Below are 72,089 nucleotides of genomic sequence, written 5' to 3'. Positions count from 1 at the left end.
TGCAGTATGGGACATATCCTCATGTAGAGTAAAACCAGTATCCTCTTCTGTAGTATGGGACATATCCTCATGTAGTGTAGAACCAGTATCCTCTTCTGTAGTATGGGACATATCCTCATGTAGTGTAGAACCAGTATCCTCTTCTGTAGTATGGGACATATCCTCATGTAGTGTAGAACCAGTATCCTGTTCTGTAGTATGGGACATATCCTCATGCAGTGTAGAACCAGTATCCTCTTCTGTAGTATGGGAACTATCTTCATTTAGAGTTGGAATAGTATCCTCTTCTGTAGTATTCGACATATTCTCATGTAGAGTAGAACCAGTATCTTCTTCTGTAGTATGGGAAATATCCTTATGTAGAGTGGGACCAGTATATTTTTCTGTAGTATGGGACATATCCTCATGTAGAGTAGAAACAGTATCCTTTTCTGTAGTATGGGACATATCCTCATGTAGAGTAGAAACAGTATCCTTTTCTGTAGTATGGGACATATTCTCATGTAAAGTAGAAACAGTATCCTTTTTTGTAGTATGGGACATATCCTCATGTAGAGTAAAACCAGTATCCTCTTCTGTAGTATGGGACATATCCTCATGTAGAGTAGAACCAGTATCCTCTTCTGTAGTATGGGACATATCCTCATGTAGTGTAGAACCAGTATCCTCTTCTGTAGTATGGGACATATCCTCATGCAGTGTAGAACCAGTATCCTCTTCTGTAGTATGGGACATATCCTCATGTAGTGTAGAACCAGTATCCTCTTCTGTAGTATGGGACATATCCTCATGTAGAGTAGAACCAGTATCCTTTTCTGTAGTATGGGACATATCCTCATGTAGAGTGCGACCAGTATCTTCTTCTGTAGTATGGGACATATCCTCATGTATAGTGCGACCAGTATCATCTTCTGTAGTATGGGACATATCGTCATGTAGAGTGCGACCAGTATCCTCTTCTGTAGTATGGGACATATCCTCATGTCGAGTAGAACCAGTATCCTCCTCTGTAGTATGGGACATATCCTCATGTCGAGTAGAACCAGTATCCTCTTCTGTAGTATGGGACATATCCTTATGTCGAGTAGAACCAGTATCCTCCTCTGTAGTATGGAGCATAGTATCATGTACAGAAGAATCTATCATCTCAGGTGAAGTATGGAGAACATTTTCATTGAGAGTAGAAGAGTGTTTTTCTTTGCTTAACAACAATATATCCAAAGGTTTGAATATAAATTTGTGACTGTGCTGAGATTTTTCTGGTTTATCTGTAGGACATATTAGGCATGGCACTCCTCCATTGTCTCTGTTTGCTGAGGAACAATAAAAAATAATATAACACAAAAACATTATATGCAATAAGAGCTCTTACATAGTGGGCACTACAGACTACAATACCAGACTGCTGTTACAGGGGGCGCTCCAGACTACACAACCAGACTATATCACCTATAAAGAATGCATCAGAGTACGTTCCCATTTAAAAAATGCAATTATATTTCATTTCAATTAAAAAATACCATATACATTATAGCAGTTGATGGAAAACACTCAGAACAAATTTGTGTCCGCAGATCACACTAAACTTTTGTTATACGTACAAATCATACAGTATTGTTAAATCCATATTCCCATAAGTAAGGCTACATTCACACGACAGTGAAAAATGGCTGTCACACGGCCGTTTTTGGAACAATGAAGTTCTATGGGTGTATTCACATGGCCGTTTTTTTAATGGCCCCGTGAATATTGGCCATCAAAAAATAGGACTTGTCCTATTTTTGGCCGTTTTCACTGCGGGGGGCCCCCACAGAAGTCAATGAATCAGATTTTACTGGCCGCTTTATTTAGGAAACAATCCTTGTAACGGCCGTTAAAAACTGATCCCGGCTGAGGACTCCCCGCACACAGCGCTACTCTGAGCGCTGAGCCCGGGGAAGCCCTTGACATTACTGTGCATAGAAGGACAGTGAAGTCAGGGCTTTCAACAATTGAATCACTGGCCAGAGCATCGCAAGATCTCTGACCGAGGACTTCAGTCTTGTAGCTAGCACTCCTCCATGTAGATAGCACCTCCCTGCCTGAAGATAGCAAGCCCCCGCAGCCATTCCCCATAGATAGCGCGCCACTGTAGCTCCTTGTAGGAGCGGAATCCCTGGCGGCCAGACCCCGCTCTGGAAGGGGATTCTGCTCCTGGGAAAGCCCCTGGTGTCACTATCCATATATGGACAGTGACGTCATGGGGTTACTCCTGGAGCGGAATCCCCGGTCTGCTCTGGCAGGGGATTCTGCTCTCCTGACGTCACTGTCCATATATAGACAGAGACATCAGGGGCTCCGTCTATGAGGAATCCCTGGCCAGAGGGATTCCGCTCTTACACTGAGCTACAGTGGCGCAGTCTACACGGGAGGGGGTGGTAATAACAAGTGGGGTGCTATCTACAGAGGGGCATACTGTCCACAGGGGGGTGCTATCTTCAGGGGGGGGGGGTGCTATATGGGGGTGTGGCACTATCTACAGGGGACACTGCGGCGCTATCTACATGGGCACTGTGGCAATATGTGGGCTCTGTGGCACTATCTACAATGGGTACTGGCACTTTATATGTGGGCACTGGCAATTTATATGTGGGCACTGTGTCAGTTTATATGTGGGCACCGTGGTACTATGTGGGCAATGTGGAACTATTTGGGCACTGTGACACTATCTACAGTGGGCACTGTGGTACTATATGGACACTGGCCCTATTTGAGCATTATCTACAGTGGGCACTGTGGCACTATCTATGGTGTTTTCAGGGGGTTGGGACAAAAAAAAAACTGACAAATGAAATCCATCCTTTTTTTTAAACGCCCATGAAAAAACGGATGCAAAACGGCCATTAAAAACTGACAGACGGACTGGAAATGGACGCTCCAGACTACACAGCCGGACTGCTGTTATAGGGGGCGCTCCAGAGTACACAGCCGGACTGCTGTTATAGGGGGCGCTCCAGACTACACAGCCGGACTGCTGTTATAGTGGGCTTGCCAGACTACACAGCCAGATTGCTGTTATAGGGGGCGCTCCAGACTACACAGCCAGACTGCTGTTATAGGGGGCGCTCCAGACTACACAACCAGACTGATATTATAGAGGGCACTCTAGACTACACAGTCAGTCTGCTGTTATAGGGGGCGCTCCAGACTACACAGCCAGACTCATATTATAGAGGGCACTCTAGACTACACAGTCAGTCTGCTGTTATAGGGGGCGCTCCAGACTACACAGCCAGACTGATATTATAGGGGGCGCTCCAGACTACACAGCCAGACTGCTGTTATAGGGGGTGCTCCAGACTACACAACCAGACTGATATTATAGGGGGCGCTCCAGACTACACAGTCAGTCTGCTGTTATAGGGGGCGCTCCAGACTACACAGCCAGACTGATATTATAGGGGGCGCTCCAGACTACACAGCCAGACTGCTGTTATAGGGGGCGCTCCAGACTACACAGCCAGACTGATATTATAGGGGGCGCTCCAGACTACACAGTCAGTCTGCTGTTATAGGGGGCGCTCCAGACTACACAGCCAGACTGATATTATAGGGGGCGCTCAAAACTACACAGCCAGACTGCTGTTATAGGGGGCGCTCCAGACTACACAACCAGACTGATATTATAGAGGGCAAGCAAGAAAGAAGGTAGGATCCAGCGCTGGGTGCAATTGAAATGGATTTTCTTTTCCAAGTTTATTTCGGATGGTTTAAAAGGGGAAGTCCAGTTGCATGTAGTCCTGGGTGTGTGGAAATGTGGAGGTACGTGTCCTCGGGGGCCTACGCGTTTCGGACGTCTGCCGCGTCCTTAAACTTGGCTGTAGTAATTTTGAAAATGGCGCGCTGTCAGATTTATATTCAGTCAGCTGGTTAACTTTGCCTATCACCGTCTGGATTGCTTTGGACCGCAAACCGGAAATGGTTCATTTTATATTCAGTCAGCTGTTTGTTATGCGTGTCAACATTTGTATTATGTTGGAACGCAAACCGGAAATGGTCATTATTGTCATGTGATTGTTTTCTGTCGGACCTCATCTGTGAGTAGTGGTGTTATTATTTGGATTGTAATACCTTTAAAGAATTAGTTGGTATAGTGTGTTTATTCTTATTTCTAATGAATATTGTATGTTAGTGGTAATTATGTTGTGGTTTGATTGTGACTATTCAGAGTATATATTGGTTTATCACGTTCACCATATCTGACACAAAGAATGTGTGTCCAGGTCTTTTGCGTCTTCCAAAGAAAAGCGTTCATATTGACTTTAAGTAATGTGAATAATATAAATGACGTTACTTGGATGCGCTGTAAACACAGCAATACAATTAACGGGTTTATAACACTCCATTATTTAACGGATAACATCAGTCAGAAATTGTAACTTTTATGGCCGTTCCCACACGTCATAAACACCCATCATGATTAACTCACAAAGGCGTCCATTCTTCGACACAATTGACTAAAAATGACAACTCACGATATATACATATTCTTGGGCATCCAAGTAACGTCATTTATATTATTCACATTACTTAAAGTCAATATGAACGCTTTTCTTTGGAAGACGCAAAAGACCTGGACACACATTCTTTGTGTCAGATATGGTGAACGTGATAAACCAATATATACTCTGAATAGTCACAATCAAACCACAACATAATTACCACTAACATACAATATTCATTAGAAATAAGAATAAACACACTATACCAACTAATTCTTTAAAGGTATTACAATCCAAATAATAACACCACTACTCACAGATGAGGTCCGACAGAAAACAATCACATGACAATAATGACCATTTCCGGTTTGCGTTCCAACATAATACAAATGTTGACACGCATAACAAACAGCTGACTGAATATAAAATGAACCATTTCCGGTTTGCGGTCCAAAGCAATCCAGACGGTGATAGGCAAAGTTAACCAGCTGACTGAATATAAATCTGACAGCGCGCCATTTTCAAAATTACTACAGCCAAGTTTAAGGACGCGGCAGACGTCCGAAACGCGTAGGCCCCCGAGGACACGTACCTCCACATTTCCACACACCCAGGACTACATGCAACTGGACTTCCCCTTTTAAACCATCCGAAATAAACTTGGAAAAGAAAATCCATTTCAATTGCACCCAGCGCTGGATCCTACCTTCTTTCTTGCTTGTCAACCCCACGTTGTGCCGACACGAGGATCCGAGCGCAACCTACAATCTACAATCTACATCACACTGGAGTGTTAAGGTGAGCTGGAGGTTCCCTCCCCAGTTTCTATTATAGAGGGCACTCTAGACTACACAGTCAGTCTGCTGTTATAGGGGGTGCTCCAGACTACACAACCAGACTGATATTATAGGGGGCGCTCCAGACTACACAGTCAGTCTGCTGTTATAGGGGGCGCTCCAGACTACACAGCCAGACTGATATTATAGAGGGCACTCTAGACTACACAGTCAGTCTGCTGTTATAGGGGGCGCTCCAGACTACACAGCCAGACTCATATTATAGAGGGCACTCTAGACTACACAGTCAGTCTGCTGTTATAGGGGGCGCTCCAGACTACACAGCCAGACTGATATTATAGAGGGCGCTCCAGACTACACAGTCAGTCTGCTGTTATAGGGGGTGCTCCAGACTACACAACCAGACTGATATTATAGGGGGCGCTCCAGACTACACAGTCAGTCTGCTGTTATAGGGGGCGCTCCAGACTACACAGCCAGACTGATATTATAGAGGGCACTCTAGACTACACAGTCAGTCTGCTGTTATAGGGGGCGCTCCAGACTACACAGCCAGACTGATATTATAGAGGGCACTCTAGACTACACAGTCAGTCTGCTGTTATAGGGGGCGCTCCAGACTACACAGCCAGACTCATATTATAGAGGGCACTCTAGACTACACAGTCAGTCTGCTGTTATAGGGGGCGCTCCAGACTACACAGCCAGACTGATATTATAGGGGGCGCTCCAGACTACACAGCCAGACTGATATTATAGGGGGCACGAAATACTGGCTCCCTATAGCTCATTTACCGAAAGTGAGTATATAAACAATTTTGCCCAAAATAATTTCTGCAATTCAGTTAATATTACATCAAATATTTTTTCATCTCGTTCCTACCAGGTCTGCGGTGAATTATATGTCATTTACGCTGCTGCACCTTAAAATAATAGAACAGTCACTGTCAGTAACAAGAAAAGCCGCCAAGTAATGCGGTCACCTCTTATCTGTACGAACGAGTTTGGAGCTTCAAGAATATTTCTAAAGACAAATGAAAGATAAGGCAGAGCTACCAAATAAACAATGGCGCAGCCCTAGTGACAGCAGTTTTGTGGCATACAGTCCCCATATTTATCAAGCTCCTGTCCCTATTTCTGACATCTGAAGGTATTTTAATAATTGCTTCAGAAAGGTGACACGGTTTACAAGTTTCGCTACATATAAGCTTTCAGAAAAGTGACAGCGAACTTGTTCTGCATCCCTTAAACCTGCGCCGTATAGGGGAATGTGGGACACGTTACACTATAATTACAATTAATACATGCGCCATTGTTTGCATTTAAACTTATGGGTCAGGATTAATAAATTATATACAAACTTTGGGTGGTCAAAAGTGCGTTGGCAGATGTTTTCCCTATAGTAACATATAGGGACATTACATTACATTATATATTTATTATATAAACAAATAAACATCAGACGTATGTCCCAAAAGTAATGTGAACAGAGTCTTAAAGTATATTTACATGTGGTCGTAAAGGCGACAGCATTTCTGCTACTCGCAAAGTCCCGCTGTACTACGGATTATTTTCGGGAAGAATACCTCCATGCATACAGAGTCCGATGGGGCATGCCACATTTTATTTTCAGGCAGATTCGAACAGAATCCACCAATAAAGACGTCTGTATGTCTCAGTATGAAGTCGGCCCCATGCACCTCTATGGGAGGCCTATTACGGCTAAGTAAAAAATAGGCGTAAAACGGCCGCGTGCATGAGACCTAAATCTATAGATCCATCATCTTGCCTTGTGTAAATACCTTAGCTGGTGGCGGTAGTGGTGAAGGGTTTCCACTCTTGGGGTCAGTTCACACGTTGCGTAAATACTGCTAATTTTTCGCAACGGAATTCATTGCGAAAATCCACAGCAAATACAGTAGCAGCAAAGTGGATGAGATAAAACAAATCTCACCCACACGCTGCGTAAATACGGAGCAGAAAAAACGCTCAGAAATTGACCTGCAGTGCAGAATTTTATTCGGCAGCATGTCAATTGTATTTGTGTAAACGCTGCTTATTTGTTACGGGTTTTCCCCATTGAATTCAATGGGAGGTAAAACCCGCAAACAAATAGCAGTTGTTGCGTTTTTTGCGTCGAGTCCGCAGTGATTTTGCAGCAAAAAATGCAACTCTTCAAAAAAAATAATCTTATACTTACCCAGGAGTCTATGTTTCTTCCTCCATGCCGGCCTCCTGGGATGACATTCCATCCCGTGTGACCGCTGCAGCCAATCACAGGCTGTAGCGGCGGTCACATGGGATAAAACATCATCCCAGGAGGCCGGCCTGGATGACGTCAGAGGGCCGGTCTCATAGGATGACGCTTCATCCCATGTGACCGCCGCTGCAGCCAATCACAGGCTGCAGCGGTCTCCTGGGATGAAACTTCCTCCCAGGAGTTCGGCCTACTAGGATAAGTGCTGCAGTTTTCCACAGTGGTCATTCCGGGCGAAAAACTGCACCACAGTTTGGTGCGGTTTTTCGCCCGAAATTCCCTGTGGTGCACAGGGCGGATGCGCTGCGTCCTGTTATGCAGCATATCCTCCCCATGTAAACTTAGCCTTAGGCCTGATTCACACGAGCGTTGAATACGTCCAGGTGACGGCCGTTGAAAAAATGCCCATAAAATTGATCTATGTAATTCAATGGGGCCGTTCACACGGCCGTTGTTTCAACGGACTGCGTGAAGGGTCTGTTGAAAAATAGAACGTGTCCTATTTTGTTCTGTTTTCCCGGATCCCTCCGTATCACGTCCAAGTTTCCCCACGCTCGTGTGAATCTAGCCTTAAAGGGGCTTTCCAGTATTAGGCATAGGTGTCTGATAGATAGGGGTCTGATCTATCTGGACTGAAAATACAGCAGTGTGACCGTGAACTGAACCACCTGCATTCTGCTCTTCATAATTGAAAATGAAATTAGGGTTATGAGTCAGGTGTATCCACCCTGTGTATATATATATATATATATATTACTCGCATCATGGTTTTTTTTTACATTATATTTAGAAATTCGTACCCCCTAAGACCAGGTTCACCACTTCCTCTCAGCAAAACCTGAGGTTTCCGGTCACGTATATTAAGAATCACCTCTATGAGGAACCACAATCATGTTTTTTAACCTGCATTAAATGGCAAAATATAATTGAGGGAAAAGACTAATAAAAATGCCCATAAGCACTGCAGCCCACCATACAACATATCCTCCTGGTGGGCTGAAAAAGCATTGAGGTTCTTTAGATGTAAATAACTGAGAAGCCGAATGCAGGAGGTGAGGGCAGGCGCGAGTCTGGGGGACACATGTAGCAGGAACTGTATGGGGACATCTCTGGCATTGTATGGGGACATCTCTGGCACTGTATGGGGACATCTCTGGCATTGTATAGGAACATCTCTGGCATTGTATGGGGACATCTCTGGCACTGTATGGGGACATCTCTGGCATTGTATGGGAACATATCTGGCATTGTATGAGAACATATCTGGCATTGTATGAGAACATCTCTGGCATTGTATGGGAACATATCTGGCATTGTATGGGGACATCTCTGGCACTGTATGGGAACATATCTGGCACTGTATGAGAACATCTCTGGCACTGTATGGGAACATATCTGGCATTGTATGGGGACATCTCTGGCACTGTATGGGAACATATCTGGCATTGTATGGGGACATCTCTGGCATTGTATGGGGACATCTCTGGCATTGTATGAGAACATCTCTGGCACTGTATGGGGACATCTCTGGCACTGTATGGGGACATCTCTGGCATTGTATGGGGACATCTCTGGCATTGTATGGGGACATCTCTGGCATTGTATGGGGACATCTCTGGCATTGTATGGGGACATCTCTGGCACTGTATGGGGACATCTCTGGCATTGTATGGGGACATCTCTGGCATTGTATGGCAACATCTCTGGCACTGTATGAGAACATCTCTGGCATTGTATGGGGACATCTCTGGCATTGTATGGGGACATCTCTGGCATTGTATGGGAACATATCTGGCATTGTATGGGGACATCTCCGGCATTGTGTGGGAACATCTCTGCCATTGTATGAGAACATCTCTGGCATTGTATGGGGACATCTCTGGCATTGTATGAGAACATCTCTGGCATTGTATGGGGGACATCTCTGCCATTGTATGGGGACATCTCTGGCACTGTATGGGGACATCTCTGGCACTGTATGGGGACATCTCTGGCATTGTAAGGGGACATCTCTGGCATTGTATGGGGGACATCTCTGGCATTGTATGGGGACATCTCTGGCATTGTATGGGGACATCTCTGGCATTGTATGGGGACATCTCTGGCACTGTATGGGGACATCTCTGGCACTGTATGGGGACATCTCTGGCATTGTGTGGGAACATCTCTGGCATTGTATGGGGACATCTCTGGCATTGTATGGGAACATCTCTGGCATTGTATGGGGACATCTCTGGTATTGTGTGGGAACATCTCTGGCATTGTATGGGAACATCTCTGGCATTGTATGGGAACATCTCTGGCATTGTATGGGAACATCTCTCAGCATTGTATAGAAACATCTCTGGGATTGTATGGCGACAACTCTGGCATTGTAATGGGATTTTTCTGGCATTGTTTGGGAAAACCTTTGGCATTTTATGGGAATTTCTCTGGCACTATGGGGACATATCTGGCATTTTAACTGTCAATTTTGGTAAGATCTATTGTACTGTACGGGGACCAATCTGGCAATTTATGGGTCATTGCTGTGTAGCAGGCATTCTGGGGGTATCTGAGGCTTAGTAAGCACTTATCGTAGCCCCCCTCAGTATCTTACTTTTAAGAACTTTTTAATTATTGTATAATCTTCTCTCAGGGGTGAAAGTTTCTGTACCTCTTTTTCATTTTAAAATGTTGGTAGGTGGGGGGGGGGGGGGGGGGGGGGTCTGCTACAACTCCACGGTCGCATAATACATAATGCAAATAGAAACCTTAAAAACACCATTCACAATAGTGCAAACACACAACCATACTCTCTTCAATAAACTTTAGTTATGTCAGGTACAATACCTGCAACTTCCTACCATGAATCAACGAGACCCCCCCCCCCCCACCCCACTATTTTAATGTAAATCATCAGTATCGTAGTTACTCACCAAAAGAAGCGTGTATGTAAAATACAGAAAAACACAACAAGCATCCGCAGAAAGACCCCACAGCGTCATCCAGCGCCATGCCGGGGGTTATGGGATATTGGACTGGAGTGAAACTGACAATCCTTTAAAGCTCAGTGCAAAATTAACAAATAAAGAAATATTTCCTAAATTATTTTTGATAAACTCCACCCAATCGCAGCCGCCAAGTGTAAAGTTAGGGAGGAACTCTGATAAGGGCACCGTATTCGTCACTGAACAAACTAAATCTGTAATCGTTTGATTAGGTGCCATGTAAGAAATGTTTCCCAAGTGCGGAGTGTTGACAAGAAATATTTGTATAAATCTGTGCGGTGTGTTATATGATTTTTCCTTGTACTGCTCACGTCTACTGATTTGATCGATACCCATGAGATTAGTATTACAGCTGAGCTACGTCTACCCTTACCATACAGACCCCTATAATAAAGAGCGTGTATGAAATGACCATAGTATTGTGTTTCAGCCGGTGATGCTGTTCGGGGCACAATTCCAAAATTTGCACCATATTCTAACTGTGCCGCATACCGGCATCATTGGCCAAGAGGTACCACATGGTCGTGACTGCAGCTCCATTTGGCGCGCTGTGCTCCTGACATCATGGTGCCTCCCAGCCAATCAGACTGGGGACGCTTTTATTAGCACATTGAGTGCCCTTTCAATGCCTCCACAATGAGAGCTCGAGATGTCATCGGTTGCAATGTACATTACTCCCACCCTAAGAATTGATGCCATATTTATTAGATACCATCAACATCTGATTGGGGCAGGGTTGACAGTTGGGTCCCCCAGTGATACCCAATTTTTTATGTTATTTTTTCTAGGGATTTGGTGTGGGGTCATGGTCCCAGTAACTATTTGACAATTAATGGATATTTTTTTTTCCCAAAAAAACTAAAACCTAACTTGTATCACTAGAGATGAGCTAAACCAGGGTTCATGTTTTGTCCTTCTTATTAAGACATTATTTTAATTAAAAAAACAAAAGACAACAAAATGAAACGCAAAAAAATCACAACACAGGCTGTTTACATCACCGTTGCCCTTCCGTTGAGGGGTTCTGTTGGAGTTTTCCGTTGGGTTAACCCCTCAACGGAAACCTATGCTTTGTCTTTTAAGGTTTCCGTTTGTCACCGTTGGAACTGGGTATTGTAGTTTTTGACGGAATCAATAGCGCAGTCACAGCCCCTTACCCAAAATGTTTCGACCCATTTTTTAAAATAATTTCTCATCTGATGAGGACTGCTGGGGGACTTGTTCTGCAAGCTGGTGTAACCATCAAAGAAGGAATAACTGTGGATTCAAAGAAGTCACTTATAGAAAGGTGATGATCTTTACAACGTTGTTTGAAAGTTAGCAAGAGAGTGCATGGATTGAGGAGACATTGCTCTGCAGGGCTTCCAGGAATGGGCAATGGGTGTCTGGGTGTATGACTGGTACAGAGAACTGTGCACAGATACACTATATGGCCAAAAGGATGTGGATACCCATCCTAATTATTGAGTTCAGGTGACTCCGCCACACCCATTGCAAACAGGTGAATAAAATCAAGCACACAGCCATGCAGTCTACATAGACAAACATTGCTAGTAGTATGGGTCGTAATAAAGAGCATTACATGTTGTACGGTCATAGAATGCACCGTTGCCACAAATTTATTATAAGTTCTGATCTGCCCTGGCCTCCTGGAAGTGCTATTATTATCTGCTAAATCTGCCCCGGTCACCTGTAAGTGTTATCTGCTAGATTTACCCAGTCGCCTGTGTTATTATCTGCTAGATCTGCCCCGGTCACCTGTAAGTATTATTATTATCTGCTAGATCTCCACCAGTCTTCTGTAAGTGCTATTATTATCTGCTAGATCTGCTCCGGTCACCTGTAAGTGCTATTATTATCTGCTAGATCTGCCCGGTCACCTGTATTATTATCTGCTATATCTTCTCCGGTCACCTGTAAGTGCTATTATTATCTGCTATATCTGCCCCAGTCACCTGTGTTATTATTATCTGCTATATCTGCCCCAGTCACCTGTAAGTGTTATCTGCTAGATTTACCCAGTCGCCTGTGTTATTATCTGCTAGATCTGCCCCGGTCACCTGTAAGTATTATTATTATCTGCTAGATCTCCACCAGTCTTCTGTAAGTGCTATTATTATCTGCTAGATCTGCCCCGGTCACCTGTATTATTATCTGCTAGATCTGCTCCGGTCACCTGTAAGTGCTATTATTATCTGCTAGATCTGCCCGGTCACCTGTATTATTATCTGCTAGATCTTCTCCGGTCACCTGTAAGTGCTATTATTATCTGCTATATCTGCCCCAGACTCCTGTAAGTGCTATTATTATCTGCTATATCTGCCCCAGTCACCTGTGTTATTATTATCTGCTATATCTGCCCCAGTCACCTGTTATTATTATCTGCTATATCTGCCCCGGTCATCTGTAAGTGTTATTACTATCTGCTAAATCTGCCTGGTCACCTGTGTTATCTGCTATATCTGCTCCAGTCACCTGTAAGTGCTATTATCTGCTAGATCTCCTCCGGTCACCTGTAAGTGCTATCTGTGAAATGGAAGCGTCTAGGAGTTCAACAAAAGCTCAGCCATGAAATGATAGACCACGCCAACTCATATAGCAGTGGTATCACTCACTACAGGGATCCCCACTGCCTCTGGAAGTGACATCAGCACTAGAACTGTGGCCAGAGCTTCGTGTACAATGCCAAGTGTCAGCTGAAGTGGTGTAAAGTATACCGCCACTAAACTCTGGAGCCGCGTGTTCTCTGCAGTGAGGAATCACGTTTCACTATCTGGCCGTCTGATGGAGGAATCTTTTTGGCAGATGCCAGGAGAACGCTACGTAACGGAATGCAGAGTGCCTACTGTAACATTTGGTGAAGGAGGGCTAAATGATAGGGGATTTGTAAGTTGTTTCTAAGTGACCCGACAATGAGACAGGTGCCTTTGATATGAAAGTGGAATACAATAGAATATATTTTAAGATGAAACAGATTTCAAAACTCAGGAAAAAGATACCAAACAAAAAACATTTAATTCCAAGAAAGAAAAAAAAATGCACAATATACAGATTTTGATAAAGAGCAAAGAGAACAAAATATTAAGGGGACCCATGCTAACGGGGTAACAAAGGAAATCGAAGCCCAGTTTCATAGCCGTGTGACTCTCAACAAACCCCACCAGTCAGATATGTACAGAGAGTAGAGAGCGAAGAAATCAAGTGAAATCCATGAAGGTAATAATGCAGGAGAAAGTAAGACGGTGCCCAGAAATCAGCTGTCATGCCACGCCACCCTGCCGACTGTAAGGCGTAACCACTAGTCACATAGCTGTATGCAGTCTACAGCTGATATCTGATTGGCTGCCGTGGGTCTTGGCACAAATCCTTGTTTATTGTGGGATTTAAAGGGCATTTCCTCCTTAAAATTAAGAAATAGAAATCATTTAGTCGTCCTCTTCTGTCAACAATAATATTCCAACTTTTCTGTCTTTGAGAAAGCTGGATGATTTGCGGTTCAGGAATTTGAGAAAAGCGGATAACAACCAATATCGTCGCCATAAGGGTATGTTCGGGTATAGCGGATACGCTGCGTAAAAGTACGCTGCAGGGACTTCCGGCCAAAAAAAGGCAAATTGTGGTGCAGTTTTTCGGCAGGAATGTCCGCTGCAGAAAACGGCACTTAAAATTTTTTTTTTTTTAAAAATCTATACTTACCAATAGCCATGGCAACGCATCCCTCTGACTTCCTACAGCCCAGCCTCCTGGAATGACTTTTCATCCCATGTGACCGCTGCAACCTGTGATTGGCTGCTGTAGTCACATGGGATGAAATATCATCCCTGGAGGCCGGGCTGGGCGCAGAAGTAGAGAGATCTGGGTAAGTATAGGCTTTTTTTTTTTTTAATTGCAATTCTTGCAGCGGAATTACAGCTGCAAAAATCCCATCATCTGCTATTCTTTCGGGTTTTACCTCCCCATCGAATCCAATGGGTAAAACCTGCAACAGAAAACTAGCGACTCCGCGTCATAGATTGACATACTGCAGACTAAAAAGCTGCAACGCAGGCCAATTTATGAAAGTTTTTTAGGCAAGTTTTGTTACCCAGCGTGTGGATGAGATTTGTTCCACTCTACTGTATCATGCTGCTGATTTTCTGCAATGAAATCCGTTACGGAAAATCCGCAGTATTGAACCGACCCTTAATGGTGGCGCTGAGGAGCTGCTCTTTGCTGGCTAGTCCAGGGGTCCCCTGTTTAGCATGATGACAACCGTATGCCCTACGGACGACCCCATTTAAATCCAGGAACCACTTTTCCCAGACTCTCGAAAAGCAAATCTATATATTCAGCTATATATCGCCTTGTACCCAACATGACTGTATAAGCAGATCTATGGTCCAGGAGAGCAGGTGGCATCCTCTATATAATGGCGGCCATAATGGTTGTCACCCAGATTTCTTAGCTACCGATATAAATAATAGAATAAAATGGGCTAAAGAGCATTTTGACAGAACAAGACCAAATATAAGGAATAAATGCCCTTTAATGACTCCTCATATTGTAATATATAATCCGTTACATTTCATAGGGTTTCTCGCAGTATAATTTAGATCAGGCTGGTCTAAGGAGTTTCAATAAATACATTCAGTAGGATATATTATACCGGCCTGAAGCGATCGTGGGGGCTGTAATAATGGGGAGCCACTGAATATCAGCAGAGGATCGGGAGGTGTCATGCATGTACATTCAATGAGTTAGAGATCGGCAGGAGAGCCATGATGTCAGCAGGGACGAGAATGACAGAGCGCATGTGTGAGGACGGCCACCGACTTGATAAATAATGGAGTCTTATCAATGAACCCCCCCCCCCCCCCTGCCGGAGATCAATCGTCAGGTCGACCGCGCACACCGACTCTCAGCCGCCGCATCTCTATACAAAGACACTAATACACAATCAGCGCTCTGCCCTTGTGACGGTCACAGTCAGGAAAAGTGACAGCCACAATACATGAGGCAGTAGCGGTCGTTGGGAACAGCAATGTTTCAGATGCACTCGGTCGGTCATCCCCCTGAGGTCTCAGTGCTGCATGCTGGCGGCACGGTCGTGGCTCGATGGCGTGGTCTCTTGGCCCCCGGGTGTACTCTTTTTGTGGCCCCGGATACAGTGCGCACTGTTGCAGCAGTCGTCATCGTCTTCGCTTTCGGTTGAGCTTTCTCCAAATGCCCTCGGCTTCTCATAGATGCAGCAGCCTGAAGGAGAAAGAATATATTACAAAAGAGGGAAAGAGAGACTTACCGTATATCACATCTGGTCTGGGCAGAGACGTTTAGACAATCATGTATTCCTGCAGATTCGTTTTATATCCATCAGTGCACATAATTTACAGGGAGGCAGTACTATCTGTACCTACATCATTAAAACTGAGCTTCAGGGAGGCAGTACTATCTGTACCTACATAATTTACAGGGAGAGACAAAAAATAACTACTACCTGTATCTACATCATTTACAGGGAGACAGCGTGGCAGTACTATCTGTATCATTTACAGGGAGAGACGGGGGGGCAGTAATATCTCTATCTACATATTTTACAGGAAGAGACAGGGAGGCAGTACTATCAGTATCAACATGATTTAGAGGGAGACAGGGAGGCAGTACTATCAGTATCAACATGATTTAGAGGGAGACAGGGAGGTAGTACTATCTGTTCCTACATTATTTACAGGGAGATGCAGTACTATCTGTAACTACATCATCTACAGGCAGAGACAGGAAGGCAGTACTATCTGTACCTACATCATTTAGAGACAGGGAATCAGTACTATCTGTTATCTACAACATTTACAGGAAGAGACAGGAAGGCAGTACTTCCTGTTATTTACATAATTTCATTATTTAGAGGGAAAAACAGGAAGGCGGTACTATCTGTTATCTACATCATTTACAGGGAGAGACAGTAAGGCCGTACGATCTGTTATCTACATCATTTACAGGTAGAGGCAGAGAGGCAGTACTAGCTGTTATCTACATCATTTACAGGTAGAGGCAGTACTATCTGTTATCTACATCATTTACAGGTAGAGGCAGGGAGGCAGTACTAGCTGTTATCTACATCATTTACAGGTAGAGGCAGGGAGGTAGTACTAGCTGTTATCTACATCATTTACAGGTAGAGGCAGGGAGGCAGTACTAGCTGTTATCTACATCATTTACAGGTAGAGGCAGGGAGGTAGTACTAGCTGTTATCTACATCATTTACAGGTAGAGGCAGGGAGGTAGTACCACTACACAGATGGGGGTCATCTGTAGAATAATGCTAGGCAATGTCTCCCATTGTACGTGCATATTCTTATAAGATAGGATGCAAAGAAAGCAACACTATTCAGGAACATGGCGGGTGAAGGGGTGATTATAATACGCAGGATAAAGTTTACCATTGTAATCAATCACTGCGTCCTTCAGACTCCCTAAAGAAGGTGCTGCGAACTGTGCAGGGATAGATTTGCTTAGTAACGGAGGCAGCCATAGGGTAACAATGCTGGACTCCCATCTCTTGTCATTCACATGATTGGGGGTCTTCAGTGTACGGCCATTTCTTATTCAGGATGAGGAATACGGAGGCCGGGACCAGCGCTGGATTGTAAATTATTAGGCAAGTTTTTTGGGCCATAGAACTTTTCTTCATACACAGACAAAGGGAAGAGCCTCACACGTCACCGGGACCTGAGAATCAATTCTCTGCTCTGTAGTTTCAGAGATGAATGAACCGTTACCATGGTGACTTGATGAAGACGTTCCACAAACGCCCACCGTCAGATGTCACGGAGCTCTCTGAAACCACTTACATTCCTAATATAGCCGGCAAAATGAATCACGGAGACAGGAGCAGAAAGGAAAGATGTCCGGATACGGCTGAAATCCCGCCAGTTCTTGCCATATTTGGGAAATTCAGGGGGGGGGGGAGTGTTTCCATGGCAACTAGAGACCATACGCTTAGAGAACGCACCAGCGATAAAGACGGAAAAGCCCACAGATATAAGGACATCTTTTCGGAAAAATAAAAAGATCTCAAAATGGCTGCTGTAATAGACCCACTTCCTAGGCAAGATGAAGAAGAAGAGATAAACCCGCTCCTGGCCCCCTCCGTCTTATACCTGGGTCCGGGGAGTAGATGAGTTACAGCAGCCAATTTTAACATATATGGAGTTATCATTTAGTCACAGAGTCGCCCAGGCTTTAAAGAAATGCATAGTCCCTGCTATTCTCTCGCTATAGGTTTTCTATACTGAAATCAATCCTTTGCCCGATCTATGGCAGCCTTAGAGCTTGTTCACATGACAGGGATAATCAGCCATGTGGCGGACATTTTTTTTTACGGCCGTCACACAGCTGCATTAAACTAAATGCACGTCTATGGGGCTATTCACACGGCCACTTTTTTAACAGACCGTGTGAACAGCACATGAAAAAAATAGGAGGTCCTTTTTTTGCCCATTTTCCTGGATCTCAAGACGGATGTTTTTCACGGCCATTTTGACACCCGTTTGTGTGAATACGGCCTTAGAGTTAAAAACCAGACAAACTGGGATGGAGGTTATAATAGAGTCCTGAAGGAAATGTCCATGTTTATTACTGGGGATCGCCTGGTGTGCTCTGCCCTGGGACTACCCCCCAATCATCTCATCTGAACAGAATGGACTGACATTTATAATGTATGTAACACGTCATCTGGTCTCATCCAAATTGTCAATCTTTATCCTAACATTGTTATAGCGCATATTATGGTATGAGCACAAGGGTTTCAGCCTGTGGCTCTGCAGTTGTCTTAAAATTACAACTCCCAGCATGCACTGTCAGGGCATGCTAGGAGAAGTAGTCTTGCCGGAGAGCCACAGGTTGGAGACCACGGCCCTCAACTAAATCCGGTCATGGACATGGCAACCCCTGGAAAATCTCAGCAAGGACGGCGATAGGAGACCACTTTGGCACCGATTATTCTTATTCAGCTTGGCCAACCATTACTTTCCCATTGATCAGTCTTCTCAGGAGGATCTGAAGGCCTCCATAGACATGAAGACGAGCGGCCTACTGCTCTGCCTATGAAGATACCGCACTGTTGACTCTTACATTTTGACGAGCGTCTTCCCAGGTTCTCATTGTCCACCGTGTCACACGTCCACTCCACTTTCTTATCTGGTTTCCTCTTCCTCAATTTTATAGTCAGAGAGCGCGGTTCCTGCAAAAATAACAAAGAGTCAAGGATCTTCTCAGAGCAGTAGAGACTCCCATCCCGGCACGTGGATCAATTAGATCAAAGTCACACGTAGGATGGGACGTCATGCTTAATGTTTTCTGAGGCTGGTTGAAGGCAGAGGTCCAGCGTGGATTTTACTGGAAAGCCGACCCTGCATGTGCGGCCAAATCCTCCCTGAAATCAATGGGAGACACGGAGGGGCAATCTGGTTTATAAAACCCATAATAAAGGGTCTCTTGCCTTGTAGGAGATATTACATGGTTTTAAATAAGAACTGTGCAATGCTTCATTTCTCCTGTGGTGGCGCTGCAGGAGAATTGAAAACGTACTGCCAGGTTTCTCCAGAGATCACAGCTGGTCGCTGAGGATCGCAGCAGCAACACGGAAGTATGGAACATAAGGACCACACTTTTTTTTATCTTTATTTGCCCAAAGTAGTTTTTCTTCTCACAGCAGAAAGTAATTGTCATACACCAGTGCCTACAGGAGTGGGCGGAGCATGCACACCGCGAGTGGGCCTCCGGCGCATGCACACCGCGAGTGGGCGGCGCATGCACACCGCGAGTGGGCGGAGCATGCACACCGCGAGTGGGCGGAGCATGCACACCGCGAGTGGGCAGAGAATGCACACAATCCTATTAAGCCTGCCCAAAGTGCTGTAGGAAAAGGTGTGGGACAGACACCATTCACATTACATTTTTCTCCAACGTTTAGCGTATATGACGGGTAAAGCTCCTAAAATATATGTTAAAGTGTAACTAAATGTTTGACAAACTTCTGACATGTCAGAAGTTTGGATTGGTGGGGGTCCGAACACTGAGACCCCCACGAATCGCTCAAATGAAGCGGAAGCATCGCTCGTGAGTGCGGAGTCATAGACTTTCTACTGAGCCCGTACTCCGATACATTTATTTCCGGAAAAAGCCAAACACGAAGCAGCTGAGCGATTCTGCCACTTCGTTTTAGCGATTGGTGGGGGTCTCAGTGCTCGGACCCCCACCAATCCAAACTTCTGACATGTCACTATGCCATGTCAGAAGTTTGTCAAACATTTAGTTACCATTTATGAAGTTTTACTATCAGAGACATTTATTAAATATCCGCAGGAGATTCCATAAATGTCAGATAGATGCGGGTCCCACCTCTGAGACCCGCACCTATCTCTAGCACGGGGCCCCCTAACCCCGTTCTACCTCTCTGGGCTCCGGCTGACGCGTGTGATTCCCGACCACGAAGTAGACGACAGTGTAGCTCGCATGCTACGCTGTTTCCATAACTGCCGTTCACTATTATGGGAGTTACGGAAACAGCGTCAATCAACAAGCTACGCTGTTTTCTTCTCCATGGTCGGGAATCGCACGTGTCAGACGGAGCAGAGAGGTAGAAGGGGGTTAGGGGGCCCCGTGCTAGAGATAGGTGAGGGTCTCACAGGTGGGACCCACATCTTAAATTTATGAAATATCCTGTGGCTATGCCATAAATGTCCCGGATGGAAAAACCCCTTTAAACGAAGGCTGTGACTGATTCCGGTCTGTGGCAGCCGTACACTATTATGGTATCTGTTTAACGAATAGGTCAAGATAAGCTCATAACGTATACCAGCCCAAAGAAGGCAAAAAGGAGACTTTTGTTAATGGACACAATTGCATGTATGATAGGAGCTTTCCCGACGTACGCGCTAAACGATGGCCAAAAACATAATGTGAACGGGGCCTTAAAGGGGCACGTGGGTGTCACACATATCGAGACCCCCACTATGATGCAAAATGGGGAGCCATCTTGTGAGAGGGACCCTTGCTTGGCTAGTGCAAGGGAAACGAGTGGCCCAGCCGGTTTTCCCTGTTGATAATTAATAGGGTCTTAAAAAATGCCGGACCCCGGTGAAGCTTCACGTTAGTGGCGTATTCATGAGAAACCTCGTGATCTGTATAAATATAATAACGGATGTCGCCATGACTTTAGACTACTGCAAGATGGGGTCACCAGTTATCAGACACCATCGTCCATGGCTGCTCCCTCATCTACAGCGTGGGGTCGGGGAGATCCGGGGGTTTAATGATATAATTGTCCTATGGGGGTGCGTCCTGCACTCTGTGGTGGAGAATAATTGCTGATAAAGGCCATTATGGAGCACTGGCTGATGACGTCACTCACCGGCTGGGGCTCGTTTTCGGTGGTCACAGTACTGGACGATGCTCCTCCCCCCACCGCCGTTGCAGTAGATTCCGCCATGTCAACGGAAGATAGTGTCGCCTCAGGCACCAATAAAACAGGACAAACCTTCAGACCCTTGCCTACAGGGGGACAAACCGTCTAACTTCTACAACTTCCGGCGCTCTATCCACCCACTTCCGCCCGGCTCCCTGGTTCTGGGAGCCGCTTCCCGTCTCGGTTGATCTTTTTCTATGGTTTCGTGCGCCTAGTCTGTCGACTGTGGTAGTTGATAATCTCGCACACTGCGTTTATTCTCTCATGTCATTATTCACAATAACATTCGCCGTTAGTCACTATCATAAATAAACTACTGCCCGAGACCAGTATGGCCGACACGTTTATTTACTATTCCATGACGTAACACTTGATTTAGGAACGTCTAGATAATGTCGCCAAAACACGGCGTTACAGGTATCCCTCGACGCCATTTTTCTGGAGATAAAATTACGTATCGTCAATGTTATATGGCGTCGGCAAAATGGCTCCGCAATGCAGACATAGTGCCACGCCATGACTCACACGAAACAAAACCAATAGCCCTTTCTGATTACACACACGTGACTCTACCCTTCCTAAACTGTCCAATCAGAGTTCGAGCCTACTCTGCGTTCCATCTGTTTACTATGCACGGATAAATCCGCGTCTATTTGACTAGAAAACCCATATCCCTGCGCTGAGTCTGTCACATACAGAGCCCTCTGTCGTCGTCTTGTGACAGGGACTCCAAGCACCCGTTGCCATAGCGACAGCGTCCTAGTAGCAGCTTCCGGCGAAAGTGGAAGCGACAAGAGGGGGGAGTTGGGGTAGAAAGAAGGCAACAGAGAGGCACAAGGATCCTGAGCCAGGCGAAGACACCACGTGACCTCAGGGTAGGTGATGCTGACGTCACTGCCGAGCAGTAGACGTCACGTTGTGGTGACGCCACTCCTGCCTTTGTGGTGTGTTTATTGACGTCATCAGCCTCATCTGTGTTCATTTAGGTGTCTGGAATCCATCATTGCTGCTGTTGAGTGTCTTGTATATGCTGCTAGGGCTCAGCCTACACCCCAAAACATGATCTGTGGGGTGTCAGGACTGTTTGTTAAATAGCCCCATGTCTTTAATCCTGCTGTTGTAGACTTCAACTCCCAGCTGTTCCTGCCTGTACTGTACATGGAACGTAGTTATAAAATATAGTAAAGCTGAAAGGAAGGCAAAGAGAAAATCCTTCCATAGTGTGACTGCTCTTACCGTAAAGAATCCTGTAGTGTCTGTATAGTAATATATATATATATATATATATATATATATATATATATATATATATATATATATATATATATATGTGTGTTGTGATTACTTCGCCCCGTCTTTTGTTCTATTTGGGTGTTGTAGTCCTTCTATTCCATTTATTACTTTGATCCCCCCCCCCCCCCCACTGAACCACCGGTAACCGGGAACGGGCGCCTCTTATCTCAGGGTCGCTGGACCCCCGCTACATTATATACTGTAATAACCGTGTGTACAAAAACCGTTGTATAAGTGCATGCAAAGTTGTTTTACCGGCAAAGGAGGATACACCCGAAGGCTTCACACGTTGTGCTAGTGCACCAATCACCACCTCACAAAACTGTGGTAAAATGTGTGCAGTACCGCAAAGTGTGAACTCCGACTAAGGTCTGTACACTGAGACGTCACTGCCCATCCACGTTATCCCCACTGTCCGTGATAACAATGATTGTGGGGTAAACCAGCTCCAGTCCGCTTTTGATGTGATGTATGTACAGAGTGACTCCACCAGCAGAATAGTGAGTGCAGCTCTGGCGTATAATACAGGATGTTACTCAGGATCAGTACAGGATAAGTAATGTAATGTATGTACACAGTGACTCCACCAGCAGAATAGTGAGTGCAGCTCTGGAGTATAATACAGGATGTAACTCAGGATCAGTACAGGATAAGTGATGTAATGTATGTACACAGTGACTCCACCAGCAGAATAGTGAGTGCAGCTCTGGGGTATAATACAGGATGTAACTCAGGATCAGTACAGGATAAGTAATGTAATGTATGTACACAGTGACTCCACCAGCAGAATAGTGAGTGTAGCTCTGGAGTATAATACAGGATGTAACTCAGGATCAGTACAGGATATGTAATGTAATGTATGTACACAGTGACTCCACCAGCAGAATAATGAGTGCAGCTCTGGAGTATAATACAGGATGTAACTCAGGATCAGTACAGGATAAGTAATGTAATGTATGTACACAGTGACTCCACCAGCAGAATAGTGAGTGCAGCTCCGGAGTATAATACAGGATGTAACTCAGGATCAGTACAGGATAAGTAATGTAATGTATGTACACAGTGACTCCAGCAGCAGAATAGTGAATGCAGCTCTGGAGTATAATACAGGATGTAACTCAGGATCAGTACAGGATAAGTAATGTAATGTATGTACACAGTGACTCCACCAGCAGAATAGTGAGTGCAGCTCTGGAGTATAATACAGGATGTAACTCAGGATCAGTACAGGATAAGTAATGTAATGTATGTACACAGTGACTCCACCAGCAGAATAGTGAGTGCAGCTCTGGAGTATAATACAGGATATAACTCAGGATCAGTACAGGATAAGTAATGTAATGTATGTACACTGTGACTCCACCAGCAGAATAGCGAGTGCAGCTCTGGAGTATAATACAGGATGTAACTGCGGATCAGTATGAGATATGTTATTTATGTACATTGTTACCCAACTTTTTTTTGGAGATTAATTCTCTATATAAACTGTAAAACGGTGACTGGAGGTGGATATGTCCTTTTGAATGCTATGTAAACCTTTTGAAAGTGATTATATATATAATATATATATATATATATATATCAGTCAGTGTGATTGGTGCAACTTTCAAATTACTTTTTATTTAAAAATGTATCTTTACTCTTTCAGATACAGCTGCTTTGTATTCTCTATACAGAGCAGCTGTATCGTTCGCTAAGACCTGAATCCTTCAGGTCCGTGGGACTGATGAGTCCAATGTCGGCGGGTCCACGCAGGACCCACCTGGAGTCTATCACATCTAAGTTATGAACAGAGACTCGCAGGACCCGCTGACACTGGACCCGTCAGTCCCGCGGACTGCACACTGACTTACTGACTGATATTTTTTATTAAAAAAATGACTTTCAAAGGTGTAAACTTAGGACCCCGGAGTTATCTTGCTCTATTGCCTGTGCACTAACTTTGGCTTTTATGCATGCCATTTATAGGTTAATGCACCAGCCTATATACATGGGCCAGTACATTATAGATCAAGTAGTCTGTAGTACATATTGAAAATATGAAGCCTTTTAATAATTATTTCTCATGGACATGGGAAAGTGTCACTTCCTGTAGTCCCTCATACCCGGTGTGTGTGAGTGACTGCATGCTGTGAGAGGGGAGGGGGAGCAGCACGAGGAGACCTCTAATTCATCAGGACAAATACCTCAGCGCTGACATCACACCAGAAAGAGCCCGCTCACTTGGTAGTGTTAAAGTAATTGTCACTTTAAGAGATAATCTACTGACATCTGGATTTTGATATTAATTGAGAGGGGGGGGGTTGGTGATCATTTCGCAAGAATTTGTTGGATTAGAACATGGATGTGGAGGGGTTGCCGGGAGAAGGGAGAGACATGTTTTTGTTCTCAGAATTCCCAGAATTGTGCTAAATGTGAAAGATTGATTGCTGCCAAGTATATATAATGTTATAGTGTAATATCGAAGAAGGATTTATTTATAAAACTTAGGTTTTCTTGGCTGGAGGCGATGTCTGGTCATTCTCCCGACACTCCGGTAAAGTTACTGTGGGAGTAAGTGACGGCACAGCGTGATCTCGCGAGACCACGCTGTGCTGTGAGTACAGCTGAACATGAATGGAGAGAAGTGTATGTCACTGATTGGTCACTGATTGGTCAGCGTCATACACTCCTCTTTACAACGCCCACTTGGTGAAAAGTAAAAAAACGCCCAGTTGGGCATTAAGAACAAATTTGCATAACACTTAAAATGCTCGTAACTTTGTCAAAAATAAATGTTTTCTTAAAAAGACCACCACATTACTTCTCTACATTACAGCGCCTATTAGATCAGGTAGGAGGTAGGGCTGTTATAATCTGGGGACAGAGCTCTTTAATAAAAGATAAGTTTTATAAAAAAATCTTTCTTCGATATTCTACTATAAGTGAAATTTGAAGGAACCAACGGGAACCAGCCCGATATTGAGCATCTGGGAACGTTCTATATGTGATGTTGCTACATAAATGCCAAAGTTCTGACTTATATTATTTATTGCCTTATTACTCTGCGTGGATACAGAACAAGTATAAAATAAACCATAGGGGCCGGGTCTAGCTCAGACCTCTACAGGTGACCGATACACGTCTGTTCTGTGATTTGTCTCCGGCCGTATTGGTGTTGATCTACCTTTTGGGAATTGCGTTATCAGTAGTAATGGAGACGAGAGAATGTGCATTAAGGCTTTATTCACACATGCAGTTTTTTTTTAGCCCAAACTAGAAATACATACAAAATGAAGGGAAAGTATAGAGGAAAAATTCATACAGCAATCCTCATAGTGATCAGTAGTGTGAGGTCCGCGCAGATGTCTCTCCGCCTCATGTAGACCGACCACCGGCCACGTTACAATACTCCTGGGTCCAGGCTGTACACATCCTCTATTCTTCTGGGATGATGAGGGTGCTAGTCCTGGCTGGTAAGCTTCACTGTGGTCTGATGGGGGTGATCCGGACACGTGCTTGTCTATACCAGGTCTGGATACCACATGGCGGCCTCTCTGAATTCATCATGTGGTCAGAGGAAATTCCATCATGGACATACCAGACTGATCTCAAAAAGAGAACGTGCAGTAAAACTAACCCAGGCAGCTGGCACTTATCCAGGCAGCGCTCCACAGCTGTGGCATTTATCCAAGCAGCGCTCCACGGCTGTGGCATTTATCCGGGCAGTGCTCTACGGCTGTGGCATTTATCCGGGCAGCGATCTACGGCTGTGGCACTTATCCGAGCAGCGCTCCACGGCTGTGGCACTTATCCGGGCAGCGCTCCACGGCTGTGGCACTTATCCGGGCAGCGCTCCACGGCTGTGGCACTTATCCGGGCAGCGCTCCACGGCTGTGGCACTTATCCGGGCAGCGCTCCACGGCTGTGGCACTTATCCGGGCAGCGCTCCACGGCTGTGGCACTTATCCGGGCAGCGCTCCACGGCTGTGGTTAAGTAGATGTTTACTCTTAAAGGGATATTCCAGGCAAAACACAGAAAGCCGAAATTAAGCCGTACCCACAGGATCTACTCCACCTCCATTTTTTTTTATTGCTTGTAATAATTACCTATGGAGCTCTGCCAATATTCCCACAGCTCGTCTATTGGTATACTGGTCATGCCCGAGCACCGTACAGAACATGATGGAGCAGTAGTGAAGTGCGCGTTACAGACCCTGATTCCCCCGGACAGAGCTACGATCTCCCATGGCAGAGCTAATCCTAAGGGCTCATTCAGACGAGCGTGAAAAAATAGGCCATGTCCTATTTTCCTGCGTGTCGCGCATCCCGCACGGGTCCACCTTGGATGTGAAAAACTGCACTTAGCTACGCTCGTCCCAATGCAGCCTAAGGCTACGTTCACACAGGGCAGATGTGCTGCGTAAAAGCGTTCAGCATATTCGCCTTGGTCGCTGCAAGGAATTCCCAAACCGGAATGTCCGCTGCGGAAAACTGCACATAAAAAAGATTCATAGTTACATTGCCATAGCGATGCGTCGCCCTGCAGCCCGGCCTCCTGGGGTGACGTTTCAGCCCATGTGACCGCTGCAGCCTGTGATTGGGCCTGGACAAAAATGCACAGAATTCTGGGTAACTAGAAGATGTTTTGCTTTTTTTTCCCTACGTTGCAATTTTGTTGCGGGTTTTACCTCCCTAGTGAATTCAATGGGGGAAAACCCGCAACAAATAAGCAGCTATTACGCAAATACAATTGACATGCTGCGGGATAAAAAACCGCACCACAGGTCAATTTTGCAGCGCGTGGGCGACTCTTGTTCAAATCTCATCCACTCTGCTGCTGCGGAATTTCTGCAATGAAATACTTTGCGGAAAATCTGCAGTATTTACGCTACGTGCGAACTTACCCACAGTCTTCTTCCTTCTCCAGGCCCCGCGTCCGTCTGCGCGGAAGGAGATCCACGTTCATGTTGCAGCTTGAACAGGGTTAGAAACCGAGAAAAATCTGACCGTCCCGCAGGCTGAGAAAAGCCGCTTCCAGCAGGAGCAGAAATCTCGAGAAAGCCTCGGTATGGCGTAAATAAGTGCGGTCATTTATACATTTGCGTGATGACTGCGGTGATCGGTGCGCCTGGGATTCTTTAACCCTTTAACGACTGAGACTATTTTGGATTAAGGACCACAGGAATTATTTATTTTTTTACGTTTTTGCATTGACAAGGCCTAATTGTATCCGTTTAACGGGTGTGTCATGAACTCACATGACCCCAGTTCAAAACGGCTATCATTAAAGTCTATGCTGATTAATGTCTCTATTCGCCATCCGTCGCAGCCTTCGTTTAACGTATACGTCTTAAGCTTTTTATACGTGACACTGCATTTAAAGGGATTTCAGGATTAGAAAAACATGGCTGTTTTTTTTCCAGAAACAGCGCCACATCTGTCCACAGGTTGTGTCTGGTATTGCAGCTCAACTTCATTGAAGTGAATGAAGCTGAGCTGCAATATTACACACAACCTGAGGACAGATGTGGCGCTGTTTCTGGAAAAATCTGCCTAATTTCTCTAATCCTGGAAATCCCTTTGTCACCATGGCTCTTCCATTTCTTGGCAGACAACCCATTGTAAAGAAGGATTACCGTGAGAGATCCGACATTGTAAATGAGAGTTGTTACCTATACGATACTAAAACCAATGGAGATCGGCGCCGACGGAAGGCTGTGAAGTATCCCATTCTATAGGCGTACAGTGGGAACCGCTGCCATATGGGACCCCATTGTGAAAAAATGATATTGCGCGGTATATGTTTCTTTACTGCATGGAATTGAATGACGTAATGTGAACACGGATGACATCACTGGTCACACAGGTGCACGGTGCTTAGAGTTGTCACCCACTCAGTACTGTGGCTGTTGCTAGGCAACAGTCCGGATTTATTAGCAAATGTTGCACATAAAGAAATATTCATTTTGCACTCTATAAATTCGGGCTAGACATGACATTATCATGCCCAACCCTATGTTAGTGGGACATGTGACCGCATCATCCTCGACCTTTGTGCAGATTACTGAGGGGCACGGAAACAATCAGAGGTCGATTATATCACATGACTTGGGTGGACTTCACCCGTGGCGAAAATTGTAAAGATCTGAACAGGAGATCATTGTAAACATAATCTGCGTTCGGAAGTAAAAGATTTGCTAACATCTTGCTTCACTTATCTTGGACTGAGCGCCAGTTTCGCAGGTGTCCTACTCCAATCACATCCAAAGCTGCATTGCCCATCTTGCTGACTGCATTGTAGGAGCTCAGATGATTTATTACAAAGTAACTGTTCGATCACATGTCTGATTGTGGAGCGCTCGATTTCTTACTGTGAATGCTGCTCTGGATGTGACTAGAGTATAGGACCCAAAGTAATTCTAGATCAGTACAAGATGAATAAAGTTATTGTATTTAGATTAAAACTGTGAAAAAAGTCGAGTTTTTCTTGACGTTTAACCTATTTGCCCATTTTGCTGCTGATCTGTAAGGAACGCGCCGCAGCCCCCCCCCCCAGGACAATATTTGTATGTGGTTTTGAAAGACAAACCGGTTCTGTTCTTATCCAGTTCACTGTTTATATGAAAACATCAACAATGGAAGAACTGTTCTAGAGCAGGAGACGTCTATAGGTTTTGAACAATAATTTTCCGGGTCTATTTTCCATTTCTGAGAGACTTCCCTTCATTGCACTTCTGTACTAAAAGTTTGGTCTGGTTTGGAAGCAATTAAAAAAAGTGTATTAAACGAGGGGACCAGGATGGTATAATGTTAAAGGGGTTTTCTGATCTAATCTACATATAATGTTGAGCCACTTTATTTATCTTGTATGAATTTGTGGGTCTTCTACTCTAGTCACCTCCAGAGCAGCTGTCCCAGATGGGAAAGGAGCACACCACAATCAGACTTGTGACCGAACAGCTCAGTTCTAACTAATAATCATCTGAGCTTGCACAATGAGACCAGCAGGATTCTGAACGCAGCTCTGGATGTGACTGGAGCATTATACTGAAACTAAGGTCAGAACGTGTAAAGTAAAGCCAAGTGTTTAAACCTTATGCTGCTGCCAGTTGAGCTTTCCTTTAACTTTCCATGACCTCACCGGCCCGGCCCACACACATGAAACCATTGTCCCTATTTTTCCTTGTACTTTATGTGATCGTTGTAGTTATTGACTGTTTTTTTTTTTTTTTTTTCTTTTATACAGAACCCACAATGACATCAAGATGAAGAACAATGACTGTAGACGTGGCCACGGAGATGGAGCATTGGGGCAAGTGATAGCCACGTTTTCTCTGTGTATTCTGCACTAATTGTACCTGTGACCTTTGGATGATAGGAGTTATCCTTCTCCTAGAACTTCTCTCTCTCTCTTTAGGGCCTTGTAGCTATGGTCACCATAGCCTGGCCTTTCTACGTGGTCATAGGGACAGAGATATTGCAGGGGGTCCCTACAGAATGCAGCTATGGACGCTACATTGATTAAAGGGAATGTCCACATTTTCACACCGTGTCCTTCTTTAGTTCCTACATTCTCTGATATAAAAATAATATAAGGAACTTTATCAGCAGTCAGAGCTCTGTTTTTCTGATAAGAAGCTCCAAAACTCTTACACCGACACAGAATTAAAGGGTTTTAATCCCCATCAGAGACATTTATGACACAGGATATGTCATAAATGTCCGATGGATGCGGCTCCCACCTCTGGGACCTACCTCTAGAACGTGGCCCCCCCTAAACCCCATTCTACCTTTTTTCTGCTTCCGCTGTCTCCCGGACACTTTCTTACTATATGGTCGCGAGTTACGCATACAGCGTAGTTTGCTGAGCTACGCGGTTTTCCGTAAGTCCCGTAGTAGTGAATAGCAGTTACAGAAGCGGCGTACAATGCGAGCTACGCTTTTTCCGTAACTACCATTCAGTTCTATGGGACTTACGGAAACAGCGTAGCTCAGCGAGATAAGCTGATTTATTCTTCATGGTCTATCTGACATTTATGATATCCTGTAAATATGTCATAATTCTGGGACGTGATAAAATCCTGGCTGACTGTAGTCACCACTAGAGGGAGCTGAGGAGCTAACTGAATACTAGTGGCCTCCTAGTGGGGGCTGCTGGTAACCAGAATTTTATTAAATTCTATGTGTATTCTATTTTGAGCTCCGTTTCAGAAAAACAGAGCTCCGATCTCCATAAAGATTTTTTAAGCTATGAATCCGTGCAGAATTCTGGACTTTTCTAATAACAGTGTGGTCATTCACTTTAAAGGGCTTGTCTCATAAAGATGGACATCACATAGGGGGTCTCCTGCTCGTGACTGCGCTTTATGGGCCAGAATGGAGAGTTGTTTTGAGCGAGCGGCTCCAGTTCTGGCAGACTTGAGTCGTCCTTCTATTACAGGACCCACGTCTGCATGGCTGTCATGTAAAACCTCCTGCAATGCTGATGCCTGGCCGGCCGTGGCTTCCTCTGGCAAAATCCGCTGTGTGCCGGGACGGGGAGCCAGGGCGATCTGCTGATTATCCAAGAACCAATTTCTGTAAGGAAAATTCCGGAAAAAAAAAAAAATGGCCTGTGACGATGTTCATCCTAATCCTCCTAGTTCACGAATATAATGCAAGAGCTAGTGTGACGGTAACACTTTCAAAGTGTCAGGGTAAAACTTCCTTTTCCCCTGTTATCTCACACCGAATAACCACCTCCGTAAATTGGAAACTGAATGCATGCATGGAAAAAGTACACCACACAGACAAGTTGGTAGACATCTTTCCCTCAGTCAAGTAGGAAGTGAACTAACTTTATTTGAACAAAGAACACAAAGAAGTCTCCTCTGTAGGAAGGTGGGACGTGCTTAAGCCCCATTGGCTCCTCAGCTGTAAGTTCTTCTGTACACTCCTCTTGCATTCCAGGGGCGGTGTCTCCATAGGCGTCCCCCTGATACATTCTCAATTTTATTAGCTTCCAGCTCTTTGTGTAATATACTGATATATACATACATATATGTGAGGATAATATTTTTGCAAACAATATACATGGTAATGATCCCTGACAAAAGCAGTAGGAGAGAGGCAGCAAGTCCGATCAGGATCTTTGGAAAGCTGAGTGCCAACTCCTGATAGTCTGCGTCTTGCATATCCAGGTTATATTATCGATTTCAGATATCCTGTGACTGCACGTCATTGTGCCAGTAAGATGGAGACGATGCCGGAGCTGCCGAGGGTAATTGCATCTGTCCTCGTGAGAACCGCTCCTGTAGTTATAACATATATTGTCTTATAAAGCAGGAGGAGACCCTGTATATGTGAGCCCCATAAAAGAAAAGATGGATTTATTGCACGTTTTATCCCCATATAAATATTAAAGGAGAACGAGTCACACGCTGAGCCGCGACTATCAGCGACCGCAATAGACTGGGCGGCTTCACCTTTATATGTGGCTCCGGCGCAGGGAGGTGGAGAGCCGAAAATGCAACGATTACATAGAAACCCGGCCTCTGTCTATACACTGCAGGCGGATGACGGGCCATACATGATCATTGTACCTGTACAGGAAGGGATTAGTATGTTCACATGATGGGAGGAATCCCCACAAAACACGGGAGAACGTATAAACGCCATGGAGATGTTGGCCGTTTTTTCCGGTTCCAACCAGAGGTATATGTATAAACTCTACTCGTACAGATGTAGCCCCCAATAATCACATACTACTATAATCTTAAAGGGTAACTAAACTTTCAACAAACTTCTGACATGTCATAGTGGCCTGTCAGAAGTTTGGATTGGTGAGGGTCCGAGCACGGAGACCCCCACCGAACGCTGAAACGAAGCTGCAGAAGTGCCTGTGTGAGCGCTCGCACGCTTAGTTTCTGTTAGACTTTTTCCGGAAAGCCGATGTATCGGAGTACGGACTCAGACCTTCTATTGAGTCCACACTCCGATACATCGATTTCCGGAAAAAGCCGAACAGAAACGAAGAGTCTGAGCACTCACACAGGCACTTCTGCAGCTTCGTTTTAGCGTTCGGTGGGGGTCTCAGTGCTCGGACCCCCACCAATCCAAACTTCTGACATGTCACTATAACATGTCAGAAGTTTCTTGAGCGTTTAGTTACCCTTTAGTTATAATTTACACTTCGCATTAAGTCTAGAGCTATTCCAGGCGATACTTATAGACTCCTATTTTGTATTCCTTTGCCCTTTAAGTTCATATTTTTGTGTTCTCCACCATGTCATGTCCTCCCTTATTCGGGTTTATCCTGAGCTTCCTGGTTCATGAAGGGAATGCCAAGACCACAGTGAGGACTGACACTTACACAGCATGAAAGAGGAGAGGAGGAAGGGATTATCTCTGAGTAACAATGTCGATTTCATAGTTTGGAAAGCCGACTGCCCCTTACAACAGCAACCCTGCCCCCCATCTCTGCCCCAGACAAGGTTTGTGTTGGGGGTTGTGTGTGACTCCTGTGATGCTGACACTGACAGCCGTGCCTGTTTAGTATCATCCTAATTATTATCAGAGCAATTACTGAACTGGTTTTGGGTGGTGGCCAGACAGATCAAGAGAGTCGTCCGTTCCCCGAGTTTACAATGTGCGTTCTCCAGTTCACACAGCGCTGACGGTCATGTCTATTGAGTAACTTCTCGCTCAGGACACAGATTGGACTTTCCTCTGTTTCCAGGAAAGACGGCAGGAACAGGGTGGGAAGCAAATAAACTGTCCACAGTCCACATGACACTTCTGCCATAGGAGGCAATGCTGCGGACCTGTGGCTGGCACCCCGGCCTTGGTGCTAGCTCTGATTGAAACCTATATCTGCTAGGAGTTTGTACATAAACCCAAACACCTCCTGCCCCCAAACAATATATGTGTGGCCCAGCACCCAGCATTGGGGTCCAGGGTTAGAATCCGATCAGGGCTCAATCTGCATGGAGTTTATATTTCCTCCCCGTGCTTGTGTAAGGAAGCGCCGCCCCTGGTAGAAATGACAGAGACCTTTTATATCGGCCCATTTTGGCCGTGTAAACGAGCGCCGATCAACGAGACTGCTCCTTGATCGACGCTCGTTTGCTCCTTTCACAAAGGTTTTTTTTATGGGGACAAGCGCTCATTGCAAAGTTCGCTCGTCCCCATACTTTATCATGTCGGCAGCAATTTGTTTACACAGGGAGATGCGCTGCCTACAACGATAATGTTTTCGGCTGCATAAACGATACGATCAGCTGATGAACGAGCGGTTGCCCGATAATTGGCCGGTGTAAAATGGCCAGTACTGTTTCCTTCAGATCTCCAAATCCCTGATCCCAATAACATGCAAAAGGCATAAAGCTTAAGGTTCTTTCAGGCAAATAAGTGTTTATACGAGTGCTCGTTCCCGATCATCGCTCTGTGTAATCAGGGCAACGATCAGCCGATGAACGAGCAAACAATCCTTCATCGCCTGATCAGCTCATTTTTGCGGCCAATGAACTGGTCGCTAGTTAGCAGCACATCTCAGTATGTTAACAGGGAGACGTGCTGCCGACATGATGGAAATGAATGGGGACGAGCGATCGGAGTAACAAACTGATCATTTCTCCTTGTAAAAAGATCAAATGAATGCCGATCAATGAGCTGTCTTGTTGATCAGCGCTCGTTTTCACGGCCCAGATCAGGCTGTGTAAAAGGACGCTTAGAGATAGAAACCAACCGTCGGACATCTGCCCGTCTTCAAACTTCGGGGGAGACCAGCCGTCCTTTTTTCCTATAGCTGCCCACACACATTCAAAAGCTGTGCACCAAGTGATTGTTCAGTCACCCGCTTTGTTCCCTGGGCTCCTCCATGAACATAGACTCCAAAGGATAAGCGGCTGGCAGACATATGGCGCCACTCATCTCCCAGCAAACAGAGGATTGGACGTGTTAAAAGCCAACCGGTCTGATCCTTCGTTCCCTCTCTTAGAGATGCCTGTAGACTGCCGAGTGCTCCTAAGCCGTTTTTAAGAATAACTTCTCCGTATAAATGCCGGAAACAATAATAGAAGTGTCATTTATCAGTAATAAAAATTGGGCGTTCATATATACCAGTGTCATTCTGGTTTGTCGAGCCCCCCTATGTGTCTCCAGCCTTCACCTTGAAATCTGACCTTTCTTATAATCCACCACAAAAATCCTGTTTTTCCAGTTTGGTGACAATGTGGCCGCGCTCGTGCCTCTAGTCCATGTCTGGGACTGTAATATTTGTTGCATTTCGGCGGCCTCTGTGTTGGCTGGGGGACCCCTGGCGTGTGGATTTTTGGGCTATTCTTCATAAGATCATCAACGTTTTTGTATTTTTGCCCCGTATTGCTCGGTATGTTTCTACCCTCCTCAATTTTGACCTTTCAGATTAAAATTTGCCTCAAATTTCAGATAATTTTTTGACCTTAAGAGGGGGAAATGACCTTTGAGGGATTGTATACCAACAACTGTGCATCCCAACACTGCTGGCATGGAGTCGGGGGTTCTCTTTACTAATAAGACCCAGTTCACCTCACGCTATGACCTGCCGTATACGCAGAGAACGCGGTAGATTGTGTACCGTTGTTTTGAATAGCGCAGTCTACTATGATATTCCATGCAGCGTTAGACTGCGGTTCCTTAGGTCCACCTGAAGAAAATATCCTGAGAACCCCCCTCCAGATGCAGAACATGTGCACGTCCGGTTTTAACTGGTTCAGGACCAGGCACCGATTTACCATTTGCTACTTAAACGGCTATAACTTTTTTTGTTTTTATGTGTTGGGCTAGCAACGTGATTTTTGTGATTTTTTTATTTTTATTTTTTTATTTTTTTTTTGTGACCAATGCAGGTTTTTCCTAATGATTTTTATGCACGTAATTTTTTTATTTATTTTTAGCATTTTTAGGCCTATAGTTTGAAAAAAAAAAAATGCTTTTTCAGTTTTTAGCTAATTTTTTCTGGTAATATAGTGTTACCTTTTAAAATAAAGTTTTATTTGTGATCGCCGTTGTCTACTGTAAATTTTGATTACATGTCTATTATATTATGTCATATATTATATTCTTATGTCTATTACATGTCTATTATTGGGTCGCGGCTAGCATTACGACAATGATTGGCGGGGGAAAAGTTTTTTTGGGGGTAATCTAGATGTTATTTTTATTTCATTATTTAAATTTTTTTTACTTTTTTATTATCGCCTCTTCGGGAATTTTATTTTATTTTAATTAAACTATACTTTCCACTGTAACTCGTACTGCATGGCAGGCCCAATTAGAGGGGCAACCCTGATATAGTGACTTTTGCCATTGTATGGGCTCTCCTGGGTCTGGTTAGACCCAGCAGCAGCAGCCGCCACCTTTTTCTACCAGCGATCATGTGACCAGTCACATTGTTATTGGGACCAATAGCCGCCGCCGACTCCGTTCTATACATAGTGTATACGTGAGTACAGAAAAGACAAAAGCAGTGAAAACCACTGATGTCTTCTCTCCAGGGTCCCTCACTGCCGGGCAACCGATCATTCAGCTGCCCAATCTCTTGGGAAGAAAGCTTAAACCGGTGCTGTAGACATACAGCGGGTGGTACTTAACCGGTTAATGTTGTTATAATCTTTATTGTTATCATTGTACACCGGACAGATCATCAATAAGATCTAATGGGTTAATTGTGAATTATCCCATAAGAAATAGACCCCAGTGGCAAGTGATTGGCTCCCAAGTCACCTCCAATTGGGGTTGTCTTCTTCTGGACCTTTGGGGCCCATTATTGATCCCCTCGTGGACCCTGACTCCATACCTGGTTTTGTAGTTTACCGGACCGATGGAGGCCAGAAGGACACTCTTGCCCTCCGTCTGGTTAATGGAGCCGTATGGATATGCTTCTCGTGTAGGACAGGAGGTTTACCCGGGTGCACACTAGGCGTACCCCACTAACGTGATGTGAACAGGGCCCGTTCCGGCAACTCTGGTCTATGCTAGAAAAGAAAATAATTTTCTTAACAAATTGATAAAAGGCTATGGTGCGAAAATGAGTACACCTTCTCACAGACGAGTGTTAAGCCCCCTTGCTCCGGCTGCTCGGTATTGTGCCGAGGGTCCCAGATCTGCGCAGTCCTACAGTATGCGTAAATTGCAGCGGTTTTTACACGTGAAACACGTTTTTACCATTGAATTTAATGGGGAGATAAAACCCATAACAAATAGTGACTTTTGCGGTGGAAACGTTGCAATTGCACCGCAAAAAATCGCGAATGAGAGGAAAATATAATATTAATTTAAAAAAAAAAGTTTATATTAACCCTGCCCATTGTGATGGGGACACATCCCTGTTCTCTATGCAGTCCGGCCTCCGGGGATGGCGCTGCAGCCCATGTGACCTCTGCAGCCTGTGATTGGCTGCTGCGGTTGCATGGGATAAAACATCATCCCAGTGGCCGAGCTGGACGGAGAACAAGCAAAAGCATCGCTATGATAATGGCTGTATTAATATTTTTTTTAATTTTAATATAAAAAAATTTAAAGTACTGGTTTCCGCATCAGGGATTCTGCCCAAAAAGCTGCACCACAATTTGGTGTGGTTTTTCGGCACGGGTTCTAGGTCGGATACGCTGCGTACAGAGCGTAGCAACTTGTGGTAATATAGATCAAGGTGAAAGAGCCGCAGATCGAGCCCCTGTGGGGAATTCTGAAGAGACCTTTTTCATATGCACTCCCTGTCAAGCATCAAGGATCTCGAGGAGGTCCCCCTACAGGAGAGGAACAGGATAGACGTGAGAATATGTGGTGAAATCGTGCCAAAAAGGAGTATTGTTACTTATTTGTGGCGTTTTTATCAAGGATGTACTCACTTTTTCAACCATGGATTAAAGGCTATGGACACTTTTGAAAGTGATATATATATATATCATATTATTGTTATAATTATTATATATTTTTTTAAATAAAAAGGTCAGTCTGTGATTGGTGCAACTTTCAAATGTAGTTTTTACTTTTTGAGAAACAGCTGCTTTGTATCCTGTATACAGAGCAGCTGTATCATTCTCTAAGACCTAAATGCGTCAGATCTGCGGGACTGACGGGTTCGGTGACACGCAGGATCCACCTGCAATCTAAGTTCATAACTTGGATGTGATAGATAACAGGTGGATCCTGCGTGAACCCATCAGTCCCTTTTGATCTGACGGATTCAGGCCTTACGAATGATACAGCTGCTCTGTATACAGGATACAAAGCAGCTGTATCTCAAAAAGTAAAATTTTTTTTATTAATAAAAACTAATTTTGAAAGTTTCACCGAAATGACTAACTGACCTGTTTATTAAAAAAGAAAAAGACAAACCCTTTTTAAGGTGTACACAGTCTTTAAAGGGAGTTCACTGTCATACAGGGTATTGTAACTGGGGGCCAGGAAGTGATAGGTCACCGGGGGTTGGGTGGAGTAGAGACAAGTTTCAGTTCTGTTCTCATAGACTTATATTACGGGTATAATACTTGTCCCTTGGGGAGGACGGGCGAATAGAAAAGAGAATATCGTGTATTTCCTGAGGACAATTCTGCAATGTTAAATACTTTTGTGTCAAAAAAGATAAAAGTATTGTAGGTAAGATCGACTATCTAGGAGAATGATGGATGCGAGCTGTCAGATCACTCTCCAGGCCTCTGAGGACAGTGATGTAGAACGGATGTAGCAGAGTGGATCACAGGTATCTAATGCTGCTCCTTCCATCACCCAGACCAGATAGGTGAGATCATGTACTCTACAGGTGCGCAGGGTCAGCTCTGCTATGTTTCGCTGTGATCTTTCGCACACTCTCCTATAACTTGTGTCGTTTTTGTTTTGCACGGGACTGGAGCTTGTGCGTGTCTGTCTTGCAGTGGATGATGTGAGACCCGCCTTCTTGGGGCTGTCTCTTTCATGTGTGACTGTGTCTGTAATCTAATGCTTTTTCAGCTGACTTCCTGAAGAGAGCAGGAAGAAGCCAGGCAGTCCATGAGAGAGGGAGAGAAAAAGAGAGCGCTCAGGGAAGGGGGTAAGTGTCCGCAATAGGAAAGGAAGGAGGCGAGACACTGTAACCAGAGGAGAAAAAGTTTGGAAAGTTCTCAAAGAAGTTCTCTGGGAAGAGCCGTCACTGAGATCTGCAGGTCGGATTATATTTTACTGTTACATTGCGCTTTCTTATTGCCCTTTACAAGTTGACTCTCTCTTTTTTTTTTTTCTCTCTCTCTTTCTCTCTCTTTCTCTCTCTTTCTCTCTCTTTCTCTCTCTTTCTCTCTCTTTCTCTCTCTTTCTCTCTCTTTCTCTCTCTTTCTCTCTCTTTCTCTCTCTTTCTCTCTCTTTCTCTCTCTTTCTCTCTCTTTCTCTCTCTTGACGCCCTTGAGTTTCCTCTTAAAGCTACCTCTGAGATTTGCCTCTACTCTCTCACTGCCACCATCTGTCAGTCCCCATCATGTAAAGTGGTGAACTATTAGTTCCAGCATGCCCCGCCAGCTCGTGCCGGTCTCTCCTGTCGAGCGGCTATACTTTTGTCACGTGCTGGGACCTTTATACAAGGGGTTAAAGCTGGCCATACACGTTTAAAGGATCCCCTGAGAAATGAGCAGAGGTCGTTCTTGTGGAGACATCTGCGTTTTCACAGGGGGGGGGGGGGGGGGTAACATTAATTACAGACATTCTCCGGTCAGGACCAGTTCTTTATTTTGTAGGATTTCTGTGATGACGTTCATAGAGCAGATCAAATCTGGCCACAGACATAAGATGGTATCCGCCGTCCTATGTTTGGCCGTTTAGTCCTACAATCGCAGTTCTGGGGGTAGTTGACATTGGGGATAGACAAATGAGCAGGACAAAGAAATGTTAAAGCAGGTTGAGAAAAATAGACTAATAATATATATATATTTTAATGAAACAGCGCCACTCTTGTCTTTGGGCTGTGTCTGGTATTACAGCTCCTCTACATTTAGTTGAATGCTGTTATACCAGATGGATAAGTGGCGCCATTTCTGGGAGAGAACTAATAGCAGCTACTTACACTTTACTAATCCTAGGTTACATAGTATAGCGGGGGTCTCCCGTTTGATTGCACTGATGGAAGACCACCGTACATTGCAGAGATCACCCATTGACTTAATGTGGCGCTCCAAATCCCTTGCAGCTTCTCTACAGTGAGAATCCCCGCAGACGACTAATTGCTGTGGGATTTGCCGCACAACCGGGATTGTCAAAAACAGGGTGACTCCGTGTGTGAGTCGCAGGTTTGGGGATCCGCTCCCTACATGGAACCAACTATCAGATCATGTTTTTGGTGTCCCGACCAGAAGCCGTAGTACGGAGGTGTGAATGAAGCCTAAGTGAGTTATTCTAGGTGCTTATTATTATGAAAGATCTCTGAGCCACGAACATGACGAAAACCGCAAAATCATTCCGTTGGGTTGTAATAGAACCTGCTGAGGGTTGTAGTATGTACGTGTTTTGGCTAGTGGAGCGCCACTGATGACCGCCCTCCTCTATGTCCTGTTTGCCAGTGCTGACCGTGCCGGTATTCCCCGACCTCTCCGTCTCCGCTCATTTCACTTCCACACTTTCCATATGGTAGAGTTCAGATTTCAGATTTTCTCGTCACGTGATTCCCTCTCCCGCGCGACGTCCCTTCATCTCCCTCCGCTGCCATTTTCTTGTTCTTTTAATCTGGATAATTTGCTATTTTAAAACATTTAATCCCTTATTAGATGAGGCAGGCGTTAATCTGAAGCGGAGGAGGGGTGAGGAAATGGTGGAGGGACAACAATGTCAGGAAGCCGGGCCGGGGCTGAGTTGCAGAACGTGCAAAGTTCAGTGTAGTGCCGACTTCATAAAACAGCAGGAATTTCTGCACCACCGAATGAAAAAGAACCATTTCTCTTGTGTTGTCACCTGACGGATACGGCCAATGTTGTGGTCTTCATGGTTTTTTTTTCTGAAGGGATCTTGTTGTCTAGTAGGATGAGGTGCATTGTGCCTCACGCCTCATTTGTGCTGCCAGTTTATATTAAATTGTCTGTTCGGTTTAGCAATTTTCCAGACGGCCGATATAAGAAACCGCCACTTATGTTCTTCTAGGCCAAGTTCACACGCAGCGGAAATACAGCGCATTTTCCACAACGGATTTAGTTGTGGAAAATCTGCAACGTAATACAGTAGCCGCAAAGTGGATGAGATTTGAACAAATGTCACCCACACGCTGTGTAAATGATAAGCGGAAAAACTGCTCAGAAATTGACCTGCGGTGCGTTTCTTTGATCCTCAACATGTCAATTGTATAATTACTCCTTAATATTTTTTTGGGGAGGTAAAACCTGCAACAAATAGCAGATGTTGCGATTTTTGCAGCGGAAAAGCTGAGATTCCGCCACAAAAAAGATCTTATACTTATACAGAATTCTGCTTCTTCATCCACGCCGACCCCCTGGGATGATGTTTTATCCCATGGAATCAATGCAGCCAATCACAGGCTGCAGCAGTCACATGGGGTGACACGTCATGCCAGGAGGCCGGCTTGCAGGACATCAGTAAGTATGACTTTTTTGTTTTTACGTGCAGTTTTCCGCACCGCTTATTTCTGACGATAAACCACCACAATTTGGTGCGGTTTTTTTTGGCCTGTATTCCCTTCGGCACCCACAGCAGATATGGTACTTTTACATACTGTATCCGCCCTGTGTGAACATAGCCCTACACTGGTCTGCCCTTAGAAAATGAGAGTTTGATTCCACCATGAACAGTATTGACTACACCAGGACCTGTACAAGGTTTTTTTTTCCTGTATATTTAGGGCTAAAGGTCTATTCAGACTTCAGTCTTTGCAGTGTACGCTGGAGGTATATGTGGGAGGATTTTCCGACGTATGCCACTGTAAAGGCATATGTCGCCCATAGGCTCCCATGTTAAAAACAAAACAAAAAATTTATAAATTTTTTTGCAGGATTCTACGATCCGGAATAAGTTAGTCGACTATGCCGTTGACTAAAAGGTATGCTGATGGATGCCAAATGGACACTCTTTTGGCATCCGTCAGGCGAATGGGATCCAATGGATACATTTGAGATATGCATGCCGAATGTACGCTGCAAGCACAGTGTGAACGGACCCTAAGAATCGTACATCTTGTTGGAGTGTTCTGGGTTGGTTAAAGCGTTCCTACACGCGCAATATCCTCACCCTGTACATATGTCATCAGGTGCCATGCTGAAGCTTCCTCCTCACGTCTGGCGACTACTTGGTTGCTGCCTGCATCGTCTCCACTAATCACTCATTAAAAATATCTATGATTTACGTGGGGTTGTTACCTGCAAATCCAGATCCGATTACTGCAGCCGGCATTAATCTTCTCTCTCCATTCCATGTTATGTCATTTTTGGACTGTAGATACCATTACAGCTACGTGAAAGCATGTGGGCCATTTACATAACAGGGTCTCGGCCATGGTAAACTGGGCCCATGGCACAGCACGGGCAGTCGTTTTGTGAGAAGCGTCCGCGAATGCAGCCTGCAGATTTACGAGGCGAGGAAATGTTTAGGTCCTAGAGACACAAGAAGGAGCCTCAGTCACAGCCCATGTTACACAGATTACTAAAATTTGATTGGCCATGTAAGATTTGAGTATCCGCTTAGTGTCCTCCTCTAACCCACACACCTCAATTAGTAGGAGTTCACTTTGGTTTGTAATCCTCCTGATGTTTAAGGCCATCTCGATGCAGTCATTCTCCGTACATACCGAACTACAGTGACGTGAGTGTCTTCCTTGTATACTTGTCTGTTCGTTAACCAGTAGAACTATTGTCCTGATCTCTTCACGTGTCCCTACAGGTCGTTGGATGTGCGGTTGCCCAGTCTGAAGAAGATTCATCTACTCAAGCCACTTTACAAACATAACACCGAGGACATCATCCTTGTTTCAAAGTCCCATTGATGGTCCGTGTAGGATCTCTGTACTGACGGTATCGGTCCCGTACAGACGGTTTAAGTTTCCTGAAAGTTTATTTGGACTTGGCTGTGTAGACCCAACGTACGATGAACTAAGGGTAGTACAAACAGCAAGCCTTTAACCTTTTATAATTTGAGCGCTCCAAGTTTGTTTCGAGAGCTCGCCCATCTAAGTTCATATCGGCACCCCCCAGGGGAATGCCGCGCAAAGTTAGCGTGGCGGCCTGGGGGGCGGCCCTGTTTATCTCCTGGAATGCCATTCTTCTCCTCTACCTCATGAGCCGCTCAAAGGCCCCCGACGCGTCAGACCTTACAGCACATGTAATCCGACTGGCGGAAGTAGCAGAAGCTGAGTTAGAGAAACAGAAGGGGCTTCTCCAACAAATCCACCACTATAGTGGTCTGCTTAACCGCCGGCCTGGACCGCCAAATGCTGCACGTGGGCCTGAGCTGCCCCAGCGACTTTTCAATGCCTCTTTGCCAACGCCTGCGGCCTCTTCTTCACCGTCCACAATCATTCCAGTTCTCGTCATAGCATGTGACCGGCCCTCAGTCAGGAAGTGTCTGGACTCGCTGCTCAAGTACCGGCCCTCAGCAGAGCAGTTTCCCATCATTGTAAGCCAGGACTGCGGCCATGCAGAAACTGCAAGAACTATTGACTCCTATGGTGATGTCATCACTCACATCAATCAGCCTGACCTATCAGAGGTGCCAGCTCCCGCGGAACATAGAAAGTTTCGAGGCTATTATAAAATCTCCAGGCACTATAGATGGGCCCTTAACCAGGTAAGCCTAGACGCTAAACATTTAGAAGGAAAAGTGTCACCTCGAGTAAATTTTTTTTATTTTTGTAAATCAACATTAGAGAGAGATTCATCAACCTATAATATAGTGTCAACTAAACACTTAAAGGGGATGTCTCATGAAGACAATCCCTGTCCATATGCCCTATTATATTGTATTAGGCCATATGGACATCATAGAGGGGGATCCCCTGCTCGGTACGCTGTACCTTACAAATTAGTTTTCTATACTTCTTAATGAATGTCTGACAATCCAGAATGCCTGAAAATCTGGCACCTATGGATTTTGGCTTAAAGGAATTTTACTGTATATGTCTCAATTGCTCACCGTTGCAAAAACTGCCCAGGATGGGCACAAAGTAAAAGCAGTTGTTCTTCTTTAAAAAAATATTTTAGGTCTATGAAAATCTCCTCCATGTTTGGGGATGAGTTACTGTGTAAATATATTTCATTAGCGCTCTGTGTCTTGAACCCGGCATTAATCAGGAGCCGTATTCACAATTCTGCTGGTTGGCATTAGGACCAGTCAACAAGCTTGTTTGACAGACTTGCCCATAACTGCTTAGCTGAACATCTAGAATGCAGGGGCAGTTATCTTTTCCTACATCAGGTGACTGTGCAGATCCCAATTTAAAGGCACTTTCGAGAGTTCATATTCCCAGAGCAAGACTTAGTCTACAGGGAATACTGACAGATATCAGCGCTGAAGTCTGAAGAATTGTGAATGCGGATCTGGAGTATTATAGAAGCTATAAATCAGGAATGTATGTATACAGCGACTCCACAAGTAGAATTGTGAGTTCAGCTCTGGAGTATAATACAGGATGTAACTCGTGATCAGTACAAGTAAGTAATGTATGTACACAGTGACTCCACCAGCAGAATAGTGAGTACAGCTCTTGAGTATAATACAGGATATAACTCAGGATAAGTAATGTAATGTATGGGCACAGTGCCTCCACCAGCAGAATAGTCACTGCAGCTCTGGAGTATAATACAGGATGTAACTCAGGCTCCATACAGGATAAATAATCTAATATTTGTACACCGTGACTCCACCAGCAGAATAGTGAGTGCAGCTCTGGAGTATAATACAGGATGTAACTCAGGATCAGTACAGGATAAGTAATGCAATGTATGTACACAGTGACTCCACCAGCAGAATAGTGAGTGCAGCTCTGGAGTATAATACAGGATGTAACTCGGGATCAGTACAGGATAAGTAATGTATTTAAAGTGACTGAACGTCTTATGTAGAGTATGATGTGTTCATATAAGCATTAAAATACCACACCGTATTTTAACCCTAATGTGGGACCATTCCTTTACTTTATAATGTCGACAGCTAGCGGTTCTCGTATTTCGGTCAATGTACTCTTCCCCATCCTGTATCGAAGTTGAATGCTAGTGTCAATTTAGCCTTAGTAGGGGGAAAAAAGAACACGTCTTGGTCTAAACAACATATTAACAAAACCTCCTGTATTCAGTCCATTTTTATTTCTAATTTGCTTTGATAGAACATTTGCTCCGGAATACAATTACTAGACTTTTTACCTGTGAAATGATTCATTCTCTATCTTTAGTATCAGTGCAGCACCAGGGAGGTTTGCTTCTTCAAAACGTGTATAATAAATCTGAACTACATGTGACAATGTACCTTTCCCTCTAGATCTTCAGGGTCATGGGTTACAAGTCTGCCATCGTAGTGGAAGATGATCTGGAAGTGGCTCCAGACTTCTATGAATACTTCCTATCCACCCATGACCTTCTCCGTAAGGATCCCTCTCTGTGGTGCATCTCTGCCTGGAATGACAATGGGAAGGAGGCTCTGGTGGAAGCCAAGGGTAGCTCCATACTTCACCGTTCTGACTTCTTCCCAGGACTTGGATGGCTACTACTTCAGGAGCTATGGGAAGAACTTGAGCCCAAGTGGCCAGCAGCCTTCTGGGATGACTGGGTCAGACGGCCTGAGCAGAGACTTAGTAGGGCATGCTTGAGGCCAGAGCTGCCTCGCACTAGAACATTTGGTAGAAAAGGGGTCAGCCAGGGTCAGTTTTTTGACCAGCATTTGAAATTCATCAAACTGAACCAGGAACCAGTGGCCTTTACAAAAATAGACCTTTCATACCTCTTAAAAGAAAACTATGACCCCTGGTTTGTGGGACAAGTTTATGGGGCACCCAAAGTTCGGGCAGAAGAGGTTCTTCAAGGGCAAGTGCCCGGCGGTAGGACGGTAAGAGTGGAATACACAACCAGAGACACTTTCAAGGCCATGGCCAGGTCCTTCGGTGTAATGGATGACCTGAAGTCAGGGGTGGCCCGTGTAGCTTACATGGGAGTTGTATCTTTTACTCATAGGGGTAGAAGGGTATACTTGGCACCTCCTCAAAACTGGGGAGGATATGATCCATTATGGATATAAGGTTGTCTTGTCTTGTCTTGTCCCAAGTTTAGAAAAAGCGAGACCGGGAATAAAAGATTTATTTTTGTCTGTGAGAGGTTCAGAGGGTCCAATGTGTTTAGGTGCTATTTACTATGAAACGGCACCATTAAGAAGCTCATGGCTTCCAAGAGACATGGTGGAGCATCACACACCACTTGCGTGAGCTTCTTTAATTACTGTGCAGAAATTACATGAAGGAATTCAGAAACCACTTTCAACTGTCAGAAAGATGACCAGCAATTTGGGGATCTCGGGAACACTGTGGTGACACAGAGCTGCACCTACGCACTCAGGAAGAGATCATCTCAGCCAACCATGGTTCCTGGCATGGAGGGAGCTTGTGTTCCCAAGTCTCCTTCCGTTCTATTAATTCACCTCAATAAAGTGACCTTTATAGCCAAATGAGTCTGAGTCCTAGAGGCAAACTACAACATGGATGTCTTTGCACATACAGTGTGTGTTTTTGAATATAAAATTTTTTGAATGTACGAATTCAAGTGTCCTAACCAGTATTTTTGTACATACATTCTGATTTGTTTTGTATTCATTGTATATGGCAAGTTGGTTATTGTACAGTAGAAGCTTACCTGGGCCTAAAGCAGCAGTCGTCCTACGTGTCACCAGCATACAACAGATGGAGACACCTCCACAATGTTTGTGGGCTTCAAAAGTTTGCATGTAATGTTGACGATTACAGCCGCCATCTACACGTCTGGAGCATCATGGAAAGTCATTATGGAGCCTGAACTTTTCCAGGATTTATATAGTTGTTGACAAGAGAAAAAGCTTTAATCGTTAATGCTCAACAGTTCCCGCCATTATAGTAAATGGTCAACGCCTACGTCCGTTTGCATTGAAATTGTATCCTTTCCCGTCCAAAGCTCCAAATTAGTACACAAATAACATGTACCATCGTTTAATCTATCCCCCCCATCCTTGTTTCATAACTGGAAGCTGTAGGACGACTTCTTCTTTCATTCTTCATGTTCTTGAGTAGGAGCAGCTGCCTCCAAGTCTGTGACATCGGGAAATATTCTCTTGTACAGTTGTTAGTATTTGCTGTGACTGCTTTTAGTATCTCGCTTCCTGTACTGAAATGGTGGTCACCCAGATAGGAAGTCAAGCAGTTGGTAGGTAAGCCTTAAAGGGGTTGTCCACAACCAGAGAACTGATGACGGATAGGTCATCAGTATCTCATTGGTGGGGGTCAGACACCGGGACCCCGCACTGATCAGCTACTCTGGCATGGAGAATACATGAAGGAGGAACTGCAAAAGAATAAATAGCGGACTATAAAGGTTTGTAATACTAGTGAAGCTCTTGTAAAATTAGAGTTCGAAGGGGCAGTATGACGTTCGAGAAAAATGTCTGCTTTTTGTTTACTTCTCCAAAACGGCGCCACTTTTGTCCTTGGACTGTCTGGTATTTACTTGAATGTGGCTTCGCTGCAATACCAGAGCAGTAGAACGTAGTCATGTTTTCTATTTCACAACCTCTTTTTAATATCATCTGATGTTTGTGAATTGCCGAAACAAAAATGATGTAAAAATGTTGAAGTATTGGGCATTTCTATAGCCAAAGAAAATTTCAAACACCTAGTTGTAGGCCTCCGGATAGGATGGAGTGTTGGGTGATAGAACGCGGAGTATATATTATAAGAGGTGGAGGCGTCTACTCTTGAGGAGCCCTTTTCCTGATATCTCTGAACTTCTCGTCTGCCTTTAGTCTTTAGCAGTTGAATTGCCGCATTTTACTGGTGTATGGGGAAGAGATACTTGTGTGGACTTCACCGTTCTCGATGGACAGATCTGGAATCTGCGCACATGGATGCCTGACCATAAACGAACACTTCTCTTTTCCACATGGAATTTTTTTTTAGCCTATGACAATGTTCCTCCAACCAATGGCTTGTGACCTAAATATGGCTCTCCAGGCCTTTATATGTGGCTTCATGGCTGTTGGCGGCTATAATCCATATTGTGAGACCTAATTATTGATGTCTGCACAGACTCATTCGTTTGTGTATAGAAATACAGAGCTAAATACTGACACTTCTGTAGCTTTGTCAGTATAGTGCCAGGACCACATTTTTAAAAGGATAAGTCCACCTTTATGCACCAGTTTATATATAGAAACGTACATATTGTGCTCATCCTGACATAACCTCTACTATTCACAATTCTGCAGCTGAAATAGTATTTCCAGTATTTCCTGCTTGTTCAGTGTCTGCACTAGGCTGGCTCTTGTGGTTTGCATTCTGGGTAGTTTACGCTTTACACAAGACGCAAATGAAAAGAATGAATTATGTCACTCCATTATAGGAGCTCCGCTAAACTGTTAGGGGTGCCGCTGACAATTTGGTTGACTGTCTCAAAATAACCAGCAGAATAGTGAGTGTAGCTCTGAAGTTCACAGTACTTGCAAAAGTATTCACCCCCTTTTTTTTTTCCTGTTTTGTTGCATTACAGCCTGGAGTTAAAATGGATTTGAAATTTTATGGAATGGACCTGACAAAATAGTCCACATTGTTACAGTGGAATTGCAAAAACATTTCTTGTTTAAAAAAAAACAAATTTAAAAGTTGTGAGTGCATATGTATTCACTTCCTTTCCTATGAAACCCTGAAACTAGGTTCTCATGTCAGGGTTTAAATAAATTTTTGCAAATCGTCTCAAAATTAAGCGTTTTGACGCAAATCGTGGCAAATAACGCATTTAAACCGCAACCCAGTCTAAATAAGTTTTGGTCCAACCAACTTCAGAAGTCACAGAATTAGTTAAAGGGAATGTGTCGCTAGAAATTTTTTTTTTTTTTTTAGTTAAACAGTTAGTGTATACATGATTAGACATTGTTCTAATTTTTTTAATTTTTTCACGAGTCAGGAAATATTATAAATTAGATTCTAATTTATAACATTTCCCAGTGCTGGTCACTAGATGGAGCAATTCCCAAAATTGCAGCATTGGCATGTGGTAAAGCAACCACATTGCCTTATGCTGCAAAATTTGAGAAAACACACTCGCTCTAGTGAGCTCACAGAATCCCCCCTCCTTTATCCTGGCTAGTGCCAGGAGAAAGGAGGGGATTAAACGGTCAAACATCCTACACTGTGTGTCGCCATTTTTTGAGCTAACGCACATTGTAGTAGGTTTACATACAGTAGTAATCACACACTTAAACACGTACATACACAGACCTAACTTACCTGCTCCTGCCGCCGCCGCTCCCTCCGGTCCGTCCGCTCCGTCTGCTCCCTCCACTCCAAGTACTTGCATTAGAACACAAGTCCGGAAGCCGCGACCGGAAGTCGTCATCTTACTGTCCGGCCGCGGCTTCCGGTCCACAAGAAAATGGCGCCGGACGTCGCTCGACCGAAGACCTTCCATTTGGACTGTGACCTTCCCACACTGACGGCGCACGGCATAGTGGATGGAACGGGTCCCGTTCGCATTCACTATGGGGCTGTATGTGCCATATTCCATCTCTGTATGTGTCGTTAATCGACACATACAGAGATGAAAAAAAAAATGGCAGCCCCCATAGACCAGAAAAAGTTCAAAAATAAAAAAAGTAAAACAAACACACAAATAAATCAAACATTTTTTAATAAAACACTAAAAGCAAATTGATATAAAAATAATTTTTTCGCGACACCCTTCCTTTAAATAAAGTCGCCTTGCGTACAAAGTGTCACATGATGTCAGTGTAAATACACCTGTTCTGAATGACCCCCGAGTCTGCAACACCACTAAGCAACATGAAGCCTAAGGAGCTCTCCAAACAGGTCCGAGACAAAGTTGTGGAGAAATATAGATCAGGGCTGGGTTATAAAAAAATATCCAAACTTCGAACATCCCTCGGAGCCACATTAAATCCCTTATAACAAAATGGAAAGAATGTGGCACAACTACAAACCTGACAAGAGAAGGCGCCCACCAAAACTCACAGATCGAGCTATGACGGCACTAATCAGAGATTCAGCAAAGCAACCAATGATAACACTGAAGGAACTCCAAAGATCCATAGCGGAGATGGAAGTATCTGTCCATAGGATCACTATAAGCTATAAACTCCACAGAGGAGATGGAAGTATCTGTCCATAGGATCACTATAAGCTATAAACTCCACAGAGGAGATGGAAGTATCTGTCCATAGGATCACTATAAGCTATAGACTCCACAGAGGAGATGAAGTATCTGACCATAGGATCACTATAAGCTGTAGACTCCACAGCGGAGATGAAGTATCTGACCATAGGATCACTATAAGCTGTAGACTCCACAGAGGAGAGAAGTATCTGTCCATAGGATCACTATAAGCTGTAGACTCCACAGAGGAGAGAAGTATCTGTCCATAGGTTCACTATAAGCTGTAGACTCCACAGAGAAGATGGAAGTATCTGACCATAGGATCACTATAAGCTGTAGACTCCACAGAGGAGATGAAGTATCTGTCCATAGGATCACTACAAGCTGTAGACTCCACAGAGGAGATGAAGTATCTGTCCATAGGATCACTACAAGCTGTAGACTCCACAGAGGAGATGAAGTATCTGACCATAGGATCACTACAAGCTGTAGACTCCACAGAGGAGATTAAGTATCTGACCATAGGATCACTACAAGCTGTAGACTCCACAGAGGAGATGAAGTATCTGACCATAGGATCACTACAAGCTGTAGACTCCACAGAGGAGATGAAGTATCTGACCATAGGATCACTACAAGCTGTAGACTCCACAGAGGAGATGAAGTATCTGACCATAGGATCACTACAAGCTGTAGACTCCACAGAGGAGATTAAGTATCTGACCATAGGATCACTACAAGCTGTAGACTCCACAGAGGAGATGAAGTATCTGTCCATAGGATCACTATACGCTGTAGACTCCACAGAGAAGATGGAAGTATCTGACCATAGGATCACTACAAGCTGTAGACTCCACAGAGAAGATGGAAGGATCTGTCCATATGATCACTATAAGCTGTAGACTCCAAAGCGGAGATGGAAGTATCTGTCCATAGGATCACTATAAGCTGTAGACTTCACACAGAGGAGATGGAAGTATCTGTCCATAGGATCACGATAAGCCCTACACTCCATAGAGGAGATGGAAGTATCTGTCCATAGGATCACTATAAGCCGTAGACTCCACAGAGGGGGGGCTTTATGGAAAAGTGGCCAGAAAAACAGACACCTCAAACACATGGAAGAAGGTTCTCTGGTCAAATGAGATTAAAATTGAACTTTTTGGCCATCATGGGAAATGCTATGGGTGGTGCAAACCTAACGCTTCCCATCACCAGAAGAACGCCATTTCTACAGTGAAGCATGGTGGGGGTAGTATCAGCCTGTATGGATCCTTTTCATTGACGGGGACTGGAAACCTGGTCAGGAATGATGGATAACAGTGAATACAGGGAAATTCTTGAGGAAAACTGTTTCGGTCTTCCAGAGATTTGAGACTAGGACGGACATTCACCTTCCAGCAGGACAATGACCCTAAACACTCCTATAGCTACAGTAGAGCTGTAGGTCCAGGGTTACTCTACCGAATTCTGCCCAGAAAGCTGAAGTGTATCGAGTAGCGTGTGCTCTAACATTTATAGGAGACGTTTGATCCATGAGAGAGTAGCACTCCCTAATAGTGTCTTTGATCCACCTAGACAAAGTGGCTTTCTGTCCTTTAGCATTACCATGGAATAGTAAAAATAGAGATTCTGTTTTCCTACATTTTTCAGTGCGCTGTAGATACGCAAGGACTGCTCTTTTAGAGTATGTAATGTTACTTGATGTTCATTTTCTGGATTATAATCTACAAAATTACTTAACCTTTCTCCCTTCGGCATGACCGGGGTTCTGGCGTCATAGGTCATTTTTGCATTGCTTTGTTTCTTTTTGAAACTGGCGGCTGTATCTTGCCTTGGCCTATATCTCCCCTGTTTACACTGGAGCCTACAGTCGCTTTTGAACATTGGTGACTACTTTGGTAACGATAAAACCTAAGACTGTTAGTAGGTTTTCTGGCTTGAAGAAAAGTCTGACCGTTACCATCTGAAAGAGCTTTGAGAATGTCAAGTAATTAAGGACCGAACATGCTATCGGACTGGAACGGTAAGTTACAGAAATGAGACTTTGTGGTCATGTCCCCATTCCACAACTTTATCCATAAAGCTCGTCTGGCTGTGTTTGCGGACACCAGAGCTCTAGAGGAATTTTTGATAATATCTGATGGGGCGTCAGAGAGGAATTCAGACGCCTTTTTTCCTCACGGAAAGTGACTCAAATATTTCTTCCCTGGGCACCCCATCTTTTTAGGTCTTGGGTAAGTTGGCTTAACTATATTCTCAGAGACCTGGCAACCGAAACAGAGGAGAACACCACTTTACAGGATGACGCTGAGGCTAGGTAGGTCTTTTTTTAGAGAGCTATCTGCCCGTCTATCCATCAGAGCAGGGAGTAAAGAAGAATACTCAGATCAAGATGGATTTATTTGGCAAGTTTAGCCACTGGTAAGTCTAATTTTGGCACTGCGTCCCACTGAGAAACATATTGGGGGTCAACTCTATAGGTAGATCTGAATCTCACTCCTGGATCAAACCTCTTGGAGGGTTTGGACCATTCCTTTTGTAAACACTCCGTAAGGACAGAATGACCTGGGAAACCCTTGTATTTAGATATGGGGAAATATAATCATTTGGCCTTTTCTTTTGGATCTGATTCCAGAGTGGCCGTTACAGATTTAACGAGACGAGATACATTCTCTATTTTTAAGCTGATCTAAATCCTCTGGATCATCAGACCCTTCATCTATAGCGATAAATTCATCATCATCAGATATAGGTGACTCTGAAGAAGAGGAGGAGGAGGAAGGAAGGAGAGACCATCTTAAAGGAGGATTGTCTGTTGGAGTGACCACGCTTTTTCTTCTTATGAGAAGATTTCACCTCTTCAGATAATTGTTGTTTAAAGAGTCTCTGTCACCGCATTATAAGTGGCCTGTCTTGTACATGATGTGATCGGCGCTGTAATGTAGATTACAGCAGTGTTTTTTATTTAGAAAAACGATCATTTGTGACGGAGTTATGACCTATTTTAGCTTTATGCTAATGAGTTTCTCAATGGACAACTGGGCGTGTTTTACTATATGACCAAGTGGGAGTTGTACAGAGAAGTGTATGACGCTGACCAATCAGTGACCAATCAGCGTCATACACTTCTCTCCATTAATTTACATTGCAGATAGCGATATAGCTATATCACTATGTGCAGCCACATACACACACTATAACGTTACTGCAGTGTCCGGACAATGAATATACATTACCTCCAGCCGGGACGTGATGTGTATTCAGAATCCTGACCACTTCTCTGTGATTTACAGCACAGCAGACGTAGTCTTGCAAGATTACGCTGTAAACTGTAATTTACAGTGAGATCTCGCTGTGCTGTGCTGTAGCCTCACAGAGACGCTACAGAAGTGGTCAGGATTCTGAATACACATCCCGTCCTGGCTGGAGGTGATGTCTATTCACTGTCAGGACACTGCAGTAATGTTAGTGTGTGTGTACGTGGCTGCACACAGTGATATCGCTATGTGCTGCATAAATGAGTGGGGAGAAGTGTATGACGCTGATTGGTCACTGATTGGTCAGCGTCATACACTCCTCTGTACAACGCCCACTTGGTCATATAGTAAAACACGCCCAGTTGTCCATTGAGAAACTAATTAGCATAAAGCTAAAATAGGTCAGAACTCCGTCAAAAATGATCGTTTTTCTAAATAAAAAACACTGCTGTTATCTACATTATAGCGTCGATCACATCATGTACAAGAGAGGCCACTTATAATGTGGTGACAGAGCCTCTTTAAACCAAGTCATGAATGACCTGGCTTCTGACCTCTGGTGGTCGTCTTCCTCCATCTCAGTACACAGTGAACATACATTAGTTGCTGCCTCATCAGAGAGCGGCTGCTGCATTTCAGACATAATCTGGGTTTAGACTTTCTTTTTCTTTTGCCACTTTCAGGTCTAGCAGACGACATCTAATGGAGAAAAGAGGAAATGTGGTTTTAGAAACAGCAGCAGAGTTTTAGGCTATATTCACACGAGCCTATCAGATTCACACACACGTGAAAAACTCGCGTGAATCTGGTCCGTGTGTGTAGCGTCATGCATCAGTGTGATTTGCGAGTGGCATGCATTATTCACGCACTCGCAAAACACATCTTTTTTATTATTTTCAATTGAATTGATGCACAAATCACGCACCCATTGACTTCAATAGGCGCTTGAAAACGCACCAATATAGGACAAGCAGTGAGTTTCACGCAGCGGACTATCGCTGTGTTAAAACTCACGTATGTGTGAACGGCCCCATTGAAATCAATGGGTCCTTGTGCTGCGCGTGATTTCCATGCGCAGCACACGGACGTTATTCACATTCGTGTATATGGACCAGGGGCGGACATACCGCATGTGCAGCCGGTGCAGCTGCACAAGGGCCCCGCGTGGGAAGGGGGCCCGTTCCTCTGCTGGCCGACTCAGTTCTCAGCTGCGCGATGCTGAGGACTGAGACAGAGGCCCGTGGACCACTGGCGTAGCTATAGGGGTCGCAGCGGTCGCAATTGCGACCGGGCCCCGAAGCCAGGGGGGCCCACGGCCCCCCGCACCACATCAATAAAAAGTTACTATAGTAACTCGGGCCGCGGGCCCCTGTTACTATAGTAACATACTTTACTTACCTTCCTGGTTCCGGATCGCAGCGGAGGTCCTGACGTCAGGCGCTGTGCGCAGCGCATGACGTCACAGCGCTATGCCGCCGCGCACAGCATCGAGACTACAGAACTCCCGCCGCGGCCGAAGAGGAAGGTAAGATAGCCCTGACTGGCGGGGTCCGACTCCTGGGACCCGCCAATCAGCTGTTTTGAAGGGGCCGCAGCACTCGTACGAGAGCTGCTCCCCTTCATTCCTGTCACTTCATTCCGGTCACACTGTGAATCGGTTTCGGCGATTCACAGTGTGGGCGAGTAGTGAAATGAAGGGGAAGCAGCTCTCGTACGAGTGCTGCGGCCCCTTCAAAACAGCTGATTTGCGGGTCCCGGGCGACACATCAGCTATTGATGGCCTATCCTGAGGATAGGCCATCAATGTTTAGGGACTGCACAACCCCTAAGCCTACGATGTAGCAGGCTTAGGGGGCCCATGAGACAGGATCACAGATTGTGTGATGCTGTCTGCTGGGCCCTGTATCTAAGCCAATCACATGGTAGGCTTAGATACATGGCCCATGCGTGATCCTGTCTGCTGGGCCCTGTATCTAAGCCTACCACACTGTAGGTTTAGATACAGGGCCCCAGCACACAGTAATCTTATACTGTATAAGATTACTGTCTGCTGGACCCTGTATCTAAGCCTACCTTGTGGTAGGCTTAGATACAGGGTCCCACAGACAGTATCACACATGGGCCCTGTATCTAAGCCTTAGGGTATGTGCACAGACACTAATTACGTCCGTAAGTGACGGATGTATTTCGGCCGCAAGTACCGGACCGAACACACTGCAGGGAGCCGGGCTCCTAGCATCATACTTATGTACGACGCTAGGAGTCCCTGCCTCGCTGTGGGACAACTGTCCTGTACTGTAATCATGTTTTCAGTACCGGACAGTTGTCCGGCAGCGAGGCAGGGACTCCTAGCGTCGTACATAACTATGATGCTAGGAGCCAGGCTCCCTGCACTGTGTTCGGTCCGGTACTTGCGGCCGAAATACGTCCGTCAATTCCGGACGTAATTAGTGTGTGTGCACATACCCTAACACATGTGTTACTAATCATTTTTTGTGTGTTTTCTTACAGGTTCGGTCGTTGGACTACGGCGGATTCCAGGACTACTTCGATGACAGCTTTTTTTTTTATTAATAAAATGGTTAATGAGGGTTGTGTTTTTTTTTTTTATTTCAATAAAATATTTTTTCTATGTCTTTGTGGTTTTTTTTAAACTATATTACTACCGCCTTAGTAATGGCCGCCGGCTGATTGACAGCATCCATTGCTAAGGCAGGGCTTAGTGTTAGCCGGTGCAGAGGCTAACACTAACCCCCTTTATTACCCCGGTACCCACCGCCACCAGGGGTGCTGGGAAGAGCCGGGTACGATCCAGTACCTGACCATCTGTAGTGATGGTCGGCCACTGGGGTGGCCGCAGGCTGGTATTATCAGGAGGGGAAAGGCCAGATACAGTGGCCCTTCCTACCCTGGTGATGCTAGGCTGCTGCTGCTTTATTGTATCTGGCTGGTTATGAAAATGGGGGGGACGCCACGTCATTTAAAAAATAATTGGAAAGAACGATGTCGGGTCCCCCCCAATTTTCATAACCAGCCAGATACAACACCGCAGCAGCAGGCAGCATTACAAGGGTGGGAAGGGCCACTGTTTTTGGCCTTCCCCAGCCTAATACTACCAGCCTGCGGCCACCCCGGTGCCTGCCCGTCACTACAGCTGGTCGGGTACTGGTTTGTACCCGGCTCTTCCCAGTACCCCTGGTGGCGGTGGGTACCGGGGTAATAATGGGGGTTAGTGTAGACTCTGCACCGGCTAACATTAAGCCTCGCCTTAGTAATGGAGGTTGTCAATCAGCCAGCGGCCATTACTAAGGCGGTGATAATAAAGTTTAAAAAGATACAAGCACATAGAAATTTTTTTTATTGAAATAAAAACACAACCCTCATTAACCATTTTATTGAGAATAAAAAAAACGCCGTCATTGAAGTCCTCGTATCCGAAGTCCAACAACCGAACCTGTAAAAAAAACACAAACACACAAAAATAATCAGTAACACATAAAGAAGCAAAATTATTATTCTTACCTTTCCTGGGTCCAGCGCTGGAGCCGCAATGTCAGCGAGCTGGGCCCTGTATCTAATCCTATCATGTGTGATACAGTCTGCTGAGCTGTGTATCTAATCCAATCATGTATGATACTGTGCTGGGCCCTATATCTAATCCGATCATGTGTGATACTGTCTGCTGAGCCACTGTATCTAATCCTATCATGTGTGATACTGTCTGCTGAGCCACTGTATCTAATCCTATAATGTGTGGTACTGTCTGCTGAGCCACTGTATCTAATCCTATCATGTGTGATACTGTCTGCTGAGCCACTGTATCTAATCCTATCATGTGTGGTACTGTCTGCTGAGCCACTGTATCTAATCCTATCATGTGTGGTACTGTCTGCTGAGCCACTGTATCTAATCCTATCATGTGTGATACTGTCTGCTGGGCCACTGTATCTAATCCTATCATGTGTGATACTGTCTGCTGAGCTGTGTATCTAATCCTATCATGTGTGATACTGCCTTCTGAGCCACTGTATCTAATCCTATCATGTGTGATACTGTCTGCTCAGCCACTGTATCTAATCCTATCCATAGTTTATAGGGTCGTAGTGCTATAGATATGCTATGCTGTCTCCTATACACACACTTTTTTTTGGGGCGGACACATATGTATTGGGGCTATTTCCCGGACATTTTAAGCCCTGAGGGTATGTTCACACGGCAGCGTCTGTTACGGCTGAAATTACTGTGCTGTTTTCAGGAGAAAACAGCACCGTAATTTCAGCCGTAATGGCATGTGCAGGCGTCTTTTGCTGCGTCCACTACGGAAGTAATTGAAGCTGGTTTTCCATGGAGTCCATGGAAAACGGCTCCATTTACATCTGAAGAAGTGACAGGCAGTTTTTTACGCGCCGCCTTTCGACAGCGGCGCGTAAAAAAAAATGACCATCGGCACAGAACATCGTAAGACCCATTCAAATGAATGGGCAGATGTTTTCCGACGCTTTTGAGCCGCATTTTCGGATGTAATTCAATGCTAAAACGCCCAAATTACGTCCGTAAATAGTGTGTGTGTGAACCCAGCCTTAGTGACGCCCCGGCTGCTAGTGCTGCATTGTTGGGTCACTTAGGAGACCCAGCGATGCAGCTGAAAGCGGACCGTCGGCCATGAGAAGTTTGCGGGGTGGGGGGGGGGGGCCCTGGCACATTATCTGCACAGGGGCCTTTTGCAGTCTGTGTCCGCCACTGATATGGACCCTTAAATAGACACAGATTAACTCTATAATAGCTGTATGCAAACCTCAGAGCCGAAGGAGTGAGGGAATACAATGAAGACTGAGCCAGTCTGCTTAACCCCTGATGGTACAAACATCCGATAAAGCAACTGCTACAAACTGCACAGCTATAAGGAATGACAAATAGCTGGAGCAGCTCTGCAGTGTAACTGACCACAGCTGACATGAAGCAGAGGTATAGTCAACTAGTCCTTACCGAGCAACCAGCTGGTGAGAAGGACATACACGTGCGTTGCACACCAAAACGTTCAGCTGCCTGGCAATGACACTCAGTGCCATAGATTCAAATAGTCCTTCCAGGCGAAAGAATCGCGGGACACTCACAAGTCTCGCACATGCGCCGTTTGCTTACCTGATGGACTGCACACGCTCCACACAGCTGAAAACAGTGCGTTTGAACATACCCTTACCTTACCCTTACCTGTGCTCTAATTTATATCTAAATAGAAAAAAACATACTATGTGCTGGGTGTTGTCTCTTTATAGGCGGGACACAGGCAAACTACTCATTAATCATTACTTATTAGGGCACGTTCACACGTGGCAGAATTTCTGTGGAATTCCGCTACGGACAGTCCGCACTGGAAATCCGCAGCAGACAGTCTGTCCATTGGTGTCCACACCTTTTTAGTAATCTTTGTGCAGACGTTGCGGAAAACTCCGCTGCAGAGCATAGGCTGCGGTGCGGAATTTGGTGTCCGCAGCATACGCTGCCTGTTGCGGACTTGATGCGTACTTCTGGCAGAATTTCTCCATTGACTTCATTGGAGTTGCAAAATTACGCAATTAAATCTGCAGATGTTATGTGTGTTGCGGATTGCTTTCTCGACCAGTGTATTTCTTCATTCTGGCTGGACCTATGTTTTTCGAGGTCTATAGCCAGACTGATATGGAATGTTTTAAAAGACAGCAGGAAGTACTCTTCACCTGAATACGCAACGGCTAATCCGCAGCAATTTACTGCACATTTTAGGCAAAGGCGGATTATGTGCGGCATTGATGTGGACAGTGTCTGCAGAATTCCGCCACGTCTGAACATGCCCTAATAGTAGTTCTATTCTTGTATATAGGAGCAGTATTATAGTAGTTCTATTCTTGTATATAGGAGCAGTATTATAGTAGTTATATTCTTGTATATAGGAGCAGTATTATAGTAGTTATATTCTTGTACATAGGAGCAGTATTATAGTAGTTATATTCTTGTATATAGGGGGCAGTATTATAGTAGTTATATTATTGTATATAGGAGCAGTATTATAGTAGTTATATTCTTGTATATAGGGGCAGTATTATAGTAGTTATATTCTTGTATATAGGGGGCAGTATTATAGTAGTTATATTCTTGTATATAGGAGCAGTATTATAGTAGTTATATTCTTGTATATAGGGTGCAGTATTATAGTAGTTAAATTCTTGTATATAGGGGCAGTATTATAGTAGTTATAGTCTTGTATATAGGAGCAGTATTATAGAAGTTATATTCTTGTATATAGGGGGCAGTATTATAGTAGTTATATTCTTGTATATAGGAGCAGTATTATAGTAGTTATATTCTTGTATATAGGGTGCAGTATTATAGTAGTTAAATTCTTGTATATAGGGGCAGTATTATAGTAGTTATAGTCTTGTATATAGGAGCAGTATTATAGAAGTTATATTCTTGTATATAGGAGCAGTATTATAGTAGTTATATTCTTGTATATAGGAGCAGTATTATAGTAGTTATATTCTTGTATATAGGGGGCAGTATTATAGTAGTTATATTCTTGTACATAGGAGCAGTATTATAGTAGTTATATTCTTGTATATAGGGGGCAGTATTATAGTAGTTATATTCTTGTATATAGGGAGCAGTATTATAGTAGTGATATTCTTGTATATAGGGAGCAGTATTATAGTAGTTATATTCTTGTATATAGGAGCAGTATTATAGTAGTTATATTCTTGTATATAGGGGCAGTATTATAGTAGTTATATTCTTGTATATAGGAGCAGTATTATAGTAGTTATATTCTTGTATATAGGAGCAGTATTATAGTAGTTATATTCTTGTATATAGGAGCAGTATTATAGTAGTTATATTCTTGTATATAGGGGTCAGTATTATAGTAGTTATATTCTTGTATATAGGGGGCAGTATTATAGTAGTGATATTCTTGTATATAGGGAGCAGTATTATAGTAGTTATATTCTTGTATATAGGGGGCAGTATTATAGTAGTTATATTCTTGTATATAGGGGGCAGTATTATAGTAGTGATATTCTTGTATATAGGGGGCAGTATTATAGTAGTTATATTCTTGTATATAGGGGGCAGTATTATAGTAGTGATATTCTTGTATATAGGGAGCAGTATTATTGTAGTTATATTCTTGTATATAGGAGCAGTATTATAGTAGTTATATTCTTGTATATAGGGGCAGTATTATAGTAGTTATATTCTTGTATATAGGAGCAGTATTATAGTAGTTATATTCTTGTATATTGGAGCAGTATTATAGTAGTTATATTCTTGTATAAAGGAGCAGTATTATAGTAGTTATATTCTTGTATATAGGGGGCAGTATTATAGTAGTTATATTCTTGTATATAGGGGGCAGTATTATAGTAGTGATATTCTTGTATATAGGGGGCAGTATTATAGTAGTTATATTCTTGTATATAGGGGGCAGTATTATAGTAGTGATATTCTTGTATATAGGGAGCAGTATTATAGTAGTTATATTCTTGTATATAGGAGCAGTATTATAGTAGTTATATTCTTGTATATAGGGGCAGTATTATAGTAGTTATATTCTTGTATATAGGAGCAGTATTATAGTAGTTATATTCTTGTATATAGGAGCAGTATTATAGTAGTTATATTCTTGTATAAAGGAGCAGTATTATAGTAGTTATATTCTTGTATATAGGGGGCAGTATTATAGTAGTTATATTCTTGTATATAGGGGGCAGTATTATAGTAGTGATATTCTTGTATATAGGGAGCAGTATTATAGTAGTTATATTCTTGTATATAGGAGCAGTATTATAGTAGTTATATTCTTGTATATAGGGGCAGTATTATAGTAGTTATATTCTTGTATATAGGAGCAGTATTATAGTAGTTATATTCTTGTATATAGGGTGAAGTATTATAGTAGTTATATTCTTGTATATAGGGGCAGTATTATAGTAGTTATAGTCTTGTATATAGGGGCAGTATTATAGAAGTTATATTCTTGTATATAGGAGCAGTATTATAGTAGTTATATTCTTGTATATAGGAGCAGTATTATAGTAGTTATATTCTTGTATATAGGGGGCAGTATTATAGTAGTTATATTCTTGTATATAGGGGGCAGTATTATAGTAGTGATATTCTTGTATATAGGGAGCAGTATTATAGTAGTTATATTCTTGTATATAGGAGCAGTATTATAGTAGTTATATTCTTGTATATAGGGGCAGTATTATAGTAGTTATATTCTTGTATATAGGAGGCAGTATTATAGTAGTTATATTCTTGTATATAGGAGCAGTATTATAGTAGTTATATTCTTGTATATAGGCGGCAGTATTATAGTAGTTATATTCTTGTATATAGGGGCAGTATTATAGTAGTTATATTGTATATAGGGGGCAGTATTATAGTAGTTATATTCTTGTATATAGGAGCAGTATTATAGTAGTTATATTCTTGTATATAGGGTGCAGTATTATAGTAGTTAAATTCTTGTATATAGGGGCAGTATTATAGTAGTTATAGTCTTGTATATAGGAGCAGTATTATAGAAGTTATATTCTTGTATATAGGAGCAGTATTATAGTAGTTATATTCTTGTATATAGGAGCAGTATTATAGTAGTTATATTCTTGTATATAGGGGGCAGTATTATAGTAGTTATATTCTTGTATATAGGGGGCAGTATTATAGTAGTGATATTCTTGTATATAGGGAGCAGTATTATAGTAGTTATATTCTTGTATATAGGAGCAGTATTATAGTAGTTATATTCTTGTATATAGGGGCAGTATTATAGTAGTTATATTCTTGTATATAGGAGGCAGTATTATAGTAGTTATATTCTTGTATATAGGAGCAGTATTATAGTAGTTATATTCTTGTATATAGGTGGCAGTATTATAGTAGTTATATTCTTGTATATAGGGGCAGTATTATAGTAGTTATATTGTATATAGGGGGCAGTATTATAGTAGTTATATTCTTGTATATAGGAGCAGTATTATAGTAGTTATATTCTTGTATATAGGGTGCAGTATTATAGTAGTTAAATTCTTGTATATAGGGGCAGTATTATAGTAGTTATAGTCTTGTATATAGGAGCAGTATTATAGAAGTTATATTCTTGTATATAGGAGCAGTATTATAGTAGTTATATTCTTGTATATAGGAGCAGTATTATAGTAGTTATATTCTTGTATATAGGGGGCAGTATTATAGTAGTTATATTCTTGTACATAGGAGCAGTATTATAGTAGTTATATTCTTGTATATAGGGGGCAGTATTATAGTAGTTCTATTCTTGTTTATAGGGGGCAGTATTATAGTAGTGATATTCTTGTATATAGGGAGCAGTATTATAGTAGTTATATTCTTGTATATAGTAGCAGTATTATAGTAGTTATATTCTTGTATATAGGGGCAGTATTATAGTAGTTATATTCTTGTATATAGGAGCAGTATTATAGTAGTTATATTCTTGTATATAGGAGCAGTATTATTGTAGTTATATTCTTGTATATAGGAGCAGTATTATAGTAGTTATATTCTTGTATATAGGGGGCAGTATTATAGTAGTTATATTCTTGTATATAGGGGGCAGTGTTATAGTAGTGATATTCTTGCATATAGGGGGCAGTATTATAGTAGTTATATTCTTGTATATAGGGGGCAGTATTATAGTAGTGATATTCTTGTATATAGGGAGCAGTATTATAGTAGTTATATTCTTGTATATAGGAGCAGTATTATAGTAGTTATATTCTTGTATATAGGGGCAGTATTATAGTAGTTATATTCTTGTATATAGGAGCAGTATTATAGTAGTTATATTCTTGTATATAGGAGCAGTATTATAGTAGTTATATTCTTGTATATAGGAGCAGTATTATAGTAGTTATATTCTTGTATATAGGGGGCAGTATTATAGTAGTGATATTCTTGTATATAGGGAGCAGTATTATAGTAGTGATATTCTTGTATATAGGGAGCAGTATTATAGTAGTTATATTCTTGTATATAGGAGCAGTATTATAGTAGTTATATTCTTGTATATAGGGGCAGTATTATAGTAGTTATATCCTTGTATATAGGAGCAGTATTATAGTAGTTATATCCTTGTATATAGGGTGCAGTATTATAGTAGTTATATTCTTGTATATAGGGGCAGTATCATAGTAGTTATAGTCTTGTATATAGGAGCAGTATTATAGAAGTTATATTCTTGTATATAGGAGCAGTATTATAGTAGTTATATTCTTGTATATAGGAGCAGTATTATAGTAGTTATATTCTTGTATATAGGGGGCAGTATTATAGTAGTTATATTCTTGTATATAGGGGGCAGTATTATAGTAGTGATATTCTTGTATATAGGGAGCAGTATTATAGTAGTTATATTCTTGTATATAGGAGCAGTATTATAGTAGTTATATTCTTGTATATAGGGGCAGTATTATAGTAGTAATATTCTTGTATATAGGAGGCAGTATTATAGTAGTTATATTCTTGTAAATAGGAGCAGTATTATAGTAGTTATATTCTTGTATATAGGGGGCAGTATTATAGTAGTTATATTCTTGTATATAGGAGCAGTATTATAGTAGTTATATTCTAGTATATAGGAGCAGTATTATAGTAGTTATATTCTTGTATATAGGGTGCAGTATTATAGTAGTTATATTCTTGTACATAGGAGGCAGTATTGTATTCCTGCACATAGGGGGCAGTAATATAGTAGTTATATTCTTGTATATAGGGGCAGTATTATAGTAATTATATTCTTGTACATAGGAGCAGTATTATAGTAGTTATATTCTTGTATATAGGGTGCAGTATTATAGTAGTTATATTCTTGTATATAGGGGGCAGTATTATAGTAGTTGTATTCTTGTATATAGGGGCAGTATTATAGTAGTTATATTCCTGTGTATAGGGGCAGTATTATAGTCATTATATTCTTGTATATGGGAGGCAGTATTATAGAAGTTATATTCTTGTATATAGGGGGCAGTATTATAGTAGTTGTATTCTTGTGTATAGGGGCAGTATTATAGTAATTATATTCTTGTATATAGGGGCAGTATTATAGTAGTTATATTCCTGTATATAGGGGCAGTATTATAGTCGTTCTGCTGCAAATGTTGGTGCAGATTTGGGGCAATTACCAACGAGTCTGCACCAACATTTGCATATTTGAGAGTTAATTCAGACGTTGCAGAAAAGACAACGGACTTGCCACAGAATTCAGTTTGTGCATTGCGCAGTGAAATTCCGCTTCTTCTCCGCAACAGACAGTGCATGCTGTGGAGGGAAAATGCCGCACCGCAGCCCATGGTCCTGATTTTTCCGCAACGTCTGAACTAACTTGCCTAAAAATGTATTGAAACAACTGTAAAAAAACGGCCGCTGGAGAACTCCACAGCAATTCCGCCACGTCTGGCCGTGCCCTTATAGTAGTTATATTCTTATAGTAGTTATATTCTTGTATATAGCGGGCAGTATTATAGTAGTTATATTTTTTGTATATAGGGGCAGTATTATAGTAGTTATATTCTTGTATATAGGGGCAGTTTTATTGTAGTTATATTCTTGTATATAGAGGGCAGTATTATTGTAGTTATATTCTTGTATATAGGAGCAGTATTATAGTAGTTATATCCTTGTATATAGGAGCAGTATTATAGTAGTTATTTTCTTGTATATAGGGGGCAGTATTATAGTAGTTATATTCTTGTATATAGGGAGCAGTGTTATAGTAGTTATATTCTTGTACAGAGGAGGCAGTATTATAGTAGTTATATTCTTGTATATAGGGGGCAGTATTATAGTAGTTATATTCTTGTATATAGGAGCAGTATTATAGTAGTTATATTCTTGTACATAGGAGGCAGAATTATAGTAGTTCTATTCTTGTATATAGGGGGCAGTATTATAGTAGTTATATTCTTGTATATAGGAGCAGTATTATAGTAGTTATATTCTTGTATATAGGGGCAGTATTATAGTAGTTATATTCTTGTATATAGGGGACAGTATTATAGTAGTTATTTTCTTGTACATAGGGAGCAGTGTTATCGTTTTTATATACTTCTACATAAGGGGCAGTATTATAGTAGTTATATTCTTGTACATAGGAAGCAGTATTATAGTAGTTATATTCTTGTACATAGAAGGAAGTATTATAGTACCTTTTTGGTCATGGTCAGGACAATTTAGGACAAGGAGAAGTATTATAGCAGTTATGTTCTTGTATATAGGAGCAGTATTATAGTAGTTCTATTCTTGTATATAGGAGCAGTATTATAGTAGTTATATTCTTGTATATAGGAGCAGTATTATAGTAGATATATTCTTGTACATAGGAGCAGTATTATAGTAGTTCTATTCTTGTATATAGGGGCAGTATTATAGTAGTTATATTATTGTATATAGGAGCAGTATTATAGTAGTTATATTCTTGTATATAGGGGCCGTATTATAGTAGTTAAATTCTTGTATATAGGGGCAGTATTAGGGCATGACCACACATGGCGGAATTCCTCCGCAACTGTCCGCATCAATGCCGCACAGAATCTGCGTTGCAGATTCTGCAGCGGATCTGCACAAAATGTGCAGAAAATTGATGCGGACTGGCCGCTGCGGACTGCAGGAAAAGTGCTTCTCTTCTCCCTATTCAGTGCAGGATAGAGAGAAGGGACAGCACTTTCCCTAGTGAAAGTCAAAGAAATTCATACTTACCGCCCGTTGTCTTGGTGACGCGTCCCTCTTTCGGCATCCGGCCCGACCTCCCTGGATGACGCTCCAGTCCATGTGACCGCTGCAGCCTGTGCTTGGCCTGTGATTGGCTGCAGCCGTCACTTACACTGAAACGTCATCCTGGGAGGCCGGACTGGAGACAGACGCAGGGAGTTCTCGGTAAGTATGAACTTATATTTTTTTTTACAGATACATGTATATTGAGATCGGTAGTCACTGTCCCGGGTGCAGAAACAGTTACTGCCGATCGCGTAACTCTTTCAGCACCCTGGACAGTGACTATTTACAGACGTCTCCTAGCAACGCTCCCGTCATTACGGGAGCCCCATTGACTTCCTCAGTCTGGCTGTAGACCTAGAAATACATAGGTCCAGCCAGAATGAAGAAATGTCATGGTAGTAAAAACAATACGCTCCGCAGCACACATAAGATCTGCGGACTTCATTGCGGAATTTTGACTCTCCATTGAAGTCAATGGAGAAATTCCGCCATGAGTCCGCAACCAGTCCGCCACTGCTCCGCAACAGACAGAGCATGCTGCGGACACCAAATTCCGCTCCGCAGCCTATGCTCCGCAGCGGAATTGTACGCATCGTGTAAACGAACACTGCTAAATTAAAGTGAAAGTCAATGGAGAAACGGCTCCGCTGCGGATTAACGCTGCGGAGTGTCCGCAGCGGAATTTAAGTGAAATTCCGCTATGTGTGAACCCGCCCTCATAGTAATTATAGTCTTGTATATAGGAGCAGTATTATAGAAGTTATATTCTTGTATATAGGGGCAGTATTATAGTCGTTCCGCTGCAAATGTTGGTGCAGATTTGGGGCAATTACGCAACGAGTCTGCACCAACATTTGCTTATTTGAGAGTTAATTCAGACGTTGCAGAAAAGACAACGGACTTGCCACAGAATTCAGTTTGTGCATTGCGCAGTGAAATTCCGCTTCTTCTCCGCAACAGACAGTGCATGCTGTGGAGGGAAAATGCCGCACCGCAGCCCATGGTCCTGATTTTTCCGCAACGTCTGAACTAACTTGCCTTAAAATGTATTGAAACAACTGTAAAAAAACGGCCGCTGGAGAACTCCACAGCAATTCCGCCACGTCTGGCCGTGCCCTTATAGTAGTTATATTCTTATAGTAGTTATATTCTTGTATATAGGGGGCAGTATTATAGTAGTTATATTTTTTGTATATAGGGGCAGTATTATAGTAGTTATATTCTTGTATATAGGGGCAGTTTTTTAGTCGTTATATTCTTGTATATAGAGGGCAGTATTATTGTAGTTATATTCTTGTATATAGAGGGCAGTATTATTGTAGTTATATTCTTGTATATAGGAGCAGTATTATAGTAGTTATATTCTTGTATATAGGGGCAGTATTATAGTAGTTATTTTCTTGTATATAGGGGGCAGTATTATAGTAGTTATATTCTTGTATATAGGGAGCAGTGTTATAGTAGTTATATTCTTGTACAGAGGAGGCAGTATTATAGTAGTTATATTCTTGTAAATAGGGGGCAGTATTATAGTAGTTATATTCTTGTATATAGGAGCAGTATTATAGTAGTTATATTCTTGTACATAGGAGGCAGAATTATAGTAGTTCTATTCTTGTATATAGGGGGCAGTATTATAGTAGTTATATTCTTGTATATAGGAGCAGTATTATAGTAGTTATATTCTTGTATATAGGGGGCAGTATTATAGTAGTTATATTCTTGTATATAGGGGACAGTATTATAGTAGTTATTTTCTTGTACATAGGGAGCAGTGTTATCGTTTTTATATACTTCTACATAAGGGGCAGTATTATAGTAGTTATATTCTTGTACATAGGAAGCAGTATTATAGTAGTTATATTCTTGTACATAGAAGGAAGTATTATAGTACCTTTTTGGTCATGGTCAGGACAATTTAGGACAAGGAGCAGTATTATAGCAGTTATGTTCTTGTATATAGGAGCAGTATTATAGTAGTTCTATTCTTGTATATAGGAGCAGTATTATAGTAGTTATATTCTTGTATATAGGAGCAGTATTATAGTAGATATATTCTTGTACATAGGAGCAGTATTATAGTAGTTCTATTCTTGTATATAGGGGCAGTATTATAGTAGTTATATTATTGTATATAGGAGCAGTATTATAGTAGTTATATTCTTGTATATAGGGGCCGTATTATAGTAGTTAAATTCTTGTATATAGGGGCAGTATTATAGTAATTATAGTCTTGTATATAGGAGCAGTATTATAGAAGTTATATTCTTGTATATAGGGGCAGTATTATAGTCGTTCCGCTGCAAATGTTGGTGCAGATTTGGGGCAATTACGCAACGAGTCTGCACCAACATTTGCATATTTGAGAGTTAATTCAGACGTTGCAGAAAAGACAACGGACTTGCCACAGAATTCAGTTTGTGCATTGCGCAGTGAAATTCCGCTTCTTCTCCGCAACAGACAGTGCATGCTGTGGAGGGAAAATGCCGCACCACAGCCCATGGTCCTGATTTTTCCGCAACGTCTGAACTAACTTGCCTTAAAATGTATTGAAACAACTGTAAAAAAACGGCCGCTGGAGAACTCCACAGCAATTCCGCCACGTCTGGCCGTGCCCTTATAGTAGTTATATTCTTATAGTAGTTATATTCTTGTATATAGGGGGCAGTATTATAGTAGTTATATTTTTTGTATATAGGGGCAGTATTATAGTAGTTATATTCTTGTATATAGGGGCAGTTTTTTAGTCGTTATATTCTTGTATATAGAGGGCAGTATTATTGTAGTTATATTCTTGTATATAGAGGGCAGTATTATTGTAGTTATATTCTTGTATATAGGAGCAGTATTATAGTAGTTATATTCTTGTATATAGGGGCAGTATTATAGTAGTTATTTTCTTGTATATAGGGGGCAGTATTATAGTAGTTATATTCTTGTATATAGGGAGCAGTGTTATAGTAGTTATATTCTTGTACAGAGGAGGCAGTATTATAGTAGTTATATTCTTGTAAATAGGGGGCAGTATTATAGTAGTTATATTCTTGTATATAGGAGCAGTATTATAGTAGTTATATTCTTGTATATAGGGGGCAGTATTATAGTAGTTATATTCTTGTATATAGGGGACAGTATTGTAGTAGTTATTTTCTTGTACATAGGGAGCAGTGTTATCGTTTTTATATACTTCTACATAGGGGGCAGTATTATAGTAGTTATATTCTTGTACATAGGAAGCAGTATTATAGTAGTTATATTCTTGTACATAGAAGGCAGTATTATAGTACCTTTTTGGTCATGGTCAGGACAATTTAGGACAAGGAGCAGTATTATAGAAGTTATGTTCTTGTATATAGGGGGCAGTATTATAGTAGTTATATTCTTGTATATAGGAGCAGTATTATAGTAGTTATATTCTTGTATATAGGAGCAGTATTATAGTAGTTATATTCTTGTATATAGGAGCACTATTATAGTAGTTATATTCTTGTACATAGGGGGCAGTATTATAGCAGTTATATTTACATAGGGATAGTATTATAGTAGTTATATTCTTGTACATAGAGGGCAGTATTATATTTTTTATATTCTTCTACATAGGGGGCAGTATTATAGTAGTTATATTCTTGTACATAGGGGGCAGTATTATAGCAGTTATATTTACATAGGGATAGTATTATAGTAGTTATATTCTTGTACATAGGGGGCAGTATTATAGTTTTTATATTCTTGTACATAGGGGGCAGTATTATTGTAGTTGTATTCTTGTATATAGGAGCAGTATTATAGTAGTTATATTCCTGTATACAGGGGGCAGTATTATAGTAGTTATATTCTTGTATATAGGGGCAGTATTATAGTAGTTATATTCTTGTATATAGGGGCAGTATTATAGTAGTTATATTCTTGTCCATAGGAGAGGATAGACGTGTGCTTGTGAGCTCCCTGTTAGGACTATGCATGGCTTCTGACCCAGGTGGAGGGGAGGGGTCCTGGGTTGATGATCCTGGGAAAGCCCAGAGTCTGGAGTTTGACCTGCAGCATGGAGATGGTGGAGGTGATGATCTGGAAATGGTGGCTGGTGAGTCAACTGAATCTCACGATGTTGCTGAATTGTGCACAAAAATGACAAAGAAAAATATCTTTAAAATGGAAATGCAAGTTCGCAAATTGAGAACTGAAATTAACCAAGAGACTGATCCAAAGGCAAAGCTGATGAAATGTGAGTGTCTGGATGTTTGCACACGTGAGCTGGTGATATTGAAGGAGAGATTGCAGAAAGAATCATGCACAGTACCCAAAATAAAGAACTGGGCAATTGAGAACAAAAGGGAGACCAGAGCCCAAACTGTGAAGAGAAAAAATATCATTGCAAAAAAAGACACTGACTATAAGACTGTGTATAATATTGTGGAGCAGGGAAACCCTGGAAGATATGAGTGTGCAGTGGCTGGAGGATCACATCTCTCATCATGTGTGGGGTCTGTGCAATCAGCCAACACAAATGCTGCTAAAGCTGCAGAGAAATGTGTGCCAGCTGACGAGGGGTTAACTGCAGTAGACTCTATGTGCAGTACTGATGAAGTGAATGCGGGTGGCACTCCTGGGAGTGAGCAAGAAAGTGCCTCATGTCCTGATATTGTAAGTGAGACCTCGCTTACCGCGGTGATTGACAGTCTGATATCTGATGAACCAGCGGCACAGGCTGAGGCGGACATTGCAGACCCTGTTCTGGAGGTTCAGCCGTCCGCAGTGTCAGTGAATGGAGCGCAGGTTACACAGCGATCAGGAGCAGACACAGGAGGATCTGCAGTACAATCAGCTGAGGAGAGGTCCAGTCCTGACCCACCTGCTGACAGACCTCAGTACAGGAGACTGTTCTCCAGTGTCACAAGACCGACTAACCCCACACCTCAGAGGAGGAACGCGGTCAGAATCAGGTACTCAGGAGCAGAGGAAAACCTCCCCTCCAGACTCTACATTGGGAAAGTTTTGTTGAAGGAGTTTATGAAGTTTAAAGCTTCTGAGGTGTTCGCTCTGACCCACGTTCCCTCCAGCAGGAATTATGACATCAGTTTCAAGCTGCAATATAGTCTAGACTTGTTCTGGAGTATTTATAATGATACAAAGGAGCACGCGATGTGGGAGCATCTACATGTCATCCAGCTGACTAAACCCCAGGTAGTCACCGCCACCGTCCTGTTCCAGTCTGAGGTGGTGGCTCTGGCAGATTTGCAGCACTGGTTGAGCAGATATTGTGAGGTGAAGAGACTGCCAACAAAGATCTATGATGAGGAGGATATTCTGTCAAGATCCAGCTGGTTCAGGAGAATGGAGTGACCAGACATCTGCCGCACTCCTTCTACCTGGGCTCGGAGAGAGGCGTATGTTACTACCCTTGTCAACCGCGACTGTGCCATAGATGTGGGGGCAGGCACCTGGCATTCAACTGTTCCCGTATTAAGTGCTCACTTTGTGGTCAGTTTGGGCATGTGAAGGACGATTGTACAGGACCCGTCATCTGTAACCTGTGCTTGGGACCTGGACATACATTCCGGGAGTGTCCGCATGCAGAACATAATAAAGAGGAGACCTTTAAAGGAGCCATGGAGGAAGACCAGGAGGATGTCTCCATATGTGTAGATACAACCCCAGAACCTGGAAGTCCCAGCGATGATGTAAGGCGAAGTACTAGAGACCCTGCTCCAGAGACGAATGTCCCATCTGTGGATGCTGCACAAGTGTCACCAGCCACTGAAAATAGAGGTCATGCTAAAAGCAAAATATCCAGTCACTCTGTCACCAAAACATCTAAACATCTGCCCAACACCAGTAAGGAACCAGCTGATCCAGCCGCAGCGACCAGTAAAAAACCAGCTGGGCCAGCCGCAGTGACCAGTAAAAAACCAGCTGATCCAGCCGCAGCAACCAGTAAAAAACCAGCTGATCCAGCCGCAGCGACCAGTATCGATGAGGAGGGATTTCAGACAGTTAAAAGGAGAAGTAAAACAGATGATTCTTCTAGGAAAAAAATCACTGCTGCAAAGAAATCACCGGAGTCTCCAGTGCTGGCGATAACTGGGGGACGTTACTGTGCGCTGGGGGAAGATGACCAGGAAGAAGAAGCAGAGATGGAGCAAGTCTCCTCACGCAACCCAGACGACGAACCTCAGGATGAAGACTCTGACCCCCCAATGTCCACCAAAAGATGGGGTGTTACAGGACATAGCAGTGGAAGAAGGAAAAAAAGTAGGAAAGACATGTAACCAGGATGAGGCTGAAAATCGCCTCCTATTAATGTGAACAGTGTGAAGAATAGGAGCAGGCGGCGGGCGATATTCCAGCGTCTGTCTGACGACAAAACCAATGTCATCTTTATATAAGAGACTTATCTACAGAGTAATGTCCCTGCTGTGTCCCTGCAGTCACCGCATCTAGTGGGACAGTGAAACTCTCAGCTGCTGTATGGAGACTTCTACCCCGAACTCCGTTTATATCCTAGA

General features: G+C 43.1%; 2 protein-coding genes across 6 annotated transcripts; one reads left to right on the top strand and one right to left on the bottom strand.

The window, feature by feature from the left end:
- Positions 1 to 13,516: 13,516 nt before the first annotated feature.
- Positions 13,517 to 21,264, bottom strand: PPP1R11 (protein phosphatase 1 regulatory inhibitor subunit 11). The gene is made up of 3 exons (XM_075836566.1): positions 20,916 to 21,264; positions 18,635 to 18,743; positions 13,517 to 15,757 (listed from the first exon to the last, which is right to left on the bottom strand). Exons 1-3 carry the CDS (start codon positions 20,991 to 20,993, stop codon positions 15,585 to 15,587), a joined length of 360 nt encoding a protein of 119 aa, XP_075692681.1. The 5' UTR covers positions 20,994 to 21,264; the 3' UTR covers positions 13,517 to 15,584.
- Positions 21,265 to 21,614: 350 nt separating this feature from the next.
- Positions 21,615 to 45,959, top strand: MGAT1 (alpha-1,3-mannosyl-glycoprotein 2-beta-N-acetylglucosaminyltransferase). Of its 5 annotated transcripts, XM_075836564.1 has the most exons (5): positions 21,615 to 21,844; positions 27,172 to 27,310; positions 29,491 to 29,556; positions 42,105 to 43,007; positions 44,694 to 45,959. In XM_075836564.1, the coding sequence occupies exons 4-5, from the start codon at positions 42,420 to 42,422 to the stop codon at positions 45,444 to 45,446; spliced, it is 1,341 nt and encodes a 446-aa protein (XP_075692679.1). In that variant the 5' UTR covers positions 21,615 to 21,844; positions 27,172 to 27,310; positions 29,491 to 29,556; positions 42,105 to 42,419; the 3' UTR covers positions 45,447 to 45,959. The 5 variants fall into 5 exon arrangements, with proteins under 5 accessions (XP_075692679.1, XP_075692677.1, XP_075692678.1 ...); XM_075836562.1 differs by lacking the exon at positions 27,172 to 27,310; XM_075836563.1 differs by lacking the exons at positions 21,615 to 21,844; positions 27,172 to 27,310; positions 29,491 to 29,556 and adding an exon at positions 38,212 to 38,292.
- The last annotated feature ends 26,130 nt before the right edge of the window (positions 45,960 to 72,089 follow it).

The sequence above is a fragment of the Rhinoderma darwinii genome, chromosome 8, assembly GCF_050947455.1.
Source record: "Rhinoderma darwinii isolate aRhiDar2 chromosome 8, aRhiDar2.hap1, whole genome shotgun sequence".
Lineage (NCBI taxonomy): Eukaryota > Metazoa > Chordata > Amphibia > Anura > Rhinodermatidae > Rhinoderma > Rhinoderma darwinii.
The sequence above is the reverse complement of the archived record's forward strand: the minus strand, read 5'-3'. Positions and strand labels throughout refer to the sequence as shown.

Excerpts from the sequence above, each read along its gene's own strand:
- PPP1R11 (XM_075836566.1), bottom strand. The coding sequence starts at position 20,993 with ATGGCGGAATCTACTGCAACGGCGGTGGGGGGAGGAGCATCGTCCAGT. Across the intron at positions 18,744-20,915 it reads CCGAAAACGAGCCCCAGCCG|GAACCGCGCTCTCTGACTAT; the intron begins GTGAGTGACGTC and ends TTATTTTTGCAG. Across the intron at positions 15,758-18,634 it reads GGGAAGACGCTCGTCAAAAT|GCTGCTGCATCTATGAGAAG; the intron begins GTAAGAGTCAAC and ends TTTCTCCTTCAG.
- MGAT1 (XM_075836562.1), top strand. The coding sequence starts at position 42,420 with ATGCCGCGCAAAGTTAGCGTGGCGGCCTGGGGGGCGGCCCTGTTTATC. Across the intron at positions 43,008-44,693 it reads ATAGATGGGCCCTTAACCAG|ATCTTCAGGGTCATGGGTTA; the intron begins GTAAGCCTAGAC and ends CTTTCCCTCTAG.